Source organism: Bombus impatiens, unplaced genomic scaffold (genome assembly GCF_000188095.3).
Source record: "Bombus impatiens unplaced genomic scaffold, BIMP_2.2 scf_0487, whole genome shotgun sequence".
Lineage (NCBI taxonomy): Eukaryota > Metazoa > Arthropoda > Insecta > Hymenoptera > Apidae > Bombus > Bombus impatiens.
Window position 1 is genome coordinate 2,266,726 of NT_176906.1, and position 70,740 is coordinate 2,337,465.

General features: G+C 34.8%; 6 protein-coding genes across 15 annotated transcripts; all 6 read right to left on the reverse strand.

Annotated features, from left to right (window-relative positions):
* Positions 1-12,908: 12,908 nt before the first annotated feature.
* Positions 12,909-19,024, reverse strand: LOC100750201 (troponin C, isoallergen Bla g 6.0201). Of its 5 annotated transcripts, none has more exons than XM_033321721.1 (5): positions 18,869-18,949; positions 18,477-18,510; positions 14,485-14,628; positions 13,895-14,146; positions 12,909-13,488 (listed from the first exon to the last, which is right to left on the reverse strand). In XM_033321721.1, exons 1-5 carry the CDS (start codon positions 18,932-18,934, stop codon positions 13,454-13,456), a joined length of 531 nt encoding a protein of 176 aa, XP_033177612.1. In that variant the 5' UTR covers positions 18,935-18,949; the 3' UTR covers positions 12,909-13,453. The 5 variants fall into 5 exon arrangements, with proteins under 5 accessions (XP_033177612.1, XP_012243252.1, XP_003490975.1 ...); XM_012387829.3 differs by having other exon boundaries at positions 12,946-13,488; positions 18,749-18,931; XM_003490927.4 differs by lacking the exons at positions 18,477-18,510; positions 18,869-18,949 and adding exons at positions 14,709-14,736; positions 14,896-15,051 and having other exon boundaries at positions 12,946-13,488.
* Positions 19,025-20,366: 1,342 nt separating this feature from the next.
* On the reverse strand, positions 20,367-23,176 carry LOC100744695 (leucine-rich repeat transmembrane protein FLRT3-like). Its single transcript, XM_003490968.4, has 3 exons — positions 23,044-23,176; positions 22,608-22,917; positions 20,367-22,519 (listed from the first exon to the last, which is right to left on the reverse strand). The coding sequence occupies exons 1-3, from the start codon at positions 23,103-23,105 to the stop codon at positions 20,645-20,647; spliced, it is 2,247 nt and encodes a 748-aa protein (XP_003491016.1). The 5' UTR covers positions 23,106-23,176; the 3' UTR covers positions 20,367-20,644.
* Positions 23,177-23,300: 124 nt separating this feature from the next.
* On the reverse strand, positions 23,301-24,386 carry LOC105680995. Its single transcript, XM_012387830.3, has 5 exons — positions 24,111-24,386; positions 23,926-24,025; positions 23,742-23,860; positions 23,556-23,673; positions 23,301-23,473 (listed from the first exon to the last, which is right to left on the reverse strand). The coding sequence occupies exons 1-5, from the start codon at positions 24,150-24,152 to the stop codon at positions 23,394-23,396; spliced, it is 459 nt and encodes a 152-aa protein (XP_012243253.1). The 5' UTR covers positions 24,153-24,386; the 3' UTR covers positions 23,301-23,393.
* An 843-nt stretch (positions 24,387-25,229) lies between these two features.
* LOC100750081 (organic cation transporter protein-like) lies at positions 25,230-31,805 on the reverse strand. Of its 3 annotated transcripts, XM_033321720.1 has the most exons (9): positions 29,474-31,805; positions 29,163-29,343; positions 28,575-28,814; positions 27,665-27,923; positions 27,266-27,434; positions 26,757-27,043; positions 26,151-26,434; positions 25,416-25,666; positions 25,230-25,316 (listed from the first exon to the last, which is right to left on the reverse strand). In XM_033321720.1, the coding sequence occupies exons 2-9, from the start codon at positions 29,334-29,336 to the stop codon at positions 25,253-25,255; spliced, it is 1,728 nt and encodes a 575-aa protein (XP_033177611.1). In that variant the 5' UTR covers positions 29,337-29,343; positions 29,474-31,805; the 3' UTR covers positions 25,230-25,252. The 3 variants fall into 3 exon arrangements, with proteins under 3 accessions (XP_033177611.1, XP_033177609.1, XP_033177610.1); XM_033321718.1 differs by lacking the exon at positions 29,474-31,805 and having other exon boundaries at positions 29,163-29,444; XM_033321719.1 differs by lacking the exon at positions 29,474-31,805 and having other exon boundaries at positions 25,230-25,666; positions 29,163-29,444.
* Positions 31,806-32,017: 212 nt separating this feature from the next.
* LOC100749841 (vitamin K-dependent gamma-carboxylase) lies at positions 32,018-36,667 on the reverse strand. 4 transcript variants are annotated; one of them, XM_024368858.2, is made up of 11 exons: positions 36,421-36,666; positions 36,219-36,320; positions 35,838-36,073; positions 35,388-35,709; positions 34,955-35,137; positions 34,670-34,833; positions 34,200-34,585; positions 33,910-34,110; positions 33,507-33,745; positions 33,067-33,378; positions 32,018-32,846 (listed from the first exon to the last, which is right to left on the reverse strand). In XM_024368858.2, the coding sequence occupies exons 3-11, from the start codon at positions 36,061-36,063 to the stop codon at positions 32,687-32,689; spliced, it is 2,193 nt and encodes a 730-aa protein (XP_024224626.1). In that variant the 5' UTR covers positions 36,064-36,073; positions 36,219-36,320; positions 36,421-36,666; the 3' UTR covers positions 32,018-32,686. The 4 variants fall into 4 exon arrangements, with proteins under 4 accessions (XP_024224626.1, XP_024224625.1, XP_024224627.1 ...); XM_024368857.2 differs by having other exon boundaries at positions 36,219-36,342; XM_024368859.2 differs by lacking the exon at positions 36,219-36,320 and having other exon boundaries at positions 35,838-36,088; positions 36,421-36,667.
* A 21,866-nt stretch (positions 36,668-58,533) lies between these two features.
* On the reverse strand, positions 58,534-60,542 carry LOC100740103 (neurogenin-1). The gene is made up of 2 exons (XM_024368898.2): positions 60,254-60,542; positions 58,534-60,101 (listed from the first exon to the last, which is right to left on the reverse strand). Exons 1-2 carry the CDS (start codon positions 60,437-60,439, stop codon positions 59,592-59,594), a joined length of 696 nt encoding a protein of 231 aa, XP_024224666.1. The 5' UTR covers positions 60,440-60,542; the 3' UTR covers positions 58,534-59,591.
* Between the last annotated feature and the right edge of the window lie 10,198 nt (positions 60,543-70,740).

A 70,740-nucleotide genomic window follows, 5' to 3' on the forward strand; every position in this document is an offset into this window, starting at 1 on the left:
CAATTGTTCGTATCACCGCTATTAAGATTACTGATATTGCATATATTTTTTCTTTAACAATAGTATATAAATCAATACATGTCTTGTACGCCTGCCAAATAACAGCAGAAAGCGTATCTAAACTTCGATAGGTTATCGAAGAAATTCTATTGTGCAACGTTAATTGGGAGAAGAAAGTGTTTAAATTTCTCCGAAGTAGAATTTAAAACGCGGACGTTCGAGATATTAAGATCTCTTTGTACGAATGTTAAATACTTCGCGGGCATGAACAAATAAAGAAATGTATATTTCGTATTAGTTATATACCACTTAGATTCTCAAAAAGAGAAATATTAGTACAGCGTTAGAAATAATTTTAGAAACATACTTGCGAAACAGATTAGATGCAAATGGAACGTTGCACAGTGATAAAGGATCACGGAAACCGAGCCAACAAGAAGAATGTCCGCAATCGATTGGAGAAGTTAAAGACATTGATATTAGAAACCGCAACCGTGATTGGAATTTCTACGCGATCAACCAATCCGACGGTTTTATCGAAGTCAAACAAAGTGAGGAATCGAGAGCAAGAGGAACAACTTGAACGCCTTTGGTGAAGTTTCAGAACTTGGAATTACGAATATAGTCATGTTGCACGAATATAGTAATGGTCATGTTCGTAACGATTTCCTAAGATATTGATTCGTGGTAGACATCAGTGAAAAACCGGGGAAACGTTCGTAAAATACTGGTTTCTTTAAAGACGGGAAAGTTGAAAAAAGATTGTCAGGTAAATCGATTCGTTAGGCAAATGGTGTGCTGTCGAATGGTATCGCGCCTCTAATCTGCAAACTAATAGAGGCGCGGCGAGATCGCCTAAAGACAACTATAGGGACACGTTTTAAGGAACGTATCTAGTTTCGATTGTGTAACTAGCCAGCTGCAGCTATTTTACCCCGTCAACCGCGTAGCTCGAGTCATTTCGATAATTCTCTTTTGCAAAGCACTTGCGACGTTGGCGACGGTAAAAAGTTATTAAGGAAATCGGAACTATTCGTCGATCGATATCTTCCAAGGCGACTTATTTGGATGAAAAACAGCATTCCTGCGTTGATTTTCAGTTTCCTGTCACGACAGCTGCCAAGTAACAAGATCAGTTTCATAATATTACGTTCTCGAGACTGCTAAAACAATTCAGCAGTCAAACCAGCACGAAGGGTGAAAGTTGGAAACAATTAAGGAACGCTTAGAAGCTAAATAAAAAACCAGCCAATTATTAATTAATCGACTCGATCGATACGCTTGATACAGATTAGGTTTTTATCTGTAATGTACAACGGGGGAACCGCGACCAGTCGATTCGTTTAGAAAACTGTGCGTTGAATGGGCGTACCTAATAAAATCATCTCGATAGCTAACAGAGCGTTTTCTAACGCTTAGTGATGAAAGGACCTAGATGCGAAGAGTTTCTATATAGCATAATTGGATAGTATTCACGAGCACGTGGCTACGATATCTGTACCTCATCTAATTCAGTAGGTAGCCTTCGCTTTGGTAAATGATTCACGATCATCTTTCATCTTTTCGTGAGTAGCCCTACGCGCACTTTCTCGAAGTGTCGAATTAGAAAGGAAATTCGCATATTTTATGTGCTGTATACATATAGTCAGCTCTGACGTTCAGCTATTCGTGAAAGTACAAACAAGGTGGAGTAGCTTTGTTGGTAGGATTCTGTCAAAGAATCACAAGAGGCGATCAGCAACTCGAGGCACTTTCGAGCCTGATGATTCGTCAGACGTGACGTTTGCCGTAGAATAACGGGCACGTAGGCTCGCGATCGGGTGTACCGCGGATATAGCGAGTGTCCTTCGCGAGAAACGGCACTCACCATCGCCAACAATCTTGACTACCAATACGCCACTCAACCCTTTCATATCTATTGCCTTCGATCTAGCCGATTGGTCGTTTTGAAATTTCCTTTCGACGAAAGGTTTCGATCGCCTGTTTGACTTTATGCAACATTGTTATACAAAGAGTATAAACCAATAGTAATAACTTCATGATATTTGAACGTTCAACTTATAATGATGATAAATGTACTGTACTTTTAAAGACTTCTTCATTGAGAGAATTAACATCTAAGATGTTAAATGATATCTAAATGTATTAAAATTAATATTTCTACTTCTAAAACCAGGTTCTAAAATGAATATTTTCTGCGTAAGATGTATAAGGTCGTATTAAATCGACTTTCAATTGAAAATGTAACGATCTAATTTATTTTGAAGAAAACCGAGACAATTTACAAATAGAAGGTTCTTAAGTAAAATTATATGATATCGTATTTAAGAAATTCGGAATCCAACTTCTTTTTTTAAATCCCTATTTCTAAGTCCTTATTTAAACTGCACTCAAATTCATCAAAATATTCTAATGCGTTTATAATTAAAATCCAAGAATTTGTTATTATAACAATCAAAAGCCTTCGCTTCTATAAGAATATTCACATCTTTAACCATTCACTTCCTTGCGAAGAAAATTCTTTAAATTATGTTGGGGCACGAGATCACCCAAGAATTCAAATTACCAAATATAACGAGGAACAAGGAGTCTTGTATACACGCGTCTATTAGAAAACGAAGGACAAACAGCCGTTTGAAATATTATTCGCGCATACCATGAACGAAATACACGCGACGAGGGCGTTAAAAGGCCGAAGAGATCCGCGCAATCCCTTTCACCACGTGTCGAGCAACGGGACATGCTATGTAGTTCGGTGGATCGAGTCGATGCGTCTAACCGGTCGACTGGGTGCTCTCGAATGTGATTCACAATCGTCTTATTCGGATCGACCGTCTCCGGATTCGCCGTTAACCACCGGATGAAATTGAATCCAGCGCTGCACGAGATTCTGCTTGATAATGGTCCCATTCGTTTCTCGAAATCAACTTTCCATACAAATGTTTCCACGAATCACGTAATTCCGCATATTTCTGTGTACACGAACGTTAACAAAAGTTTGTAGTTATTACATGTTTCATAGGACCAAGAATTTAGGAAAGTTAGCTTACAGTTCTATTACGTTGAAACATTCTTTCGTTTAAAATTGATCGAAATAGGTCGAGATGTATATATAAATGTATATATAAATATAGAAAATAAAGGAAGTTGTTATATTTAGAGCATTAATTTCAAATTATGACAAAATTGATAGAAAATTTAATACGGGTACTGTTTGGTACTGAAAAATTGGCTAAGAAACGAAATGAAAACTTGATTCTTTTATAGTAATGAAATCATATTCGGTGTCTCAATAATTTAAATGGAGCACACATATTTTCGTTATTGACCAAAATGATCTACGAATCGTTATTAATAAATTAAATTGTCATTAATGTTTACAGATGAAAGGAGGAGCAGATTGAAGTGCGTCTCGCGATTTTGTATCGTCTTATCCTCAAATTGTCTCGAATTATAATACAGTTGCAAAAGTTGTATCACACTTTTGACAGGTAATGTATGAGAACTCATCCGGAGAATTTCGCTACGGTGATAATTACAATGGGAGTTGAATTGTTCCGTGATCTTGGTGTAATTACAACAACCATCGATACCGATTACAGAATTTCGTCGAGTTTCGTGATTAATCAATTACAGCCAAGTCCATCAACGATTCTCATAGTCCACGGGACTCCTTACTAAGAGAAAATACATCAGTTATTACTTAAAAAAGCAAATGAACTACGTAGAAAAACAACTTTGAGTTCCAGCTAGAGACAAGTATAAATAGCTTTCGCTATCTGTAAATTTTGTTATCTCTTTTTTCATTTCCCGATCGTTAAGAAATAGAGAGAAAATCATTCAGTGCATGTAGTACACTGTATAAGTACAGTGGATGTAGGTATAATTGAACTGGAATTGAATTAAAGTCAGTTGGAATGAATGACAGTTTGATTATGTTAGAAAGAATATTTTTATTTTGAAATTTCATGGCTGTTAAACCTGAAGATCGACGTGGAAAAACGTCGGATATATCCTTTATTCGTGGTTATAACTTGTTGCGCGCTTAACCTGGTTCCCGACTTCAGCTTGTCGTCACGTTATCGATTTAACCGTCTCGGTGAACCGCGAACCACGATTTCAGATCGATTAGAGGCCAGCATGGAATTATTTATGGTTCGCTTGTTTATGTATAATACGATCCTGCTGGCGATAACTTTTACTTTCGTGAACGGCGAATGTTTGTCGTTGCACGCTAATTCTCGCGTCATGCAACGATCTTAAGAGGAGGAAAAGAACAAATAAAAAGACATGGTAATCACGAGCCATTTAGATCTTATCCTGTCGGAGGTGTTAAAAGTTAAAAGGTAAAAAGTTCCAACTTTTATTTTTCGTAATTGTACAAAAATAATCGTATGTGTGTAGGTTTAAGGAAACCAATTTGATTCCGGTTAATTTCTGTGGGATTGTCGTACTTCTCAATTGATAGCAATCAATCGCGAATGTGATTAATTTAAATGTTCCGTTTTACGTTTCCATCGAGGAAAAAAGTGATCAGTGGTCAAGGCGAAGTTCATGGAATGTATTGATCATTTTTTCGAACGACTGTATGTCGATCGTTTAACGTATAATGTGTTATACCCTGTCGTAGCTTATATCGTACTTACTTGTATTATTCTTTATAGACGAGAACGTTGAGATTCGAAACACCGGGTAACATCATCCTCATTGATATATGGAGATCACACAGGAGAAGTATGATGGGCCTATTTTTGTTGATTTTCTGACTTTTATGTCATTTGATAGATAAAAGAAGTATAAGTATTTTACATTTAAATATACAGGGTGGTTGATAACTGGTGTTCGACTTCTTTTTTCCGCGTAGAATCGCCCCCTTTCCGCTTGTACCACCAGTTACCAACCACCCTGTATATCGAAAACTTGTATAGTACTACTACTTATAATTATTCTAACGATTTCAAAAGTCGATGTACATTACTTAAATAATCGAAATTAGACATGGATGTACAATTTCTAACTAATAATACGATAAGGAAAAGTGTTCATCGTTCCAATAAAGAATTTCAAAGAAACCTTCCTTAGATTTTATAGAAGAGAAGTAAGGTGTAAAATATCGTTCAAGTAACTGTGATCAATATTCTACGTCCAAATAAATCACTGTAATCAAAGAAACTCGAAATGAACTTCGGGCGTTTCTGTCACAGCCTGTTGATGAAATTAAACATGTCGATTGTTGATATCGTTAAACAATTTAATTGTACCGCCAAAGAGACGTGGAAACCTGACCGGAACGGTTCTAATTGAATTCAATCTTTCACTTTACCTTTAAAACCGAAAAGGGGATCTGAATTATTCTCGATAGATCGAGAGCCGAAGGACACGCTCTCAGTGTACCAATAACGATCTAGTTAATTAATATCGCGTTCGAACAAAGAAATTATGACAAGTGGCTAACACAGACTATTTAACGGTTTTCGATATAAAGATTTCGTTCGACTCGACCAAGATCCTGTTTGGAAATTGTTACGGTGCATAAAAATGAGAGTAAAAAATAAACGAATGTTCGCCGCCGCTGAATTAAGTCACTTTATTAAAATAGAATGGACGATTATTTAAGCTAACCACGAAACGTTTCTTGCGTGATCGTGTATCAACGCCGTTTAAACGCGTCTAATAATCCTAAAATTATAGCTATTAAATAAGTGACCTTACGTTTTTTCCTCCGGTTGAATAGATCGGCACACGGCTAACCTATCTGCCTTCCCCTCCTTTTAATATAATAATCTATCGTATGCTAAAGTTCCTAATGATAGCCGCTTACCAGCTATTAATTCAACGTTCAGCATCAGATAATACCATCGTACTATGAGAGGCACTAGTTACAAAGAGAAAGAAAAATAACGCCAGCTCGATAAGATGTAATTAACGTATCCCTGATCGAAGATTGCTACGCTGTCTACCGGAGTCTCGATTGTTGCAACGAGATCCTTCTATGCTTAAAACAAATTGAACTCCGCAACGAAACGCGATCAAGGCCATCACGACGCTGGAATGCAGCCAAGTTTATAGCAGATACCTCTATTACCGATATATATTGTGTAATTCTATAACTACCTGCCGCTAGATGCAACTCTATGCAAATTTGTTGTATATGATGTCACGAGACCGTTACTTAATCGTCTGTTTTCCTTTCAAGTCGATCGCATTCCTATAACTGATCTGACTGATTCACGTGTTATCGTGTACCACGCTGTGCTACGTCTTGTAGTTTATTTCTTATTTCTTCTTTCCTGTAAAGTATATGTTGGCTAAGAGATATTTTCATAATAATTCCATGGTGAAAAAGCGGGAAGATAAGAAATTAAAATATGATACGTAGATATAAAACTGGATAATATGGATCGTGATGATCAAGCATCTTTTGGCTTGTAACTCATATGAAAGTTTATAATAAGTTTAACCTTGGAGCCATTCTGATTAAGCTTTTTGAACCACGATAAACGTGGGAACACGGAATGCTTGATATGAATACGGAATTCTGTACCAAAAATGTTAAAATTCAACTCAAATGGTTCGTGAAACAAAAAAGAGTGACATTTTAAAATTAAAGATCACGCGAGAAAAACGTAATTTTCATTATTTTTCTAATTTCAGTGCTATTCGACCGCTAAAAGGGAGTATTTCAATATACTTACATAGTTGGGAAAAAGACTCGTAAAAATAAGTTCCTACAGAGTTTCATAACGAACTAATGGCATAATATTATGACAATCAATATTTTTTAAATGTTCAAGAAAGTGACAAAGATATACTTATGTTTAATAAATAAATATATCAACTAGAGAAATTATAATAATTACAGAGGAATATAGATGAAATATACTAATTACAGAGCTATATATCAAAGAGAGAAATTAGTAATGTTAAATTGATTGATGACATATTGAATTTTAAAATTCCTTCTGTGTAAAACGTGAAGAGCATGCTTAATTTTTTCTTCTATGATCTTCAATTATACATATGTACGTAACTTGAGAGAAAAAGATAATTTTTTATCACTGCATGCACCTAGATATGGACCTAATTTCCTCAAACAATTTCTTGATATCCTGCGGTTATTCGTAATGATGAGGTAATAGAATTGCCAAATTGGAGTACCTAATTGGCACTGCCAATATTGGTATTCCCAACCAGACGGTTAATCAAACGCCTACTAGGCGGTAACACTTTCTCATCGGAGGATTTGCTTCGTTAGCATAGTGTAACACCTCGAAGATTACGAATAATTGTAGCAAATCGTTCGTTCTAGCCTTCACCTACTTTCTCTTTCACAGAGTGAGCTTCGGCCAACAGTCAAGCATAAATATACCGAAATTAATAAGCATTTTAGAAACGCTCAGATAATTGTAGGAAAGCAACCTTGCAGGCAAATACAATTATGTATATAGGAATCTCATATAAACTCTAATAAAAGATATGGATTTAGTTCAAGGAAAAAAGATATTATAATTTTAAATAGAAAAATGTTCAAGCTGTTAATTTTCTAATGAACCATTTAAAAACCAACTAGAAAATTGCGAGGTAGCAATTCAATAAAATTGAAATTGACAAATTAAAAATTTAAAAATTTAATTAAATTAAACTAGAAATTTGAGATCAGATCTTGAATAACTTGGGATCACACAATAAATTCTGAATCATCATGAGATTGTAAGATACCCTGATTCTACAAACGATATGTACACTTTTGATGTACTTACTCTTAGATCTCCAAATATTATAATTTGTATAAGGGTTTGAAGCGCAATAATTACATGCCTATAGAATCTTGGACGTCATGATCTCTAAATTGTAGATTTTCGCCATCGTGTTTTATGACCTCTAAGGCCGTTACACTGAAAGTTCTAAATACCATCCAAGGTTTACGGCGTCCGGGTCCTGTGGGTCACGTCACGAATCATGGCGTCTGAGGTTCTATAAGTCACGAATCATTGCGCTACAGGTTTTATGACACCTAGGACCTCTTATAACTTTGTAGACCTATGCAGAACGAATTAATCGATTTATGGTCTTTATAGAAAGCGTTTTACGGAAGTAATTCTTAATTTTTATTTCAAAACGAAACTGTAAATCTAGCAATTTGAACTTTAAGGAGCTAAACGATTGATTTGATACATAATCACTAGCGAAAGTTCCTTCACGTTTCATTTACTTTAATTTCAGAATGTCCCGTAATATTTATATTTGTTCAAATGATTTAATGATCTATTAAGGACAGAAGTAATAGATAAATGTTAATAAGAATAACTTAACGTATTACGTATAACTTCGCTGCTACAACCTTATTTTATTGCTCAATACTCTCATTATTTATTTTGTATCACAAACACATTTTATTACAGTTAATATCATTTATTTTTGATAAGCTTTCATACCAATACAATTGGTTTAACAAATAAAGTGTAATTGGCGGATCAATTCACTTCAAATGAAAATCTTAGTACTGATATTACCCACTTTGGACGGAAGCTATGAATTTCATTAACCTACGCTCCTGGATATTTCATACGAAACATGTAATTATTGCTCCGTGGATTGCCTGATCGGTAGATGAATTATCGTAAGGAGGATCTCAAGTGAAAGAACATTTATTTGTATCAGACGAACTGGAACCGGTTGTGAATCTTGTTTATCAGATAGATCAATCATGATCTCGATAAGGACCGAGGTATATCTAGATTTCTTGCGATGCTAATTAAAATTTTTTACCAGTATTATTCCACACCGCGTAGCGTTCTTCTCATAAATGCAATGCTATTCTCTCATAAAGTTTTTCATGAGGTTTGTTATAATTCCGGTTTATTGTGTTCGCCGATATGCCGAAGGAATTAATCTAGTTGTTGAGCAGGTCAATCGGTAAACTATAGTAGTAAAAGTCGCAGCAGGGTACCATGTGCGGTAATCGCGTAAACTTTCACAAAGTAAAATCTTCGATCAGCGGCTAATAAAAATTTGACAAGCGCATCACATTCGTGCGCTTTCATGCACACATATCATATTTTATTGCGGTTAAATTTAATCGCGCAAACCATTATTTGATTTGTTGATATTTGTATATAATATAAGCATGGGGAAAATAAGAATATTTGCACATTGGAAAATTTAAGAATTTAAATTTGATCGTGTAACCAAGACACTTGCTTTTCCTTTTAGAACCTATTTTTATGTTGATTTGTGTCTTCATATAAGAACGTGACTACATCTTCTTGATGCTGACTAGGATAATCTAATATAAATCAACATGAAGAATCTTCCTTCCTAACGAAGAATTGTTGTAGCTGTTAGACAAGTTTTTACCATGATGTAAATGGTGTCTCGACCAATTTGTCTCGTAATCTTGTGATTTTTATTACAAGAATAAACTGAAAACGTCATTAAAAATCCGTACATTGATTTAACACACAGATTAACGTTCATCATTGAGCCTCGTAATTTTACTCCAGTTTATGACAGTAATATAATTGCATTATTTTTCCTTTTTCAAACTCTTCAGTTTTCCGATATTTCTTCCAATTCCACCTCTCGATAACGACTAAGTCTTGGTGCTACCTGCAGCAATCCATTTGGTTCGTTTTGGGCCAAATTAAACACCAACAAAAATGGCTTAGTACGTTATAACTTTCTCACCTCGTATATGTAATATATAATTGAAATATGGCTGAATTTTAGTCTTTATAATGTGATATATTTGACGATAATGATATTCATTCCGCAGGCAAATCTATAATTGCAATTATCCAGTGACACAAGGTCGTTGAACTATCTTTTTTTAAATTATTTAAGTTAATCTTCGTTGCTTTCCACATTCCTAGACTTATTTTTAATACTATTCGAGCTGGACTTATCTTGATCGTAGACGGGATATTAATGAATTCCACGCTCCCCTAATTAGTGTCATTCGTTCTTCGCGAAATATACTTCCAGAATATAGATTTTAGCTAGTACAAGCGTGCCACCAACACCTGGTCGAGCTTGGCCAGTGAAAGGTACATTTCTTCCATTAAAAATATCACAAATCGCATATCCGTTTTTGAAATTATCGAATAAGGCGGGTTTAGTAGCAGACACAGATCTAAAATAAAGAGTTAATGTCACTTTCAGCCATAGCGTGGCAAGTGGCAAGTGGCAAGTGGCAATTTTCCAACGGAAAACCTGAAGCTGCTCCTATTTCATCTAATCTTGATATACTTCAATTTACGCCACTGATTTTTCATCGATAATTTATTGTATCGTTAAAAATTATATGTGCACGCGCGTGTGTGTATATATAATAAAAGTAGTATTACTGTCTATTAATTACGAATATTTTTCTTTTTTCGTTGGTTGCCCTGTTCTTACTCGAGAAATTGGGAATTCGTATTGGCTCACTGCAATTATTTTTAAAATAATGCTATTTATATGTAAAATAAATAAGACTAAAATAAATAAGAAAACTACGGGGAAATATAATACGTCACATGTTCTATTTTTTACACAGAAATTTTAAAATTCGCTACGTTCATTAATCAATCCTATGATACCAAAATTGTCTTTTTCTTTTCGGTTTTTGAACTAAATATTTGTCTTCTCACCCACTTCAAATTGTTCAAAATATTACATATCTTAATAATTATATTTTTGACTTCCATAAATCTTCGTTATCCTATCAACTATCTTCAATTTCTAAATTTATATTTAACACGTCATTCTTATTCCCAATTATGTCATGTACAAATCCTTTTGTTAAATCATAAAATGACATCAAAATGAAAATATCGCCGAAAGTGCACTTATCGTGCTTTTCTCCTATAACCTTTAATTTCAATTGGAACTCAATTTAATCGTTCCACATTGATGTTTATGTCATACGCGAGGGGGCCGATACTTTGCTAATTTTCAAACCCGGAGGGCTATTGGAAAAGCGGATACGTTTCATGATAAATGTAAAGTGTCATAATTTATGACGAACTACAATCTCAGGATACGCACGATTTCGAAATTCGTTGTATGGTTCGGTCATAGCAATTTCGTCCCGTGACAGCACCATAACATGGTTTATGTTTACTGAATATAGGGGGAAGTATTATTGAGAGTAGACTAACGATTTTCACTCGAAACTTATTACCTCGCAACGTGGGAGTTGCCGAGATAATGACATCTCTAGACATTTCAGATGCCCGATTTGGTATGACTTCTGTCGGTCCAATTCCCGTTCACCAACAGCTGCTCGCGATTGCCCCTTTCAATCTCCGACAGGAAATTCCATAAAGTCTCAAACGTCGAGCCTAACTCCGGTAGATTTGACTTCAACCGAGAATCAACTACAACATAGTGATTATATTATTATAGCAATGTTCTCTCTTCGAAACACAGAGATTATAATTAACTCTTTCTGTTACCTACAGTGGCTGACGAAAGTGTTTGGGCACCTGTAGACACCTTTCATGAACATATTTTGTGTGTTACATAGTCTAGCAGTCATAAATATTAGGACATCTACTCGTTATATTTATTGTAAAACTTTAACAAATTTCACTTAACCTAGTTTATTCTGAAATGCATATGATGTAAATGAAATAGCAGATTTATATTAAAATAATTAGAATGTAAAAACAGTAAAAATATTCATAGTCGGCGAAGTATTAAGTTGTTCCAAAAGTTTCTTTCGTTTTATGAGGAAATAGTAGATGCATAACATATTTTGTTTTATATAATTTTATTGAATTATGTATGATCCATTTTGTTCCTGGAAAAAAACTTTTGGGACAACCTAATATATTTATCGTCTGAAGATATAAACCAGACTTCAATAGAGACAAATTTTAACTGTGTAATGTAAAGTTTAGACACAGAAATTTAAGAGATGCTGTAGTGTCCTACCATATAGGAAAATAATAGGTTCTTTGTGTCCAAGATCGAAACGATGAGTGTATTGAAAACTATACTACGTCGTTCTGAATTCTCTATCATAGGAGGTTTACTGTATAGATAAAGCATTCATAGAACTCCCTACAGAGCTCGAAGGCGATTTCGCGAATTCAATCATGTGCGAATTCATGTAGCAGGTTCGTGACATTTAGAAATTTGGCTAGTGTATCGGATACACAGTACATTAACTCCGTGATAAATTTTTCCAACTTCAAATTGTGCAAGGTGAGGATTTCGAATAATTTAGGAAACGTCTACGCTTCTCTCGATGACACAATTTCACACTGAATATACTTCTTTAAAATTGTCACCTCCCTTCAGAACGGCTATTAGAATTACTTCTGTAATACGATAACCGATATAGATCGCCAAATAAAGAATCTCACAGGCTTCCGTGTTTTCTGTACTTGAAAATGGATGCAACGATTAATATTATCGTAACCAGACGGTGGCGAGTAAATAAATAAACTGGGATAAGAAAATATGGACAGACGCGAACATGAGAGGGAATTTATCAGATTAGCATATACTTGCGCTTTTCGTAAGAGTGAGTGGAAAATTCAATTTGCACTTGTAGACGCGATTTAAATGAATGGCTGCCAAGAATGTTGACGTTCATTAATATCCGCTAACGTTCAGGTTCTACTTCACTAATTGTCGCTTACCGTCGAATTTATAATTACCAACCACGTTTCTGGGCGTAAATAATTCTTTGCGATATTTATGAAAAACTTAAATCATTCCGGATGTAATCGCAAAAACCACGTGGGATTGAATGTGTAATAAGGACTCGATTCTTTGTACAAAAAGGTAATTTTATTGTTTTAATACATTGTTTTAATACAAGTATGTAAATTTTTAATGATTTAATCTTCGACAACAAATCATTTCTCTCAAATAAAGTATATATTAGCAGTAAGTAAAAAAATTCGGCAAGCTAATGAAGCTGTTTCATAATTTTTAATTTTTCTCGAGTGGTAATTACAGGTTCCTTGGTACTCTTTCTCGCACTGCAGCCCCGTTAAAACTTCCCAACGACATACCCCGACTACAAACCCGGTTGCAATTATTCAGGCGTTGAATCGATACGACCAACAAAACTGCAACTACGGTGCACTTACTAGCTTTCGTTGCTAGCCATATCATTTAAGGGTTACGAAAAAATATTACGTTTAACAACTGTATATTCTGTATTTCACTTGTAATTAAGAAGTCTCTTTTTATTTTGGAATTTTTATTAACTTCATTCTCTTTCATTCTCTTCTTCTTACGACGAGGTTTTAGCAATGCTATTCGCCGTATATCGACGTTGGAAGTGCAGTTGATTGAAAAGTGTAACCAGAAATGTTTCCAATCTTAAACCACGTTGTACACGTCGACCAATCCTTCCCTTTGCCCTTGGTATCCAGATGGGAAACAGCATTTGTGCCAATCGTTGTCGCGTTTAATCGTACACGCTGTCCATCCTAATTATCCACCATATAATCTACTCGTCACCACCGGTCATAACTTCCATAAACTCTAAAACGAGAAATTAGAGTTTATGAGATCACGTGCCGGCTTGCAATCGTGTCGAAATGCACGGAAATCTGTGACATAACCTAGCAGGAATATAACTGCTCAAACTGTGTAACATATGAGAGAACTGATTGCTCGGTAAATAGAGAAGTTTGGTGTATAAACGCGTTTCGTTTTTTCGCCTGAAGTGAAAACGCTTGAACTTGGTAGACGACAAGCTTTAATTAATTGACCAGACTGATGGATTCTTAGCAAACGACGTCGAAGCGTTCCCTATAATTTTCAATGTGCAACACAATTTCCTGCGTTAACTGTTCCTGACGTGGTACAGCTAGGTTTGCGTTGGTAATTAGATTGATTGACACGCTATGAAAATTCTAATTCTAATAAATTCTATGATAACGCCTACCATCGAAGTCAAGCGTTCCTGAACCATCGGCGTCGATCTCCTCGATCATCATGTCCAACTCCTGTGGTGTCAATTTGTCGTCCAGCTCGTGAAGAATGTCACGAAACACTGCGGTTGTTATGTAGCCATTGCCTTCTTTGTCATATAAGCGAAATGCCTCGCGTAACTCCTGTTGCATCGCCTCCGAATCTTCCTCCACTAAGAATCTGGCAGCAAGGGTGCAGAACTCTTCGAATTCCAATTGTCCGGATCCTGTAATAGATGGAGTTTGGTGTGACATGTTGTTAGACTATCATATAAAAATTTTGTTAAATGTCTATGGTATATGTCATTTGATTTTGTTTAAGTTTACTAATTGAGAAATTGTTGAATGATAAAATTTAGATAGCGATGAATTTTCTTATCATCTTCATTTACTACTGTGATGATGCACAAAAATGATTTAATGTGCCAAGTTGTTGGATTGTCATATTAGGAACTTGCAATTATCTTTGCATGCTAGTTGTCTTTGATATTAATTAGTTCTGTTTAGGATTAGTAGTTGAGAAGTTATTGAATGATAAAGTTTAGGTAGCGATAGATATTTTTACCATCTTCGTCTACTTCTGTAATGATTTCCTTTAGCGTCTTCTCGCTCAACTCGTAGCCCAACATCGTCAATATGGTACCCACCATGTCGGTACCAATGCTACCCTTCTTGTCGTGGTCGAAGGCATCGAAGGCCTTTTTCAGCACTGTAAAATATAGGACTTTTTTTTATTAATAATCGATTGTTTTAACCTTCCATTCGAATAAATGGAAGTGAAATACTTACGAGCAATTTGATCCTTGGTCAGATCATCCTGAAATCACGTATTGTTTTCATTATTCTCACTTGTCATAATATCTTAAAAGAGAACAATAAAGAAAGTAACTCGAAATATACTCAAAAAATGTTATGAGAAAAAATTTTAGAATATTGATAATGTTCAAACGTTGAATCTTTATTTATGACAACGTACCATGTTGATATGATAATGAAATCCACGACTTTAAACTCTGCTGTTAACACACGACAGCATCGACGGTTTATCCGGGTATGCACCAGATTCTGGCTGTGGACTTCTGTTTTATGTGGACATTAGGATGATCTGGCACGTGATTGACCGGGTAATATCTACGTAGGAACTCTAGCGGTTTTCAAATTCATCGAGGACACTCCCCACTCTGCATTTCCACGGAAGCGGAGCTTCAATTGTGTGAAATTCGAGGCAACGTACTCAATTTGCTATTCTATCTTGGATCGTTTCATTGCCATTGTCAGATTAACACTGTTTCAAAAGGGAGTAACGTATAGGTGGCTTTTTTATATATTGCTCGAATTGAAGTATTTTAAATTTAACTACGATATTCCAAATCATGTTTCAGATAGTTTATTCATTCTTTTATTCAAATATTTAAACCCCTGTGAGGTTTCAATCTACATCTACGTTTTATTGAAAAAGATTCGTTTTCTCTCGTTACGTATTTGACGTTCATTATAAAGAATTATCAACAATCGTGACTACATAAATATGAAAGTTCCACTGAAATTTAATAAGAGTGAATTTGGTATCACATACAGCTGCCTCGGAAACTAACTATCTTATATTTAAACTTCTAACGGGATCATTAACTTATTTTCCGAGGCGACTGTATATAGAATTTTTTATTTCTCATACGCGTAATTACAGATATCAATGTTCAACAAATCATCGCAATGCTCTTGTTTACCATAATTTTGTAGTAACCTCGATACGTTTCAATTATTTATAATTCAATCCACGCGATGTGAAATTACATCATCGATCGGTATTCACCATATTTATCGCGACCGCCAGCGTAATAACTCGCCGTAGGGAGAATCCTTTATATTCTGTAAAAGCTTCGCTTCGCAAGAATCTCTCAAGCCTTTATCGCTCACTAGCCTTTATCGCTAGAGCTTCCGCGACTCTATAACTCGCGATTCATGATCAATGTGTCGAGAAAAAACGGCACGACAATAGACGAAGTTGGCTCATGATGATATCCTGCACAATCTTCGGAGACAATTCGACGTAGTAAACGTATCCGTCGTATTCTTAGGAAGCTAATTATACACTCATAATATGCACCTAGAGCTAGCCATTATATTTCGAGGGTATTAGCGCCGGTTTTCATCTTTCACAACACATTGTTCAGTTCCTAGCGAAAATTCCTTGCTCTTTCAACGATCATGACTAACGCGCTCTTTAGCACGGGCTAATTTTAAAACTATATTTACTCGAGGGCACACGTGTTATTACACGAGCGGATTTAAGCATTCCTTATAATATGATTTCGAGGTAACGGTACTTAATTCGATAATGGTAATATTATTGGGTATTGTGTGATATTAAGAACTCGTAAAAGGGACTGAATATTCAACCTAGGATATTCATTTAAATCCAAATAAATGTATACGTCCAAATAAATAAATGGATCTTTAATTGGATTAAGATTTATCGTTAATAGTTTTCTTCTTTATTGGAGAATTGTGCAATTCAAGTGTTAATGGCATTATGTAATTTATAATTCAATTATATACATTATAACAGAGGAAGAAATAAATTACACGAATTGTGTTTGCTATTTTTTTGTACTTTTATTATACATACAATCTTATGTAAATTTCGTTAATCTTAAATGTACGGTTTTACAATTATACTCAATTGTTTATGAGTATTATGACTGTTACAGACGATCGTAGGTTTCGTAGGCAAAGTATAAAGATTAGAAACTCATCTCTAAATATAAGTAATACCTAATTCCATTTCACTAAGCTTCACGCGATCTCTCATCTTCCCTTAGTCGGCATATAATGAGCAAAACTAGAAACTACTTTGCTCGGTGATAATTACGTAGAAACGACAATTTATATCGGTCGATATAAACCTGTTTCCAGATACATACCATGCCTCGCGAGAGACCCGCGAAAACTCATCCGTTTAATCCCAGCATAGATAGAAATACATTTTAGCCGATTGTGAATCCAAAAGCGACCCACACGTCAAAAATACTTTCTCAACTGCATCTACCCTTACTCCTCCCTAATAGACATCACCTACGAACTTTTTACATCATACTTTGCCAACAGTGTCTCGATAAATCGCATATTCCACGTGTGTAGGACAGACGGTAGCCTCGTTTGTATGCGTTTTCGTGGTGACAAACACGAGGGACGACCGCCTCGTGCCAAGCTGATAATTTAGCCTGTCATGACCTCCATGAATTCTGCAACGTGAAACGAACTTTGTTCGACACTGATTTACAAATTCTTAGTGTAACATGATCTCTGTACCGGATTGGTCTAAAATTTCTTTACGATATATCAGGCGAGAGCGATACAGCGCGATTTTAATCCTCGTATATTATTGTTGAGTTATAGATGACTGTAATAATTTATCATATTTTACATTCTCCACAATAGAGATTCGTAATAAAATGAGATTAAATTAGGAGTTGTCTGATACCAGAGTTAAATTAAAGGTTTAAACAGGAACATTTGTTGAAGGTCTTGTACTCAATACGTGCTTTGTAGAAGAAATTTAAATATTGGGAAATGTCTCCAATTTATGTATGTGTTTCGCCTTGGCAAAATGTATATTATAAACTAGCTCTCTATTGCTTTTACAATCGCGCTATATTATTTTCATTTATGGTAACACTCCATTTATCTGAACCCTTTTTCTTCTTTTATGTTTTACTTCGTATCGACATCGTGGTCTTTAACGATTATGTTTGATTCGTGTGAGTTAGATTTTGTTGAACACAATGATTTCTTTAATCTAGCTTATTGTATTTCTAATATCGTCTTACATCTTAAGTTTGTCTGGTTTAATGTCGTATATATCTTTGAAGCTCCATTCGTTTTGAACTCGTTGAACTCATTGAGTTCGTATAAATTTTCAGATAAGAGTTTAAATAAACGGATTTCTAGTACATTACACGTACCTTCAAAGTCGACCGTTCCTGAACCATCAGCGTCCACCTCATCGATGATCATGTCCAGCTCCTCGGGAGATAGTGCGTCGTCTAGTTCATGAAGAATGTCCCTAAACACATCGGTGGTAATATAACCGTTTCCCTCTCGATCGTACAAGCGGAAAGCTTCCCGTAACTCCTGCTGCATTGCCTCCATATCAGTGTCCTCCTCCATGAATTGGGAGGCCAGGCTACAAAATTCTTGGAAACCAATTTCTCCAGATCCTACGAAACGAAGGCGATCAATATGTTTTACGTTGATTGTTTAATTTCGAAGAATCCAAACATTGTAGTTTGTTAATTTACCAAAAGGGTCGTATTCAGAAATGGTCAAATGCAATTGATCAGTTGGTATTCTCATACCCATCATTCCAAGAATGGTACCGACCGAGTCGGTGCTGATGATTCCCTTTTTGTCAGGATCGAATGCATCGAATCCCATTTTCAATTCTGCGAGGTTGAAAATTTTAGAAAACAGGAAAGTAACTTTATATCGTAAGATTTGAAAAAGTTGGATGCAATTAAAGAATTGACTATGCTATGCTATGAAATCGACACTCACGTGAAATTTGATCCTTGCTAAGTTGAATGTCATCCTAGAAAAGTGAAAAATCGATCCACATTTATTAAAACCTCATTTACTAATTATAATATATACTGGAAATTAGTATTTTCAACTAAATAAGAGATCACCCAAACTTTGTCGCACTATATCAAAAAAATGATCGATCTTCATAATTACATATCACTATATCACGTAATGAAATGTTTTTTAATCTGTTATTAAATTTAATAGTTGGATAGCTCGCGTTCAACGATCCCTTTGATAATTACCATTATGTCGGTGATTCGATATATTAACGATTATGCTCGTCCGAACTAATCACAGTTATAACAGAGGCAAATGATTAACAGTTCCCGTCTGAGCAATCGCTTCTGAACAACTTACTGTACCGATGAAAATGTCACACTGAGCCTTAGTAAACTAATTAGTAGAGCTACACAGACGCAATCTCGCATTCTTATTAGCGTCGATAGACAATCACCAATCATTTGACGACCTAAAGACACTATAAAAAGATTCTTAATCGGGACCCTTTCATGGTTTGTACTTTGCGAAACGTATAGTCTGGTGGCGCAACCAGTGAATGACAAACTACATCGGCGTTTAAATCGATTGTTCTTTCCTTATTGTTTCATCTTGTTTACATGTTATTAATAACACATACACTTTGCCAATATTAATCTTCCTAATTTATCTTTCCACATTTGATTTGTGGAATCATTGAAATTTACATTTATATGATTTTTGTATTTTAAATCAAGATTCATATTATCCAATATCTTTGTCGTTGTCTTTTCCAGCTAGAGGATATAATGTAGAAGCTAATCAAATAATTTTTTTCATAATTAAGAGATTGAAAAAGTGTAATTGAAAAATTGCGAAAAGGAGAAAAAATAATCCTCCTATATTATGATCAGTAGGTTATGGCTGTTAATGTTAATTCATATCTTTATGAACACACTTAAAGAAATGGAACATAAATATTATAGGAACTCATTTCATCCTCTAAATATCATGTATGTATAGTGAATATAATACTTTACCTTAGGTATTTTATATATTTTCGTAGAATATCATGCATTCCAATCATTTCTGCATCGTATAAAATAGGCAAACATTCGCAGTACAGTAATGACAATTTTCTATCAAGGATATATAAGATATAAAAATAAAATAAATATACAAATTTATTAACATATATAATAGAATCAATATATATCAAATTAATTGAATATAAATATCACAATAATTCATCAAATATTTGTATTTCATACATTAATTCTAATGTCAAAAAAAAAAGAAAAAAATGTCGAAAGAATGAGATTCACTCGGAGTAGAGATAAACTAGCGTAAAGACAATAGAAAATGTATTCGATCGTGGTTCATCGGGGTGCAAAGAAGTCGATTTATCACAAAGGGAGAAATGGGACGTGTTAGGTATGGTGTTACATCATTTGACAATGTCAAGCTCACGCAAATCCGGAACTGCTATTGGCAGTGCACGTAGAAAGCTAGTGACGTGTCATTGCGTATAGCCGGTCATTTCCACGGCACTCGGTGGGCGAACACGCAAACAGTTATACTGATTGCAGCGTGCTCCAACAGTACAGTGGTTTGATATTGGCATTGCGTCCTTTTAGAGAATTGCAGTGGATTGCCAGCCACTCGTGGCAGTAAAAAAGCTCGAGCTGGCAGCCGCTTCTAAGAAGCAGACACGAAGCTGACTGACCTCCTTAGCCAATCAGGTAGAGCTTCGACGTGCTACGCCGAACTACTGACCTAATCATCAAAAATAAACGACAGAGACTGGCCAATGATAATAATCGACGTTAGAACAAACATTTTTGCAATGATACAAGGAACGATAATAGAACGAAACACGTTTCGTAAATTAAACTAAAATTTTATTTATGATATATATATATATATTTATATATATATATATTTCCAATTATCGACATCTTTTAGTGGTTCAATCTTCTTGTTTATACATGATCACTGAAATTGACATTGACACGCGTACCTCTCGGCCGGCAGCCAAATTTTACAGAATTCGATCCAATGAGAAGAAATTCAACTGTGTAACTTCACATTGCAAAATATGTAGTATGTGTCAGTAAACGACTTTGAAATCATTACTCAATTGTTGTAAAATGGCTAATGATCTAGTGGGCATCAGGTATTACGGAATTTAAGTTAAAAACTTCATAATCACGGTCGTCCTTTGTATCTATTCCCCAAGAGACGGAAGGAATTAAGTTGGAAGGATGTGGTGGTAATGGAGGAGCAATTGATTTCTGTTTCTCCAGCTCGCTCTTCAATTTCCAAAAAGCTAGTTGCGACTCTATTGTCTCAACCTCTGACACGTAACTATTTCTGTCGCTTTGAGAGCTTGTTCTAGATATTCTCGATCTTCGAGGAAGCAGCATTCTCTCCGGAGGCAAAGGCGTAACGTAGCCATCCTCGTAAAGCTTGCTAACGTAAGAAACAGAGATTGATTTTCTCTGTTTCTCCTCATCCATATCGACGCCCTTCGGAAGCACAATGGCGTCCACGTTCCTGCGTTTCACCAACATGATCCGTTTGTTACCGCGAAGCAATGTTGGGTATCGCCTTATCAGCAGGAACGAGAGGAAAGCACCGACGAAGAACAGTAGAATTAACGACGATATCAATAGAGGGAAGACCAAGCTCTTGTCTGCGTTCGTCAACCAGGTCCTGTACTCGTAAGTGGGCCTAGTAGTTACAGCCAAACAGTTCAACGGTGATACGTTGTCTCCGTTATCGTCAAGCAAACAGATAGTATACGTTGCTTGCGAATCGATATTCTGCAGCAGATAAGAGTACTTCACATTTTTTGCACAGCCGAGCGAGCTGTCGACGTTATTGTTGTCGAACCAGAGCAGCGTGATTTCTTTGTTCAGGTCGGGCAGATTCACGAGTATGCTGCGGTCTGAGACCTTCGAGACATAGAAATGGGGAAATCGCGGAGGAAACTGAAGAACATCGGTGGATAAAAGTTTGCGTGTATTAGCAGTTTGTATATATGTATAGGTGAGACTGCAATTTACGTGGACCATCCTATTGGTTGTATCTGGTGTCTGGGTGGTTTGATTGGTTATACCTTTAGTCGGAGTAATAGTAGTAGTTTGGATCCAATCGTGTTTAGTAGATTTAAGTGTCGTGGTGGATATGGTGGAATTGATGGTTGACTGAGAACAGAAATCCACTGTCGTAAATGGCTTCCCGGCTTTTTCCTGAGGCGTCTTACAAATTGGAATTTTTCTATCCGAATTTACTACATTCGACTGGTCCATACAGATATACTGATTTTGCATGAAATCCTGTAACCATTTTAAACTACAATCGCAGTGCCAAGGATTGTCGTACATAAACATACCAAAGCATTTATTCGAATCAACCACGTGGTCTAGCAGTCCCTGTGGTAACGAGACAATATTGTTGCTGTACAGCGTTATTTGCAATATGGATGAAGCCATCGGTTGCAAAGTATCTTGCGACATTGTCTCAATGTTCGAGGCGTGCAGATAAAGCGATTTCACCATTGGCACACCGACGAACAATTCAGCATCGATCACGGATATGGAGTTCCCCCATAAAGACAATAATTCAAGCTTTGACAACGCGTTTCCGCCCGTTATGTTTCGAAGCACCTTTCGATCGTCGATGGCTTGGCGCAGGTCCAGCGTGGTCAAAGAACCCGCCACCTCTTCGAGCAAATTAAATTCAGCCGACTTGACGATATTTTCGTTAATACTCAACACCTCTAACATTTTAAAGTGACGGAACATCGCCTTGCGCAAAGAGACGAGTTCGTTGTTGATCATAGAGATCTTCTTCGTCTGTTCATAAATGGACGACGAAAACGCGTTATCCTCTATTTTGCTGAGGAAGCAACGCTCGAACGTCAACTCTTCGATCGACAAGTTGGTGCACAGCCAATTCTTCCGAAGCATGTTCTCGGGGAATTTGCATTTGATAAGTGACAATTTCACGGATGTTGTATCCTTGCAGATAGCCTACACGAAATATATAATATACGATAAACTAGTTCATTTGGGCTAACGAGACAGAAATATTGCTTTCGTTGTTGTTTTTATTAAATACCTTGAAATTGTTCTCGATGAACTCTGACACCACTGTTCCAGAATCTTGCGGGATAGACGAACAGGTTATTGTATTACATGATGGACCAGTTTGACAATAGGTCTTACCAGTTTTGTGTTGCATAGAGTCATTCAAACTGTGTTGGGACAGTGTTGAATTTTCCTTTATAGCGCTATTTAGATCTTGAATGAAAACGTTGTTCTCCATTATCTTATAATCCATCGTATCCCAAAATATGTAGCACAAGCAGAATAAAAGTGCAATTACTCCAAACAACGAAACGGGCACTAGAAGCTTTCGCCATCCTAAACTGTATTCGTTAATGCGTTAAATAATTATTAATTAAATAATTATGCGTTAAAAATTATTCACGAATAGGAATGAATTGTTCTTATTCATTAATGAATGATGAATATGAAGATTTTTTGTATAATACCTCAGTAAATCCTGAGATCTGGAAACCAAGGTGGAGGATATTTGTAATTTTTTAGCGAACATGTCGATACTGCACTGCGAAACGATAGTCGTGACTATGTGACGAATCTAGAAACATAATCCAATTGTATTAGGACGCATGGCAATCGTATCTACGTTTCGAATTGATTAATTTTATCACACGCATTATTAGATATATTTGAACTGGGACTCTTAGGGAAAAAGGTTGCATAAATTATCAACTATCCTTTTCAATTGCTCGCTAATTTGATAGTTTACTAATTCAAATAATTTTTAACAAGTTGCCATTATCGCAGCAGATACGTCGAAATAGATAAAATATAAATTAATTTAGGATCTATTATGGAAAGCTTCCATCAAGCATATGTGGAAGGTAAGAGCCGCTTCGCATTCGTCGTCTGTTCCTTCAACTAAAACAAAGAGATACAAATTATTTTTAAGATTTTCACTATGATAAAATATGAATTATTATTACAGAATAAATATACTTACGCGAATCTGCACATGTTTGCAAGGCATTAGCGAAAAACGGATTGGCGTCTATATGACCGTGATGCATTCCGTGCATACGATCTATCATTGTTTGTACATTCATAGTAGATCCTGACATCTGAAGTATAAATGAATCAGAAAACGTGTTAATTTCTTGGTTATATTTATATATAAAATTATTTTTACGTCGCCATGTTGTTGGAAGGCGCAAGCTAAGAAACATCCGATATTTCTGAAGTCTTCTCTATTGCTGTCTAGTAATTTGATTGTCTCAACCGGTGAACTATCAAGTATCATCAATTCTTCTGTAATTTTTTTAATGATTTTATTATAAATGTAATAATTGTTTCACTTATGATAATTAACTCACTAGTTGTTATATTTTCACGATCCATACAATCATGTATTATTTCGGGAGGAAAAGGTGGATGTTTCGCGTGTGACACAATTACATTTTGACTGAAAAGACCCTGAAAGTAGATAACTTTGAATATTTTGAAACGACAGACATCGTATTGTTTATACTGTTTGAAAATAGGATATATTTATTCTTACGCAATAGAGGATAAACGAAACAAGAAACGCTGAATTCTTCATGTTTCAAAACTTATGTCGAATCTCCTCGCGAAGTAAGGAACCGACTAAACTAATTGTAGGATTGTTAGCGTTACCTTTTATACGTTCACTTTTAAGTATTTTGCCTTTAAATACTTATGTGTTTGACAATATGTACGTGACAACCGTGTTAGATTTGTATCAGAAGAGATAATTACAACGATTTTATACAATGCATGTGCTTACACTTGCCACGTATAATTGCAATAGTTGATTGTAGTTATATAATCTGTAATAAGCGTCGAAAGAATTATTCACGGTGAATAAAAAACATCAACGAGTTAAATATGGTTTCTGACTATCCAGAGATCAAGTAGAATTTTCGTAAAAAGGGATATGAAAGAAATATTACATAAATCTGTATATATTTTTCTTTCGATAACAAAGTATAGCAAGCAGACAATTGCATACTTGAGTCATCGTCTAATTCTCCACGTTTTAATCCGTGGATATACAATACAAAATATGTCCATCGATAATATCAAATTCTTGTATAAAGGCAGTTTAAAACGCAGTCAGAAGTACAATGGCTTACGAAAGTATTTGGATCCTTACATAAAATGTTCTGCAGTTTTATTAGCGCTATAATGAAACACATCATAATTATATTCGTAAAATTTGAAATCAATCTGAAAATGCACATAGAAGTTATAAGATATTTATTACCAACATATACATATTCAGTAAGAAATTAGTATACGTATAAAAATAAATGTTCATCTTGTCCCACTGAATATTGATTCTTATTAGTACAATAAATACTTGACTGTCTAAATATTTTTGTAATCTGTGCGAACTATACGTTTATATTCGGTATCATGCAGCAGTAACGTGTGTGTACATTTTCAGATTTATTTCAAGCTTTACTAGCACCATCATGATGCTCGAGTTTCATTACAGAGCTAACGAAATTTCAAAATTTTTCATACAACTCACAAATATATTCATAAAATGTATCTACATGAGTTCGAATATTTTCGTTAGCTATTGCAATATGTGAGGACACATTGTTTAGAAACGAGACTATCGTCACATCAACTCTTGAATGTAGGAATTTGATATACTGGTATACAATACTTTTATTAAAACACAGTTACACTTTTGTTAGAAATACAGATTGATCTTGTTTCATTTGAAGAGTGAGTCCTGTGAATAAAAACGGGATCTTGTGAATGAATCAGAATAAACCAATGTAGCAGAAAATATACCGGTCCTGACCCCATTACTGTTGTATTTCATACACACTTGCAAGCGTTATAAAACGACACGTTCTCTCGTTCTTCCGTAATTTCCTCGTCGACGGTGTTCGCTAACGGCCTGCCCCGAGTTTCCGGCAAAATCGAACATAGTATACTTGCTATTAAAGCTAAGCCGCCGCAAAGAGTCGTTGGTCCCCACCATACAACAACTCCTAATAAATCAGCGACATAAGGCGCGGCTATACTTCCGACATGCGACATCGCAGAATTCGTACCAACCGCGGAGTTTCTGCAGACCTGTTTCGAAGCAAAATAATTTAGAGCTATCATTAATGTCGTCATTTCAAACTTTACCAATATGATAATCATGATAGTCTAGTCTTGGTAACAGTGCTAATGAAATTTCAGGTGTTCCAAAAACACACATAATACATATATTTATTGAACTTGTCTAGAAATATCCAAAAGGTAGATTAAATAGTAAAAATTACGAAAATGTCTATCATAATATTTAGCGAGTAATTTTTATTGAAATAGTTGGATATAGTTAAAAGTATATTTGATGCAGTTTATTTATTAACGCTAGAACTATTGGCGACCAAAATATAGAACTCGCGTGAATGAAATTATAGAATAATCAAGCTTTTATCTACATACTTAAAAATACAAAATATCATTTAGATCCCGTAAAATGGAAATTTGTAAAGTGTTTTTGGAAAAATTATAGAATTGCTCATTTTATTGTAGATTGCTTTTATTTATGCTTACTATTTATGCTTACCGTGGGGAAAAGTTCCGAGCTATATAGAATAACGATGCCATAAGCAGCTGACGCGCTGAATCTACCAATTAAGGATACGGTCATAATTACATCGCTTTCAGTAGTTGGAATTGCGAGAATACAGAGTAGACATAACGTAGCTATGACATATAAAGTTGTGCTTCCTGGACGTCGTCCCATAATCATTAGAATCGGTGTCGGTATCAAATAAGCTGGTATTTCGGTTAGACCCATTACCAACACGTAAATGTACCGATTTGTTGAGAAATTGTTCACATTTAACGCTGAAAGAATTGATAAAATATATTTTAAGCTTTAAGCTTTAGAACAGTTTACACGAATTCTATTTATTTGAACAAAATTTTTACTAAATGAACTCTTGTTGATTAAATCTATTTTTTTTATGTGAACTGCTATTATATATACAAAGAAATTCTAAGTAGTGGAGAGAATCACTACACTCTCATTATACATATAAAATTCAATTATATAAACTATCTCTCCTTCGATAAGTTACTATAAACAGAGTTCTACTATAAAAGTATAATTCTGTTAGATATTATAGTAGTAAGCGGAAACAGGAATAAATTTCGATCATTCGATTACCTAACGCGTAATAAGTCAGAGAAGCTGTCATCCAAGTAAAATTCGTGATAAGAATCCTCTTTCGTAATTCACTATTGCTAAGAAGCACCCAAAATCCTTTGATACTTTTATGCAATTCCTCTTTGGACTCCTTCGATTCTTGTTTTAACTCTTGTATTCGTATGGTTGGTGTCAATGACGTGCTCATTTCTGCATCAGGACTTCCTTTAGATGCTCTATCGATTAAACTCTTCGCCTCCTGTCGACGATTGTGAGCTATCAGCCATCGTGGAGATTCTGGCATAAGCCTGCAACAGTTGCAAACTACAGTTGTTCTACATATCTGCTCATTAAAATGATTTATCATAATAAGTTCCTTGAATTCTTCTAAAGATACAAACAGTATTTCTCTGAACTCAGTTTTTAATTCTATAATTCAAACAAGATTATGTCGTGAAGCAATTTCGGATAACAAACTGCTTGATCTCAGTCTCTTTGAGAAAATTCACATTACACAAAAGCAAACTTACCACAAATGTATTAGCAAAAGCAAAGCCGGTAAAGATATTGCTAATTGAATATATCTCCATTCGTGTAGCAAATAAGCTACACCTGGCACAATTACTATCCCTGTGGCATAGCCGACGTTGTAAGCAATTCCCATCCATTGTCTGTGTTTTTCATTCGCTACCTCTGTGACTGTATAACAAATAGGCTAATATATAATAATGATTAACGACCCAATAAATCAACTAATAAATATCAACCTTTAATTCATTAGTAATATTTAATTTTAATATTAATTTTGATAGCTATTGCAGCTTCCAAGGACAGAAATTTCTATAAATACAAATTGATTTAAAATCACATCGATATCACATTACTATGTGTTTCATAGTTATAATATTATCAATTTATAGATTACTCACGTGTCGTGAAAGACGAATACTGTATGGCTGCATGACTAGCACCGTTAACTACTCTCGAGATTATAAAACCCCAATACCACGGCACGATCGCACCAGCTGGACCAGAGGTGATTAACATTATTATTCCAATAACGTAACAGATTTTTCGCCCATATTTATCTGCGATGACTCCGAACAAAGCGCTACCCAATAATTTTCCAAGGGACAAAGCCATGTGCGTGCTCGAACGAGCCGCGGTTTTGTCGCACACCAAATCCCACTAAAATTAATAATAAAGTCGATTATTCATAATTTCCCATTATAGTCAAGTCACTGGTTATCCTATCTACATAAAAGTTCTTACTGGAATGCAACATACTCTTTTATAAAATAAGATCTTTTGAAATACTGTCTGAGAAAAATAATTATAAAAAAAAGTATAAAAAACGTATAAAAAAATCCAGTTCTTTCAGTTTTGCCTACAAAAACTCCAGTTTTCCAATTTTGCCTATAAAAAATTCCAGGATACGTCAAAAAATTCAAAAAATTTGGAAATAAGACTTCGAAAATTTGTTTTTCGGCGAAGCAAGCTTCTTCATCCATTTTTCTCGCAAGTAAGTATATTATAATCATAAGTTTTATTTTTAAATATAATTGATTACAATTTCAATATTATTGAAGGATATTGTGTGTTATGAATGAAATATATATTCATTCAAGAAAATCGTTATTCCTTTAAGAATTTTAACGTGCTCCGAATTTTTGAGCGGAAGTGAATCGATACTAACAGATGTCGCCGTGAGTATTGGACACGATGGAAACGACTTTCTGGCAAGGATAAGGAAACTTTAAGGAAATTGGATTTTAAGTAACTTCGGATAATAGTGTTACGACTTACGGCTATATCTAATTAGTGAAATGTGATACTAACATCTTGCACGAGAGAAGTTCCATCGATATCATTTGCGAAACTCCTTACTTCACAGGAAATCGACTTAGGTAGAGGATTCGACATTTTATATTCTAACGCTTTCTCGAATCCAATATACGCAAAGTCTTCATAATTATAATCGTACATAGTACATGAAGTGGTCGATGAGATGTTTCTTATTTCTTCGTCCGTCCAATTCGCGGCAGTCAAACTTGGTATTGCACACCAATGTGTGGGAGTCTGTGAAACATAATTCTTATTCATCTAATCATATATGTATATTTTTATATAGAATCCTATCACTTTTTTATTCCAGGACTATGATCGCTATATAATATTTTTTTTATTAATATGGTACAGTGGCTACAAGAAGTATTGGCATGTCATTATATTTATTATAATATTTAAATACTAATTGATTAAGTTTGATTACTTGTTAATTGTTACCGTACCACTTTTAGTATTTGGTACTTTGATATGATTACTAAAATTTGAAACGTATATAGAACTTGATAAAAAGACTTTTCGTTGGAAAATAATGATATGTGCGAATAGTTTTTGTAGTTACTAAGTGTAAGTTAAGTTTACTTCGGCAATAAAGATATAAGACATGGAGTGCATCCCATTGAATATCGTCGGTGTCAGTGTAAAAATAAATATTATCCATAAAAAGCTGGACCCATATCCGAGTTTATCAAGCGCTTCGAGCAGCGGATCCGTGTCTTTCATTCTTCCTCTATCATTACCTCCATTGGCGGGCATGTTTTCTCTAGAAATCATACGAAGGTAAATAATTTCATACTTTTGGAAAACAGGCATTGACAAATTGGTTATGATTATAATCAATGTGTTTTTGTACGCAACATTTATAAAATACGATTTTGAAAAAAGTTACAAACCATCATTTAATTTTCTAATCAAATCTATAAGAAAATATGAAGAAGAAATTATTAACGATTATATTCGCTGCAACATCGATCACACCATAAATACAATCAATAGTCGCTCATTTTTTAATCATAAAATTAACTAGCTGCCACTCATAGTTCTATATTGTATCTCATTATTCTCTCATTTTTCACAAACTTTTGTCAATATGTAGTACTTTTTTGATGACACTGTCACATTGCAAGTATTTTCATCGTATTTTTATTCTGATAAGCATACTATATTACTTCAAATAACAACAATTCGATCGCGTAAGTTTAAATGGATCACACTATCCGCTTGTTGATTTACGCTCACCAATTTCGCAATTGGTTAATTACCAATACAATTTCGGACAAATTTTTCAACGTTTCTTGGATCGAAGGTCTCCGTACGATCGTATACCAGCGACTGACAATTGACAGCTGTTTCCTCCGCCACGTATCGAGATAAGCAAGTTTCTAAACAGGTATAGGTATAGCGACATTATGTATGTCGATACCGATGTCCATTTTGTGATAATGATAATCTCAGCTGATTTACTTACATGTGTAAGTGTCTTCGTATTCTAAATAGTATATTGTTATGCTATAAGTTTATAATTCTTTCGACAATTTTGTATTATTTAGCATTATTTCCTGTTCCTTTATCAAAAACGTTTTCAGACTTCTTCATAACAGATTTCTTAATTTTAGTTTTTTTTTTTTTGTTATAGAGTTCTATTTTATCGAAGTTGAATATTAACTGTACAGATTTTTGGATTTAGTAGAACTTAAAATTTATTTGCAACTCGTTCAACACTTATCTAGAATTTTTATATGAAAGGGAACACATCAGTACTTAATTACCGATCTCCACCGATGTTACTTCTATCTGCATATTTGTTTTTAAACGATATGTGTCTGCAAGTAAATGGTTTTTGAGTGTTCATAAAATTAAGATTTACAATTGAGAAATTAGGAATTTATCTGAAAATCTATACTGCAAAATAAATTACATTGACAAATGTATTAAAAGAGTTGTGAATGCAAAAATACACTTTTCCATCGAGCTCTTCGATTAAAAAATTATTATTACAACAAAGGTTGTAATAAAACGACACAATGTTGAAAATATTTTTGTAAAAGAAACAGGTGACAGCATATTCTACATTGTACAACGACAATAATGTCATTATTTGTCGGCTACGGGGCAATACGAAACGGTTGGTACATCACTGGAATAATTATCAGATCCATCGAATGCATTTACTTACAACTTATCAGACGAGAAAGCTTATTAGAATGTTACGAGATATTTACGCGTTTAACGTAGGCGTATATACGGTTTACAAGCATTATGTCGCGAAGAGAAAAGAGATGATTTGATTGCGTACATTTTGTGGCAGCGAAAACACACGAACGAATTGTTTTAATTCACGTTGCTATCTGTTATCTTGTTGAGAATCGGTTGAGCAATACTGGCACTCGCTGTAAAACGTTTTGGCTGCCGAAGTTCTTGGCACCGATTGAGAGGAAAATAGTTCTGTAGACTTCTTGAATGTAAAAAAAAAAAGAAAAAAACGAAACATTCGCCGATTGTTCCGATTTTAGAAGCCGTTTTTCTTTTAAAATTCAATCTTCGCTTATCATTATATATAAATTAGAGCGGCTGACGAAAATATTTAAACTCTTATCATAGGGAACTTTTGTACCAATATTGTACGTATTATATAAAACATTTTGAAATTTCATTAACACTGTAATTAGACACGATTATCGTTATTACATTGGTCAAACTTGGAATCCATTTGAAAATGTATATAGAAATTACGAGATATGTACTGTCAAAATATGTCAAGTAAAAAATCAGTATACAGCACGTACAATATACAGCTTGAACGTGCATTAAGTATCTTAAGACTTATTAATACAATTCATAATTGACTGTTCAAATAGTATTATGATGTCATATAGACATATACTTGTTTTAAGCATCTTGTAGCATCCATCTACATTTCCACATTCGTTTCAAACTTTACCAATACGATTATGACAGTCTCGTTACAGTGCTAACAACATTTTTAAGTGTTTCGTATAACAGACATAATATATTCTCAAAATGTTTCTAAATGTTTTGTGAGCCCCTAAATATCCAACTACACATCAAGTATTTTTCTTATTATTAAATATTATTAATAAATATTATTACATTTCTCTTTCATTTAAGATCTTAAATCAACGAAATCGTGTTTTCTCGAATTTCGTCGATTTTCACAACGATCACCGAATCGACGAATAATCGAAGCAGGTTATCGACCATTTATTTCCATCATTTAGTCATAGCTATTTGATCGCACATATTTAATCGCTTTCATACTTTTGCGCTCGCGAAGTTCAACGTCCTTGAGATTAATTTCGCGTCGCGGTTTTTCAGTGGCGTTTTCCGCATAGACCGAGACAGGAAAGATTCGACTTGAGCGTATTATTAGAAGCACGATGAATTGTTTTTACAGGGGCATAGACGAGTTGACATAGTTACGATTACGACGTCTTCTACTTCGTCGATTATCTTTTTATTAGGAACTAATAATAGACGCTCTTAGCTCTAAAACTCGCCACGGTGGCAATTATTCGCCGTTAACTTCCAAACAAAAGCGGAAAAGTTAATCCGAAAAAATACGAAAATACGGTTTCAATCACGATCATCTTCCCCCGTGCACTTTTGATTCTTCCATTATTTATATATTACATACAGTCGCAGAGACAGAAATAAATGGACGGGTAGACTGGGAGTAAATGCCAATGAAGCTTAATTATTATATGCTTGAATTTTATTTATTTTATATCCTTACAGGACACATAGGTTATTTAGTAGATAATTGAAAATAATAATAACATTCTGATGTAAACAAGTTGCATTTAACGAAACTTCATTGATACATGTCTCCACTTGTCCACTTATTTTTATAATAACTGATAGTCAATAATAAATTCTCTTTGGACATTTATATCTACTTTATCTCCTGAATTGAAATAACGCTATCTACTGAGAATCGATATCACAATTTTATCTCAAGTCAAGTAAAACAATAAACTGTTCATCAGTCTTGGTCTATTTCTAAAAATTAGCCGCTTAGAAATGAAAATCAACATTCGATTAATTTCGTACTGTATTCAGACGACTTTGAATTGCAAATATTTATATTATTCATTGACTTGTACTCGTCGCACCATGGGAACGTTGTACACTAAATGGAAAAATGAGTTTGCTATATGATACAATGCTCTTATCCAGGCATCGACTTTGTATCTAATTTCTCTCGCGATTGGGAAGCCTTCTCTTGGTTCTTCGAGCTCCATTATACTGCAAAGAAACAAATTTTAGTTAAATTTATTCTGTTAATTTGCACATGCTTCATACCTGCTATATTCCATTCAAATATACCATAACTTATAACATCATCAATTGACTAGATTCAAAGATGACACAGATATTCGACATAAGTTATTATCGTGGGTGTAATCAGCAATTAAATAACTATGTCTACAAAGTATTTACAAAGATTCACAAAATTATTACGTACCCATCCGTTTCTGGTTCCTCTTTATTTCGATTAGTACAGGTGTACATGTAGCAAGCTGGATAAGCGCTCGTTGTCGTTACTTTATGAAATTGGCCTGTTTGTATTTGAATCGATGATCCTTTCGAGACCACGATATATCTCTGTTCCTCATCGCTATATGTTATTTCACCTTCGAGGACAGTCAGTGTGACGTTGGTGAAGTTCTTAGAGATATAATTGTCTAGATACATGCCTGGGAAATCAGCGACGAAAAGAACATCGGTATCGTTGGACCAAGTGTAAACGTGTTGCTGAATTTCTTCCAACTTGTATCTGAATAGAAAATAAAGCAATAAATATCATAATTTTGTTATTTATATGAAAATATTCGTTCGTTGAAAACGCTATTTACTAGGGTAGTTTAATTCATAAATCATTAGATAAGTAAATTATGTTTATACCTGTACGAACTATATTGCGAAAGAAGGGGCATTAAGAAAGAAACAGGCTGAAACGGGTGCCAATCTACTGTTAGCATATCAACATTTGGATCAAACATCCTCTGTTGGAATCTTCCGTTTAGCGAACACCACACGTCGATGTAGATGCTTAAATTCGATGACAGTCGCGACCATTTCGGTTTTCTGTCGCGTTGGAAGTCACTCTCGAAAAGCTGATCTTCTTGTTTAATTAAATTATCCTATAAATATTATATTACTCTCTACAGCATAAATTGCATGTGAAACTTACTGATCGTATGCGTCGTTATAGATGTGAATCTCTCTTTTCTTATTTATTAAGAATTCACATTCTCAAACATTACATAATTCGATGATACGGGTGTATCGATAAGATAACACTTACTCTTAAACAGGAAGCGTATTGTATGACCATATCGCCGTGTTTCTCCCATCGATTGGTTTGCACCCATGCTTTAGGATCCAAATAACGATCCTCGTTACTGACGTTATCGTGAATCTTAATTACGACTAGCACAGTATCCCAAACGTGTACCATCATGTCCCAAGAATATCCATACATTCCTGGTACCCAGTTATTGTAACCCTAATAATAATGAAAAAAGGAAAGAATTATTGAATATCAAAAAATTGATGTAAACGGTTCGTGTAATCAGGAACATATTATTAGTGTACCTTCGTGATAAAATGAGAGTATGGTAAGAAAAACTGCAAGAATACATGGAATAGTAATAGAGAAACTACGAACTTTTGCTTCTTCGTCACTCTAGTCGATTTGCTGCTGATTCCTTTGATATGTTTACGAGTAATTGTAGAGCTTATCGAGTTTGTACCTTCTTGGTTTCCATCATCGATCGATGATCCGTTGCCAGTTTCATCATTTATTTCATCGTACGATTCTTTTATTCGCTCCATCGCAATTTTCTTATAGTTTCTTATCTGTTGACTTTTCTTAGAAAATGAACGAGCATAATTACGTTTGATGAAAGTTCCGAGCCTTCGAGGCCAATTTGGATTGCAAAACAGAGGCATCGTTGCAAGACACACTAATGGAAACATTCCTGAGAATAAACACTGAAATTAATAATGCACATAGAATTTCGTTTGCCTTGGGATATTATTATTACCGAAACGAAATTACTCACCGATGCTGAATAATCGAGAGTTCATTAAGTGGAAGGCTGTACAAAAGATCATTGCAGGAATTCGAGTTTTATCGAACAGCATCCAAAATCCAACCGTGAGGTCAAAGATAAATCCAAACCAGTGAACTATGAAAAAATCAGTTTGCTTGGTGGTCAAAAATAATCTGAAATGGTGCAATACTATTTTATCGACTGGTAAAATTCTATCGGCTGTCTACCTCTGATAAGAGTATAGTTTTCATGTATTTTCGAACTTAGATACGTTCGGTTCTTAATTATACCTACTTGAACGGACTGAAGACCCAATGCTGCGATAAATTCGTCATGGCGTAACCCGATAGCCATTCTGCGCCAGATTTTTTCAATCCAGCTAAGAAATATAGTGCAAAAAATTGAAATTTTAGAATGAAATAGTTCCATAATGGTGCAGTTTTTTCGGTAACTTTCATTTTAGTAGCATCCAATGCACTGTAAGAGAACACTTCGACAATTTCTAGCATTAAATAATTAGTAGACATAGAACTGCCCAAGTTGTACAGATTTATAAATTAAATATTTTATAAAGAAAATCAGGAAAAATTGCAGAGAAAACGAGAAGAAAAATTTTCATTTATTGTTTAGGCAATCAAATTGATATTTTTTAGTATTAAATTAATATCTGCAATGATTCTGACTCATATCAGTCAATTTTCTCATTCAGATTTTCTTTCAAACTCACAAGTACTTGTTAGCCTCCGTACCCCAGAAGAGAATAGCAACGATCCCATAAAGATACGTGTGATTGTTCCAGTAGCTTTTATCCAAGAGGAAGATGTACCAATATGGAATCACGAAACAGGCACAAGCTATTTTGAACCGCGAACCCAGCATAATTCCAAAAGCACCAATCCACATTATCGCATAAATTAATATCATCCATGGCAGTGAGGGAGCTTTCATTCCGTGAATTAATGGGAAATGACACTCCATAGGATCTCCCCATTTTATGTCTATATCTGCTAATCCACGTTCTTCTACCACGTCCAATACCATGCATAGTCCTAGACAATGTTATTTAAGTAAACATAAAATTAAGTATAAATTTGTATTACCTCTTATGTTTTATGTTAACAAATAGATTGCCCATCTATTTTTTTTAACCATTATATTGTATCTTAAAATAACTAACCAAACAGTGCTCTGACAACTCCTAAACTAGCTGGATCAGTTGGTCGATACAAAAGCGCTGTGAATTTTTCAAAAGACGAAAGATCGTTCAATTTGAATCCACATAGTCTTTCGAACTTATCTTCAATCGTACGTGCTGAGAGTTTCTGTTTACCATCTTTCTTACATTCACTTTCAGTTTCTGAACAGGGTAGGGAAGTTGCTAATTGTCTGCTTTTCCTCCACATAACTATTGAACTGAAAGTAAAAATACTAAGCTTTACATCACAAAAGCTTTACATGAGCTTTACATAACACAAACATATTCTTTAAACAACAAAGTTACTTCTTTTCAACCACTCTTTTTGACATTATCACCTACAATACGAGAACATGAACGTACCAATCAATCGATAAAAAATATTAAAGGATTGATCCGCAAAATTCCATCGAGGCGAGTCGAAACGCAATGAAGTTTGCTGAACTTTAACTTCAAACTTTGAATCTGAACAGAAAAGAGACTGAAACTGATAAGAGATCGAATGAAAGCAAATATATCGCGAACTGATGCGAAAAGTAAAGCGAAAGTATTCGATTTGACTTACCGAGGAGCAGCGTGTTTAAGCCAGAGTAGATGAAACCGGTCCGATGACGATGTATCGAAGGTTGCTGGACTTCTGCGCGTCGCAGCTGCAGGACTAGTCACTGAAGAAGAAATTCCGGAGGCTGAGAGAGAGCAGGAGCACCGTCGCCAGGCAACGTGCTCGATTATTGACCCGCGCCCGCGCAATAATAATATATATTATCGGGCATTCTTGTGCATTGTGCTCAGGTTTATCGATGCACACTGTCGGTCGATATTTAAAAAATGCATCGTCATCTGCGTCAACGCTTAGCAATCTCGAAAGAAAACGAAATTTGCTTCAGTATATTTTGTAAAGTGGATGGATACCTATGTAAAGTGTCGATTGTTTGCTTCGACGATTTTACTGGACTAAATTTATCGATTTTTTCACTATGTTTACGCGATGAAGAAAATTAAAAATTTTATATAACGGACGAGTTCCGTAATCGGCATAAGTTTCAGATATTGGGAAGTTTAATGTGGAAGATACTAGAGTGCTCCGAATTAATTTATGGAGTTTTCTCAGGTTTATACGATTGAGCAAAGTTATGGTATTTTCTAAAATTCTGTGAAACGTAAAGAAAGTTTGTGAAAGCCAGGAGAATGTTTCATAGCAATTGGAACGTTGGTTAACTGGTTGAATTGTACGTTGCGCCGTTATACTCGTTTAAAAATAAATTATCGACATCCGCTTATCTCCGCCATTGTCAGTACACTATGTAATTATATAACAAGGTCTGACAAATTTACGTATCTTCTTATTGCGTGACTAGCGTTAGAGAGCAATAGTGTATTTTCTATTTTTTAATATTTAGTTTTATTATTGTGCTAGATATAAAGAAACAATTCTATCATAAATAATGTTTGCAAAGATAACTAACATTATCTTTCAGTATATATGTTTCAGTACATATGATGAAAGATACGATATATCTGGCTTATAAATAATAACCTATCTTAGTCATCGAATAAGATACAAGAGGGGTGCGAGAATATTAGATTCTCAAAGATAGACTATTATATCCAAAATCCTTACTTTTCATCAAGAAGGTCCTATGGGATCTCGCTAGGCTTTTACTATTAATCCGAATCGTTTCTACCACAACGCATCGCTTAACCCTTTCCTTTCATCAAATTGATGAATCAGTAACACATTTATTCATTCATTTCATCAATCTATCGAATTTAACTTGCATGAAAAATTGTCGTTGCATTTTAGAAATACTTCTTGTGTTCGAAATGGTTTTATAGTCTAAAAATAGATGCAGTTTCAAATCATGTACGTAGAGGAATAGTATAACGGTATACAATTCGTATTAGAGAACAACGATTACGCAGTTTTTGAATGAGGCAACGAAGTCTTTTTGGTCTCGCAGCTGGGGTGTTTCTAATGAATGGACGTAACTTCGCGTTCAAAATCCCCAACGGCCGTTTTAAAGCCGTAAAACAAAGGACTGATTTATTTCAGCACGCCCCTCAATCTGTCTCCGTGGACCACTTTTGATTAGTGCTGCCTCTTCAAAGTTCAAGGCTCCAAAACTACCATTTCATAATGGATCTCGGCCCCTCTTGTATTCCTCGATACGTCTTAGAGACAAAAACACCAAATGTAGTTATATACGTTTACAACACGTTCTAATACATCACAAATAAAAATTCAATATCAACTGGATACGAATTTAAAACGCTGTATCTAAAAAAGTTAAAAATATCTGAAGAGTCTTGATCTTTTACACACATACGAAATCACTAGTTTCGCTTTTCTTTTACTTTTTCTATCTTTTCTATCGAAGTAATTTTGTTGTCGTCACGGCTCACTTCAAACATTTATTTATACTTCTCAATAAAGTACTGTACGACTCAGGCAGAAAAATATTTTACATTCAAGTATGTGTAAGTGAAAAAAGGAATGCAAAGCTTTTTCGCCTGAGATTTTGATTTTTGGAAAGAATTGAGTTTGAAATGAACACTTCGACACATTGTCGATAGCCATATTGAACGTTCCCTTGAAATTTACGAATTTGTATTCTCGATTTTCCTCAGTAGATAACCAATTTGAAAAAACCTTTTCCCTTCATTTTCAATTTATTTATATACGTATAACGACCTCTTGCGCGGATATAAAACCTATAATAGGACATTCAATATTCATTAAATGTACTACCATAAAAAAGAACACTTCCTCTTCTTCGGTTCTCCATTGGAAAATGGAACGCGACGGGACACGTGAGCGAGGAAATTAACGCCGCTATTTGCTCACGGGAACCCATAAGAACCCCATCAACCCCCGCGTAATATTTGCCGAACTTATTTGTTCAGGAATATGAATCAGTCCACCTGGAAACGGCCAAAATGAGGGATGGAGAAAGAAGTCGAACGAAGAGGAGAAGAGGCGAAAGGAGATCCGCGATTGTCGTACGTATTTGCCCGGCTATTTATCACGGTTTATTATTTCCTATTGTCGATGGAGTCACGCATTGTTGGCGAACGAGGAGGGCCGCGGCGAATTTCTAAAACCGTGTCCGATCGAATTTGCATATATCGCCCGGGATGCGTGTCTGGCGTCCGATTACAGGCCCTATTAATTGCGGTTCCGCATTGTTCTCCCCGATAACGTACTCTGATATCGAGTTCTAGCCCTCGTTCGCTCCTCCTTCTTCTCCTTGACTTCATTTTTCCAGCTTGCTTTCGATTGTCGACTTAGTTAAGAATGACGCTTTTCATTTTGACGTGACGTTCATTTACGAAGAAATTAACGCTTTGAAATTCTGATCGTGATAGATTAACAAGTGTGAAAAGGTAAAATTCCTTTTTAGAGCTTTCAGTTTGCCTTTAGTTGTTGGACATTTAATGGTGCAATTTGTGATTTTTATTCGGCGTCGTTCTTTCCTGAAGAAATTCATAGGTTGTAATTTTGGTCGTGACAGATTTGAGAAGCGTGTGAATGAAGTTTCTTTTTTGAGTTGTTCAGCTTAGCCTTAGTGGTTAAATATTCGAGGGTGTAACTTTTGATTTTTATTGAACCACGTTCTTTTATGACGGAGTCAATATGCTGTGAAAGATTTTAGAGGTGAAAGGAATATTGTTCCTTCTTTGAGTTTTCATTCTTATCAAACAATGTTGCTGTTAATGATACTGATACTTGTCAAAAGTAATGTAGTTGTCATTTATGTAACAAACTGAAGGGAATGAAAGGTTTGTACGGTTCACTATAGTAGCCACGTTATTCTCAAAATCTCGATGAAAAGTGTAATCCTCACTGCATTAGATTGATGCATATTCATGTGAAGAGTAGAAGAATCAAAGGATATTGCGGACAACTCTTTACGCTTGAAGGGACAATAGCGTGGATGTAACGCGTATCCGATATTATGTAACTCATATTCATTGTGTTCAAGAGTTTCTTTATGCAACAAAAACATATTACGCAAGAAAGAATTATTCCAATAAATTCAATCACTTGTTTCCACCAATATCGTAATCACAGAAACTTTAAAGAAAATTGTCCCATGTTTAAAATTTCTTTTATCTAAATTTCGAGAACATATAATCTACATCTTATACATTTTTTTGAAATTGAAATTTCAAACTATGTACATTGGTGATCTAAGAGTGAACGTTTCCCCATAAAGAATTCCACTAGTAACGATCTTTGCGCAGCAAGTCTAAATAGCAAAAGGGGAGGAGGGATGGATGAAGTGGGCAAAAAAAATCCGGCATAAAATTAACAGTATACAGCTTGCAGAATGCAGTTTGTTGCTCACCGGCAATATTTCACGATGGCCTCTCCCGCGAAGAGAGAGAGAGGGTTCGTTCTTGAGGGGGGTGTTTAACAATGGAACCCTTTACCCAGCCCCTAGCGCCCAGCCAACATCCATACATCATCATTCATACTGAAAAAAAAACCTGGGGGCACCTATAGCAGCCTACAGTGGAGGGGCCTTCGAAATTTCAAAGTACCCAGTACGCATCAAGTACTTTCTAATGCTACGCTGGATTTTTCGTTTGCCTTGTTCAGGAAGCTTGAGTTGCACCTCTAATAGTAACAAGTTTCATACTTGTCCCTGTGAATGGTTTAATTTTGCAATAATACTGACTTAGATATTCATAAGGATACGTTAAAAAAATTTAGGATATTATATGAATGAACGAAACAAGTTTAAGGAAACTAAATAAAATTTATAGTTTTTTATTTCCATACATGTAATACTTTTAGTACACTACATGTTAAAATTGAAAAGAAACAAATAAATTGCAACTGGAAATAAAAAATAAATTTTTACTTCTTATGTCTCTACAACAAACCGTAACTTAACGAAACCAAAGAAGTGGAAAAGTAAACTAAAATGAACAATAGCGTCCAAACAAACCCATGAAGTTCTTGGGATCATTTGATTCCTAAAAACTGGCTGACACCCTTTAAAAATACTACCACGCCTAGGAACACCAAAAGGGGTTGCACCGGTAGTAAACAGTGACGTGCGAAACTGTCGCGCAGGATAAGGAAAAAAATGGAGAGCCAAAGAAAATCGTAAAACCATTTTGCTCTTTATGGACCACCCTTTGCCCCTATCGAGAAAATATTCGCCATCCTCCGGGAATAAAAAGTACCTAGGGAAACTTTATGAAATATATTTTCCAATCCGTTGTTTAATTTTGTGCTAGAAATTTAATAGTTAACACAATTAAAAATTAATGTCGTTTACTTGAGGAATTCCTCAATGATACTGAGTAACATTAAAAAATTTTCATTCGCTTTATGCAATAATAGAAAATTTTTAGTTATTTTAGGTATTTATATCAATGTATATTATATTATTATATTTATATTCGGTAAGTAAGGGTTTCTCGATTCTAAATTCTTATTTTCGGCTAACACTACACACTTTTCGATTCCTTTTGAGGAAATGTTTTGAACGAATGACAGTTAGCAATCGAAGATCCATTCTAGATCAAAACCCATCGATCAGTAACGATCATAGGACAGCGGAGCGCGAAAGAATCGAAAGACAGAATGAGAAGCATAATCCGCTTTTCGAAAAGTGGCAACCCCTTCAACGAACTGTGCATCGGTCGTGTCACAGCACGGGTGACTGATTGTAAAACCATGGAGTAACCCGCAAAGGGTTGCTGGGTCGGGGTAGGAGGGAGACGGACAGTTTAAAATTGAACCTCGTAATCGACGTGTAATCCTCTAAAGCCGTGACAGCCCGAAGATAATGGAGCACCGATCGTCGATGGGTGGCTAGTTTGTTTTCCATGGCGGTCGCTTCTTAAGCGTTTTCAATGTTCACGAAACCTGATGGGAATACTAAACACATTCGTTGGCCGATTTATTTATGGAGTAAATGTGAATCCGTTGTTTAGATTAATATTTATTTTATTACAAAATTTTAGTAATAAATTATTGTCGACATATGACACAATAAGTAGACATTTATATATTGTAGAATAAATGCTGCCACATAGATTAGAAGTATTAAGTAAAGTAGGATTCCATTGTGTAGATTATAATATGGATCGCAAACTTTAAAATTTATGGCATCCGAATTTAAAACATACAGTAAACGCTATGTAATTAATAAAAATCAGACCAGTCTTCCAGAAACAAACTCATTTCTTCTTGCAGCTGGTCAAAAAACGATTGTAAAAGAGTACACGCTTTTTTTAACCTTCCTAAAAAAACCAGACAATCCTGGAGCAAGTGTTTCGTGAACGAAGTTTGGTAAAAAAAAGCATTAAAAACGTTCCCCGTGAAAATCTTCTTTTTGTTACTTGTGTAGCTAGAAACTGCACGAGGATTAACCGTCTTTTTCTTTTTTAAGTTTGCTGTAAAATCTATGTGGGGTGCCGGATGGAATTAAAACCATTAGAAGCTCATTAGCATTTCTCGTTTCGATAGTTTATGATCTCGAAAGAGGGCAGACTGATACTCGCATCATCACATGCGAACGATTTTCATTTTTGCGAGGCGTTCATCCGGAAAGACGATTCTGGGGTGACAAAACGCAGGGGATACAGGTACCGGTGCGTATTCGACTGGGTGTCCATCATGCTGTCACTCGTGTGATTCATTTTCTAAGCCTTAAAACATGCCCAGAATTGAAGAGTTCGTTAAAATAAGGCGATAGCTGGAATATTTAAATTCTATTTATTGGAAGAGAAACAAAGCTAAAATTTTCAAAAGTGTAAAAGTTTATCGTTACGAAAGTATTATTTAACTATGAATTTATAGCACGTTTCGAAGGCCGACTTAATTTTGAATTGGTTTCCTGTAATTACGAAGGGGTGCTTACTTATTGCAGCAGCCTCTTTAATTTTCAAAAATACAATACTCGTCGAAAATAGATATCACGTATGTAAGTAGATTTCTATGGATTTAAGAAAGCACGGTTCGAAAATAGAACGAGGGGAAGAAAAGTCTATGCTTTATTTGATTAGAGTTTGACAGCCAATCGAGATTCCATAAAACTTTGATGTAGTTCGTTATAAGAATTATTTTCATTGATCTGTTACATTGGAAGAGCGTAGCTGATCGATCTGCGAATCACATACCAGTTTCTAGGGAATACCCTGCTGAGAGGTTCTTTTGTTCGAATAGTTGGCGAGGAACCATCCTCTCTTGTCCCTAGGGAATCTTCCAGTATTATATTCTACGTTTCCCTCCTAGGAACGATCATTATCTCTTTAGAAACCGAGCGATACGATGCGAGTCGAGTAATCTGAACGTTATCTCTTTTATTAATAGAAAAGGAATCAACTGAATCTTTCGTAAGATTAGAAAGAATGTTGCAGGATACTTGTAGCTTAAGCAAACTTTAATAAAGATTAAGTCTTTCTCTATCTGTTACGAGTTATTAAAAGCAGCTTTGTGTTCAATTTTATTTCTTTCTCGTTTAATCAAGAAATGAAAATCAATAAACAATCGAAATATGAGCTGTTCAGAAGCCACATTGATCAATACCATAAATTAGAAAGTACAAAACAGTGATGATGTTACGAACACCGTTTTTTTACATTTGTCTTAGATTGTTTATGTCATATTTTTACGATGTATTTCATAGCAGTAAGTCATTTGTTTCGTGAGAATTGAATATTAATCGTGTATTTACGTAATGACACTAAGAAATTGATAAAAAGTGGAGCTGATGAATTCGTCTTCCAAGAATCTCATACGTACATAGTTTGATTCTGTGTTGGAGAAGCTGAAAGATACAACAGTACTTTTAACGAGTTCCCCTAAAAATAATTTCACTCTGTCTGTTTATTTGTGTACACTGGCTCGACAGGCTTGCCACCCTCTACTTTTAACCGTACAATCGTTCCGATGTAACGTTCATAGAAGGTCAATGGCGCGTGCAGCCTTTTTTTTATCCTCGATATTATTTTACCACAAATGGCAACTGTACTACTTTTGTCCAGCCGCCGGGCCAAACCGGTCCACTTCGTTTTTAAGTGCCTAGTCCCGCTTAGTAGACATCTGCGATAATTTCTGTGTACGAACCGTTTCTAACATAGCCATACTATTTTTCATCCTTTTTCTTTTTTTTATCTCTTGCATCCCACAATCATTATTTATCTTTTAATAAGATCATTTATCTTACAAATTAACTGAACACATGACATACCTATCTTGGTTAGTTTATTATAGATTACTTCCCATAATCTCCTCAATTGAAAAAAACTAACTAAACTTCCTTTTTTTATAAATATCCTATTCTAAAAGTATCAAAGAATTGACCAACATAGACGAATACAACTCGAGGAATCGAAACAGTGGTCATGCAAAGTTAACAAATCCGTTGTCACGACAGCAATTCTGTCGATGTTCCATTAGATAAGAGAGACAATAGAGTGATAGTCAGAGTGCAAACATAATGGTAATGGCTCTCGGTAACCAGGAACTCGAACGGGAGATTAAAATCTGCCGTTGTACGCCGACTGTGTTTATGGTGGCCGCACACACAAGAGGTCTGGCGTTAACGTCAAAAGGCGTTATTCGCTTCAACTAGCTCACCTGGTATATACCGGCAGGAAGGTATCTGATTATTCGATCCAGACGAGATTCGGAACAGTTTTTAATGTGGCCTTTTTGTTTCTCTTTCGATCTACCTCAATGTATCCTTTTGAAACCTTAAAACCTTGGCGATTACAAAAGTTTGCCATTGTCAAGGCAATTTTATAGGGAAACAACTGGTTAATTTTAATTTCTAATGGCATGATGGGTATTTTAATAGTAATTAAATACTATTTTTAATTTCTAGTTAGAATATTACTTAGAAAAGAGAATATTTCTAGTGAGTTATTCTATAAAAAATGTGGCTCTTTCTGGAAGCTAAATCTATCATAATGAAAGTTGTTACTGTCGGAGTTCTATAAAATCGAAATAGAAAACTTGACAGAAACGGAATTTAAGGAGAAAATCATTATTAATCAATTGTCAATATATAACATTTCGAAAGAATCCTTCGCAAATAAATTATATTTATTTTTCTGTAAGCTATTCAGATCGCCGATGAAACGATGAGGAATTTCTTTCGTTATGAAATTTCTATAAATAAAGCTTGTCACGTACAAATCGAATCGACGTTCATGAAAAAAAAAATTGTGTCTACATAGCAAATATGATGTTGCATCAAAGGAACGAAGAATAAAATGTTTCTAGATGAGCGTAGAATTACACACGAAGTGGAGCATTCAGGGCTATCGTGTTATCGATCGTCTCCCTCGATCAAATTCTTCCCTTTGATGTTGTTGGGGTGCATCGAGTGGCCTGGATCTAAGATAATGCAGTTTATTGTCGGTCGAAGGGCATGAATTCGTTTGTAGCAACATGCAAGAGATTCGTTATCTCGAGCGGATTTCAGCGCGGGTGTGCACGATCACCCCAAATTGAGCTCCATAAATAGTAGCTTTTTCGTTCTGTCGCGATTTTATTGCTGTTATCACCGAGATAATTACTCTTAGATTTAATACCTTTATGTCTTGTAAGAGATAACAGACAATTGAAGTACTCAGAAGCCAAACTGTTTCATTCCTTGAAAATTTCCCGATCCTAATATTACTTGATTAGTGTTTAATTTCTTAGAAATCAAACGATTCATCTCGACGAAGTTGACTAAAGTTCGACTTTTATATATTTTTACACGCGAACTCCTTTATTTTGTTCCGTGATAATTTTATCATTTCTATTGACACAAAGAATCTATGTTTAATCCTTCAAAAATCAAACGATTAATATTAATAAAGTTGATCAATTTAGCTAATAAATGGATCAATTGTAATAAAAAAACTCAGTTCTGTTTTATCGTATTTTCATTGTTTTCATTAATGTATAGAGTATGTGTGTTTACTGGCTTATATCGTGTGCACAAACGTTCAAGCGTAAAAGTACACGACCCCTTTGATTTCTGGCTGTCCACTGGTTCGTTGGCATCAAATAATTTTATTTCTCCGTTGCGCGTGTCTTAATTGAAACGCTCCGTAAACTGCCGCGAGCACTTCACGTGGGTCAAACATTTACCGACATGTAAGCCAGGTTAAACATCCTCAGGCGCTTCTTATGCGCGTTCGTTTTATTTCTTCTCGATATTATCGTCGTACTTCGTTTTCAGTACTCAATATGCACACAATAGCAGAAGTAGGTCAAATACGAAGATCACAGGGGAAGGATACAAGTCACGTATTTCGTGTTTTATAGGGAAAACAATTTTTAATTCGAAATACGTCGTCAATTAATCTCATTAAAATTTAATCCAATTTAAAAATATTATATCTTTGCGGCTATGTTATATTAAAATATTTTCTTTCAGCCGCGCGCAAATATAACACGCAGATTTTTGTAAAATTCTACAGATTCATACCGTCAAAAACATTTGTCACGTACTTTTTCCTATTGCATCCCCATGTTCTATGTTTTCAAAAAGTCTCCATGTTCTATATTTTCAGAAAATCTTTATAATCGGCATATGATAACTTTCAAAATATTATATGCTAACAAATTTGGTTTAGTTAAAGATATTCTACTAAGATGCTTAAATATTCAAGTCACGCGGTACATAATAAATTCGATGCATCAAAACGAATCTAACGTTACTAGCATAGCACGTGCTGCGGAAAGATTCGCACGCGTTGAAGGCACGTGTTGGAGCAGGGTGCAAGCATTCGAATTAGCGAAGAATTTCTCACCGGTCGGGAACCGCCCTTTATATCTCCATTACGCTTATATTTCCACATCCTTCCATTGACACGTGTCATAGCTTAAAACCATAGCCACGATGGATTCGTCAGTGTTCAGTCTGGGTTAACAAACAGGGTGATTACATCCTTTAAAGTCTACAATATCGGAGAAACATATAATTTCAATTATGTATAAAATTATCATTAAATATCTTCAAAACTGTTGTACGTTATAAAATAATAATAATACACTTACTCTTATTATAATATTAATAACACTAGAGGTATGTTGAATTTTCAGAATTTTAAATTTGTGAAAAATTTTAATTAAGAGAAATTAAGTAATTTGTAAACTATAGTATGTTATAGTTAAAATAATAATAATTTACAAACATTATTATAATATTAATAGTATCGCTAATATTGAATAGAATTTAAATGTAAAGATAGAAGCTTATAATCGGTCCTCAAACTTGATTCGAATAAACTGGGATTCCCTTGTCAGTGGGAAACCAGCTATGATATCTCAATTACGCATAACTTTTACACGATGGTAGGTGAACACGTGCACCCCGGTGTGAAGTTTCCCGCTATCAATTTCTCAGCCGTGCTACCCGGTGATAAATGCACGTGTCTGTGGCATTTAGTCGCATCTCGGTCTTCCTGATCACGTGCCGACCAGAACGTGCACGTGACCGTTATTACACACCACGCTAATTCGCGATATCCTACAAATCGAGGGAAGAAGATCGATTGGTGGTTTCAACAAAACAATCTTCTGTCTTTGTATCAATGAAATTATTCGAGAAGCAAATTAAAATAAAGTTTTAGGAATTATAATGTTTAATACTTCTTTTCAAAATATATTTTTGTTTACAATATTTGCGTTTATTCAAATGTCCCATCTATAGATCTTAGAATTTTCATTATTTCTTTTATCACAAGCTCTATATGCTTACTAATATTCTTTTTTATCAAAATATATTATTCTGCAGACATAACAAGAAGTGGGTAGATGCACGTCCATATGCACGCTTTTTCAAAACCTTTCAAGGAGCACTTAAGACGACACGCGACACTTTAACCACAAATGACAGAATTACCGTTCTGTCGTTATTATTCTTCCACTTTTTTTTACCGAGGTGTTATCTGTGAATAATCCGTCCTCGAATCAACGACTACGACGAGCAAAATGCGCACGTGTCGGCGTGCAAGAGGGATGCGTTTTGAGTCGCGTGACCGGCACGTGGCGATAACTCGAAACGTTAAAGTGCGGATAAGGTTGATTGGCTGGAAAGAACTGACAACTGGGGTTGGGCGTGATATGATATCCTAGGATGCTTCGTGGTTTGTTTAATTCGAAGGAAGTTTGAGTTTGACCTAATAATTGGTAAGAATAAAATCTAAATAAATGTGAAAGCCATGGAAAACGAAATGGTTAGAGTTTAATGTAAAATAGAATGAAGCTTTTATTCCCTAATTCTTAATAATTTTAGAAACGATTTATGGAAGACAAAATTTACTATAATTTCTTATGAAATATCATGAAGCTTTTATTATGCAATTCTTAATCATTTTTATCTCAACGATATTCTTAAATTACGAATCTTTACAAATTCTAGGAATTCAAAAGGATCAAGAGGCTTTATCAGTCAGCATTCAGAGATCTTAATTTAGAGAACAAGAATAGTTCCCATAATCCAGAAATTTTGTGACATTTCACGAAGAGAAATTCGGGGGTGCTGTCCTCGTTAGTATCGTTAAATACCTTGAAATTACACAAGCGGTGGTCCATAAAGGTAACACGCACCCCAAAGTCACGTTTTTCGATGCATTAAAATTGATTCGCCACACTAGTCGCGACTAACCACGCTGTTCTAACTTCCCTTGTTCATCCCTCGTTCTCGTTACCGCTGGAAGACATACATGTCCGATCGCTACAGTTGTAACACTATCGACCAGAAAATCATTTTCCGGGTTGTTTTTTATGTTTACCCTACGGAAGCAAGCTTTTAAAAATATCCTACGACTTATTAAACTTCCAATCGTTTCCGGATGCGGTAAAAAAGCTGCCAGGTGCGAGATCTCTTTTTGCGTTCGTTCCACTTCCGCGTCGATAGTTCACTTGAATTCCGAGATACATCAAACTATTATTAATTTTTGGAATTTATCTACTTCAATTATTGGAGGATTTTTTCTGATTATACTTGCATTTTTATGTATTTTTTACGGATAATTTTTCATGCATGTTAAAAACTTTTCTAGTAGTCTTATATATATAGGTTTTTAATTTACTCTACGTATGACTTTTTATGAGTTATTTATACTTCTTTATGAGTACAGGTTTCTACGTAATTGTAAAGCTTCAAAAATTCCTGAAATGTAAGATATAAGGTATTTTATAGCTTTCCAACCGATGATTCACGATTTCAAATCTTAAGTTACTAACAAATGTATCAATTTTGTAATGTATCAAAATTTATTAAAATCTCTAATATCAACAACTACTGCTTAGCATTCTCGTCGCTATTTTCACACGAACCTTTACGTTCTCACACACCGCCACTTTCGTTCATTTCATATTTTTCCATAAAATTTTTCGGGACCACCCCGCACTGGAGGCCACACTGAAATCCTGGTGAAGCGTGTGCCCATTTCACGGTCGTTTCTTGCGGTATGCTACCCTTCAGGAACCAGTCGGCGTCTTTGAAATCCATCACTTCGCGGCAAACATCACAGGCAAACCGCGAACGACGGATTTTCGCGCTTTTGACTCTTCAAGAATATTACTTTCAGCCGATTTTTACGATTTTCCCCCAATTTTTCAATCATAAGCAAGACGTCATAGTAACCAAACCGCATATATCGATTCTTTTCGATTTCAAACTATTCTTTGATCCATCGTGCGTGAGATGTATCCTGAGCGTGAGATTCTCGAGAGTGAACTTCCTAATTCCATTTCATAGAGTTAGTTTTTTACAACGAATTTTGAGTAGAGAGAGCCGCTCGCGTCCGGATAACGGAATTTCGTTGAATGGGCACCCAAGGGAAACAGGAAATCGCGGTTGGGATTTATAGGGCTCCCGTTACGTTCTCGTTAGTGGGAAAAGGGTTCGATAATATCGAACACCTTTTCATCCTTTTTCATGGTATTCATACTTTCTATACTCTATACAATAAATCATAATTGAAGATTACAGAGAAAAATCCTGATGAGTACATTTTTATTGATTTTCTTAATGTCACTTCATGACAAAAAGAGAATATCTGAATATAGAGAAGCTAAATATGAAAAGAATCTGTTAAAGTGAAAGATATAGTTGACAACATTTTGTGGAAATTTTGTAGGTATGTTAAAACAAATAATATTTTAATATTCTTACAAATAATATTTTTTTAGCTTATGAAGAGGTAAATAGTCCAAAAAATCAAATAAAAGAACAATTCTGATAACATGGGACTAATTGCACAACTTACCGAATCTTAAAACCGTCCCGCTGTAAAAAATGTTATACATGTTATACTTCTTTCCTGAAGTCTTCAATTGTACATATCTATATGAAATAAAGTAGACTTTAAAAACTCTGATCTTTTACAAATGTTTCAGATTTAAAAGACTATGTATAATAGTTAATATAATACTTAACGAGAATGGATAGCGGTGCCATACTTGTACGTTTTTAGAGATTGCTAAGCGTTGAAACTGAAGCCTCAGCTCGTTAATGGATGATCAAGTGTGGTAATTATCCTCAAATTATGTGTCTGGCAGTCGACTATTATCTCGTGTTACCACATTAAAAGAAAATTAATCACAGTTATCTTATTAATCACCAGAATTATATTTACTCGTATAATTTACAAATATTTCAGTGGAAGAAAAGAAAACACGAAATTAATTTGCTTTTATTCAGAAATATTATAATATTATAATTATATAATATGATAATATTATAATTTCAGAGTAAAAGATGTAATGTACAACTGGTGGCAAAGAAATTTTTAACATCAAAGTCAAGTCGCGATTTAGCTGCAGCTAGTGCGGCTTGTTCGACGATCCCGGGTATAGATTATCGGGTCGTATACGCTGCGATTATTATGAAATAGTAATGTAGCGCAGGGCCGTAGTCTACGGAGGGTGTCGAGGAAAAAGGGGTGAAATCGCGGTGGGGACGAAGGCACATGATCACAATCAAAACATACGCCGGTGTACTCGCAATCGGAACACGTCACTTCTGTGTTTCCGGTGGTGCTCAATATGCGTTGCTCGAATTGATCAGATAATGGAATGAAGTCACGGAAGGGTGCTAATTATGGAGAAGATTGGCGAACGAATATTTCTTCGTGACGATTTTGTTGCTTTTCGTGGTTCAGCAGTTTCCTTCCTGGTTTGAAAATTGTTGGAACCTTAAGTAATTTTTAATGAATAAATATTTAAAGTTTTTAAAATGTTCTAGACAGCTCCGGATTATGATTGCATGAGAAGAATAAAGTAAGATGTGAACATTTTCTTAGAAAGATAAGGTTTCACGAGCTTGGATCGAATAGTTTAGATAGGAAGTGATAATTGATGCAAGAAATTCCCTTGATTATTCGACGGCAATCAAGCTCGTTATCGTTCCCTGAAGGGATGATTTCTTTAGTAGACTATTCTTTCGATACGAACAGAACTTTGTTTCCTTCCCTTGTTTTGGGTAGTGACGAAATTGAACCTATCAGACAAATTTATATGAAAATAACCATCAGAGCGTATTATTAATCTAACATACATTAATTCTTACAGATCTAAGTAAACATTAAAGGTAAAATATATAAATTAAGACACACGTTTTACTCAACAAATTAATTATTTAATAGCTTCCTATGAACTGATACTTTTTGTATTAGAAGTTTTCCCCATTTATGATAGAAGCAGTGAATATATTTTGCAAAATTGTGCTTCGTGTAATTTCTGTTTTAATCAATTCTCCGTCTATAAACTTGTGTAACCATAAGAATAAGATTTAACGTCGGATTTTGATCCGAGTATCGGAAGGGTGGAAACCTCATCGCTACTTGCAAGATACGATATGAACTGCCAGTTGGACTGTATAAAAATAAGAACCACTGCGATTTGTACATCGAGCACCGTAATACGGCCAGATGGCTCGTTGGATCTCTTCGGTGATGGTGAACACGTCGGTGAACCTCGTTTCGTCAGTGGTCGTGCATCTATGACGAAAAGATGTAGGGTGTAACAGGAGTCGGTCACGAGTGCGAATTCTATCATTGTTCCAAGAAGAAAGAGCTAAACATCATCATTGAAAACCATTTTCTATATTTCAATATTACAAACTAATATTAAATCCTAAAATTTCTGTCATACATAAATGGAAAAAATTACTAGCAAATATAGTAGTAGTATATATAAATTCATCTTTTAAATATATATGCTCTTAGATATATTTAGATATATATGTATATATATATATATATAAGGAAGACAAAAATATATCTCAAAATAAATCCAAGTTCTGCAAACTCAATCAAACGACCAATACGACAGACTGCGCTGACAAGATGGTGGAACATTCCATCTACACCCCGTACATTCGTCGAGCGTCGTACACGCGTCTATTTCTTTCCCCTTGTGGGTGATGACGCACACATGCAAGCTAAACAATAGTTAAATCAGGCTGAGGGGTGGATAAGGGGTGCTGTGGGTGTTTAATGAGCTGCCAGCCAGTGACTGAACGGGGGTACAGAGAGACCGAATGGGGTATCGGGGAGGTCGAGGGATTTTTGGGGTGCGAGGAGGATGGTGAATCTATGGGGCACGAGCTACGGCACCACTTGACTGTTTATGGAACCGGCACCGTGTAAAGTGTTGAAATAACATTACATATGTTTAAGTAGAACCTGGCTGGTGTTTTACATTTTTGTTGATAAAAATGAACATGCGATCTATTAAGGGTAATAATATAATTTTTATGAAAATAAGAATTTACGTTTGCAAAGAATTTACTAAATTAATAATTTATAATTCGTATGCATTTATAGTATGTTTTACATTTTCTCGTTGATAAAAATGAGATTATCTGTTGATAATAATCATAATTTTCATAAGATTAAAGATTCAAAACTTGGACAAAAAATTCTATTGGAATGTAACCTATAATATTGCATTACTAATAATATACAGAGAATAAAGAATATAAAAAAGAAGATATTGATATTTCATCATGTATAGAAGTTAAAAGAAGATTCCGGAGGGTCTACGAGAGCTCTTCAATGCTGGTTAACTGACCGCTGACCTAAGACCACATCGATCACCTGAGCATTCACGAAAGTAACGCTGCCGTGAAATTAGGCTACTCCTCACCTATTGAACCACCTTGAGGAGCCTCTATTCACCATATTAAGTTACTATTTGCCGGTAATTTCAAAATCTGAAGGGCACACCGATCATGATATTGAGTTACTATTTGCGGACGATTTGAAGAATTAGGGAAAACCGTTTAGTCCACAAATTTATGAAGCTAGCCAATTGAGGCGTGCAATATGAAACTCTATATCCATCACCGTTACCTTTACTGTTGTTCGAATGATTCTTACTAATTGCCTCAAACTTCTAGAATTACTAGAAAATCAAAATCTTTTATTGTATAGTTTCGATTCATTTCTTTCAATTAATTTTAAGCTCTTTCTAGACGATTTAAACTTTCTATATGAATATATAATTTATAGAAAATATTTTTAAAATTATATTATTTACTAAATATAAATTAATACATTATTTTCATTAACAATTGTATGCAATCTTTGAAGTAATGCGGATGGAACATGGATAAATGGTTAAATCAAATGTGTTTTCAGCAAGCGTATAATCCTGCGTAAGCTCTCCCTACAAGCCCAATAAAACGCGCGCTCCTACGAATGCTTCACAATGACGTTAAATCAATGATTTGTTCAACGATCCTTCGACACGGATTTTAATCCCGGTTTTACATGTGATTAAAGGCTGGTCCGAGCGTCAGACCGATTGACGTTATTAATGAATGATGTCAGTGGAGAGTATATTAAATACGGAGAAAATCCTATTATGATTTTCAGAATTCTAATACTGCAAACGTATAAATGTAACTCTACTGTTAAAAAATTACAAGCTTACTACTAAAAAGGTAGACATGAAAATTGAAGTTTTACCGAAGAATTTATACAGATTCTCACGTTATAAAAATTATTATTATATAAGCGTAAACGAAAAAGCGTAAATTTTCTATTAAAAAACATACAAAGTTGCTTCGATAAGATAGATACAACAATTAAAATTTTATCGTAGAATTCATATAAAGTTTTATGATACAAATCTGTTATAAAGGTACAAAGACAATATAAAAAGTTGAACAGCTAAAAACTTACGTGTTCATTGGTTATGTAGCTACCACGTGTCATGAAAGAAGGTTTCTTTAACAGTGAGGAAAGGGATCGTTAACGTTATCGTCAATCGCTCGGCATTCGATGATTCCCGATCGACTTTGGAGGACTCGTTGCTCCCTGGACCAGTAATCCACGTCATTCCGGGATGAATGCCTGGCTGGCTCGGGCATTCTTCAAGTAAATTATAGTCTTGAATGGCAGCGCGGTGGGGGGTTGGTTGGCACGCGTACATTGGGGTACACCTGCCCCCCGTAGACATCTGTCCCCTATATTTCCATCGCTAGAGTCAAACCATGGCGTGCAGATTCTCGGCAGTTGTTGTCAAGTTCTTATTAACGACTTGAAATGTTATCGAACCTTTACCTCAATAATTTTTTGCATATCCTGTCAAAACATCTTCCTCAACGTGTTTTTAAATATCCGCACATATGAAAACAAGAAATATCTGCATATATGAAAACAAGAAATATCTAGGACTCTACATTACATATCAAACCTTCAAATTATAAAAGCTATATAGTGAAAATTATTGCGTGCAATGTTTCGAAGAAAGTAAGGATAATTAAAGAATACTTTTATCTACTAGATTAGTAAATTACTGAAATGTACTTTATATTATCGCTTAATAAATTATCAAATTTAATTATTAAAACTTAACAACAAAAACAAACGAAATAATAGTTTCACTCCCATTTTATCAATACGGTACTATTATTCCCTTTTTCTTTACAACAATGCAGTTCAACAAACACCATCTCTCTGTAGGAAGCTTAACAATCAACTCTCGTCCTCATTAATTCAATTTATTCTTGCCAGGGGCGTCGATCTCCAGATCAAATAAGGCTTTCCATATTTTAGCGAGCTACCATGTACTACATAACATGTAAAAAGAAAGAGAGAAAGTGGAATAGACGTTGATGGTGTTCGCGGGGTGTGTTCCATGACGTAGTGGTCTAACTGGCATTGTTCGTGGTTTACCACAAAGGCCTGCAAATGCCAACTTGCTGTGAAAAGCCCACTACCCTACGCGTCACGTCTAAACAGATGCCGAAATACGATGCCGAAAGATGCTTGTCTGAATCTTCTTTTTACACCCTGCGCTATCTGTCGACAGTCTTTTGGGATAAATACGGTCGGGATTGGTTCTGTTTCTTGATCGACGTTGTCTTTGTTCCTCCATTTAGATGTAATTCTCTATGGAATATTCTACGTAGTAGGAATAGTAGTGTACCGTAGTATGCATCTTAAGATTATTATCAAATAAAAATTTATAATTTATTTTTTTTTTTTTTTTTTAGACCATAGATAGTATAATTAAGTATTTGATTAATAATGGATAATTAGTAAAATTTGTAGTAAGCAGATTGCAGATGTCTATGCATTTATGGGAAACTAAAATGTGCAGAAACACATGAAATATTCAAACTAAAGTACTTGTTATAATATTGAAAATCTGGAGAGTAAAATAAATCGTATTTTATCATTCTATTTTCTTAGTTGCCTTTATAAAAATATAAATTTCCGTAAATGTCTGTAGTGATTAATACCAAGTAAAAAGGTTTTCATATTTATTAACCACTTCAAATATTCAATCCATCACAAAAGTAAAGCGTTATAAGAACATGTCATCATCAATCTTCAGTGAAACATTCAGACCACTCTCTCTCTCTCTCTTTCTCTCTCTCTCTCTCTCTCTCTTTCAGACTTTCGAAATTACACAGTTAAACTGACCTACGATTTTTCAAAGGTTTTCGTGCGAACTTCCGACTATTCCTATTTATATCTATGTTTCGAGAAGCAGTGCAGTCGGATAATTATTCCATCAGAAAGGAGTTTCCGTTGTCGTAAAGGATCCTGCCCATTAATCTTCGATTAAGCGTTCACCGATCGGTCAAGGTAATTTCACGAATTTTCATGAATTAGGAAAACCCGTCTCCCCCTCTTTTCGTACTCGTGCTACGGTACCCCTGTACGAGACTGTTCGGGGTCTCCACGGGGGAGCACCTCTGTCAGCCACCAGTATGTCACCGTACACACCAGCGCCCCGGCACAATGAGGGCCCTGAACGCGATCGATATGTGCACTCGTCGGAAACGACCCAACGAAAGGTCGATCAAAGCGAAATCACTGCGCTTCGAAATGCAGCAGCGACGTTTATGGTCTGTAAAAAATTCCTCGTTGAATCTTTGTTTAAACTGTACTGAGAGGCTACTTCGTCGTTGGCATTGTTTGGTTTGATTCTGCAGGCGTGCGGCTTGTCTCAGTTCGGTGGAAGTTTCGTTCGAAGATCTCTTGCTTGTTGTTTCACACTGCCAGCTTCGTTACGTATAGCGGTCCTCTGTTTTTATAAACAATTCTGAATATATATCCATTCCTTGTGTTATTTAATAATTGAACCGTTGGTAATTGATCAACTTCATAAATCAAGAAGTATAAAAAATATGATAATGTTACAAAATGTATCTTTTAAATTTACCTGAGAATTTTCAATTTTGTCATCTTCTTACATTAAATGAACTTATGGAAATAAGTCGTTTATTTTTAAAAAACTGAACATTATTTATAAATTTGTGTAATAAAATTAAGAAACAAACAAAAAGCAGAGTTGATCAATTTGGCTTTTGAGAAACAGAATTCTGGATATATTTCAGCTGAGCTGTGTTTGAAAGTATACAAATATTTGCAAATTATATTAATAAATAAAAAAGAACAAATCACAAGCATGTTTTCTCACATTTAATAAAATATCAAAAATATTAATTACGTATGAAAATTGGAAATTACAAGTTATATGGGAGTAATTGTGAAGGATAAATCAATCGTGTTTCCAATTTCTTATTTTCTATCCTTGCAACCCCTACAGTTGGAGGCAGTTACAGGGTGCAAAGGCCACGGCAAAAACTGATTGAATCCCCCCAAAATCCAACACCTTTACGGAATCTAGCCGTCTGTTGCGCTGTGCACACAGTTATATGTCGTGGACATAATGGTTCCATTGAAGCATTACCATTATTGGTGAGATTTGGGGAAACTATCGAGCGTGCTAACGGATTCGTCACAGCTTGCAGCCTGTTTGCAAATAAGCCTTGTATACGAAATTATTGATCAAAGGATGTTGTGAAACCGCATCGACTATCAAAAATATCTTTCTCTATCACTTCGTCTTCTATAGAATTATATGTTGAAGATATAATCGATAGAAAATTATGAATATTATAAATTACAAATATTCTTTGATAAATTGAATATATATAGATAAATATTAAGTCAGTTCAATTATCTTCTAAATTTAGATCTTCATCAGTGATATCAGTGAGATCAGTGTTAAATCTGCTAAATTTAAAAACAGAAACGAATTTCGTGATTCAATACCATACTGATATCATACAATAGTAAAATTAATGAACTGGAGAAGAAATCGATCAATCAGCAAGAAGCATCGCTTTCAGAAAGGACAATTTCCATAACAAGTAGAGGTAGGTGTTCCATTTTCAGAACACAGTAGCCAAGTGTTAGAAAAATAAATAGGCGAATTCGATCGTTCGATCAACTAGAGTGCAAAGGGGATGAGGCTATCAAAATAACCGTTGAGCTGTTGAATTCGGGATGGAAAAATAACATTTTTCCACTCTTCACTCCATTAGATTAATCCACTTTCTCGATAATATTTATTCATGCATGAAAATTGCGAGATTTCTGAGTCCAATGAAATTTTACGTCGTAATAGAAATTTCCTTCCATCCCTAATTTCTAAATGTCTTCAGACACTACAAATAGGATACGTGAATTGCGATTTAAAGGGAGATTATGGATAAAAGCTGAGACAACAGGTTACCTACTAGGGCTGATTTTTTCTTTCGTCTGACCGATTTCGAATGTTTTCAAGTCACGTTCGTCATGTAATCCATCGGATTAGACGGGTAGGCGTAATTTCAGGCGCAACTTGTGATACATCTGCCCTGCAGTGATTCCTACAAAGGACACGTGCCCTGGCACGTGCTTATTCATTCTTGAACAGGACTTCATTCCTGCAAAGTGGCTCAAGCATGCTCGTTTGTAAGACGATAACTGCTTAATCATAACTGCTCTGTTTGCGAATTTGTTTCCTCCCTTTTAACGATCTCTTTATCGACGATCGGAAACGTGGTTTATCTACGATCATTAGTATATTGTGTTATCTATTTGACTGATATTTTCACTAAGATATTGTATGTAGTGTCGTATTATATATTTGATTGACGTTTTCTTATGAACAAAATTCATTGGAATGTTATATATGGTTAATTATTTCAATTTTAATTATTTTAAGCAATTAAATTAGTTAAAGTTAAAATCATATTGGGGATAGTCGACGAAGTAAATAGTAAAAGGATAAATGTCTAGGTAAAATATGATTTATTGATAAGATATAAATTCTGTACAATATACATATATTCCTTGAATCGGCATTTTCACGATCCGATAAGAGCACTGGCGGAAATGTATGTTTAAATACAATAATCTAGAAACAAAGAGTGAGATCAAGCATTCGAGATAAACCTAAGAGCATCGATGACTAGAAAAGAAAAGGAACGCGATATTTAGTACGTGTTTCTAATTATACTACCTTGATTTTTTTTTTATAAGACAAGAAATAATGATAAATATGTTTTCGAAGAAACGACGAGATTATCAGTTTGCCTAACATTAGACCTTAATGCTAATAATTCGTTTTAAATAGAATGCTCTCTTACAAAGTAAATAACGATCATCTTGCGCACTGGCCTACTTCTTTTTACAATCACGTCGATTATCCAACGCGAATTTATCTTGGACGATGTCTGTTCGACATCCGTGCAATGATATGCAGGTTTCTGTAAGATATAATTACTAGCAAAATATATTTGCCTTGCTTGTAAATTGTACTGCATGCTTTTACCTATTATACTTGTTAGTGGAACTTTGTAGAAAATAAAATAAAAAAATTCACTAAAGCATGGAGGATTAAAATTCTTTGGTCTTCGATTACTAATTATCGAGTAGAAACTTAAGGTTCAATTAGATATCAGTACTTTAACTTTAAAATTTTTGCTTACAGAAACGTCACTTAACAAATCAGTAGTTAGTTAGAATTTCTGCAATTGCCAATTTGCTAGATTTATTAACTTCACTGTATAGCACTGAATTCACTACTGAACATATGCAATTTCTGAAGCATCGTTGCTCATTACAAAGGTACAATGGCGGCGATGACTCATGCGACTCGCGATTATTGATATATGTATTCCGCAAGTACTAAATTCATTTCGAAGCTTCAAAAATACTGACCCTGAAAATTCCTTCAATTCGTCCGTAAAATTCTATAGGTACACACTTCTTTTAAATCGTCATCTTTGACACATTAACTTCTTCTAACTGTCAACCTTTTCTCATACATTATCATAACCACTCTAAACGATCGCCTAATCGTTTATAAACTTCTTCGATAATGGAAAAAACTATGAAAGTTCATTTTTTATAATCATTTCCATCATCGCCCACCAAAATGCTTGAAAACATCCACGAGCTAAAAGCTACCTAAAGACACTGATACATATTATTATGTCCCATATGATGCGGCGCAGGAAGTTGATGCTGCGCATGATACATCCTCTGATCATAACACTGCTGATACTGCATCGGTGGACTAACACTCTGATCGCTATAGCAATCGTACTCCTGCCATTCGGGCACGAATCTTTCCTGAGGATAAGGAAAAACAGTATGCGACGGTCCAAGCCGCTTCTGCGCGGCTACAGCACAGCTTCCGGTCGAGGAGGTGATCATGTTTCCATTCTCACTGATACTGACCGTCACGTTACCCACGTTCACTGTGATCTCGCCTGCTTCGGAATTCCCCAATGTCTGTGACAGTGCCCAAATATAGTTGTGGGCGAAACGGAGGGTTTCGATTTTCGTGAGCTTCGTGTCTTCCGGAAAGGTCGGCAACGCCATCCGGAGACGTTCCAACGCGTCGTTCAATGTGTGCATCCTGTGCCGCTCTCGATCATTCGCCTTTATTCGACGGTTCCTTTTCAGCCTGAGCACCTGCGAATCAATGGTTCCTTGTGATCATTTAGTCTCCTCTTTTTGTCTTCCGGCTTTTTCAAGAATTCTCTTTGCTCGATCTCTTTGCGATGGGTGAACGTTCTTTTAGATAAGGGGAGTTGGGCTGAGCGAAGGTAGACACATCCGCTTACCTGTGTGGGACTCTTGCACCGTGTATTTCGGGTTTTCTTTCGTTTTCCTTCTTTGGCTGGTGGAAACAGGGTGTCTGATTGAACCTCGTGCTTTGGCGATTCGAAGCTGACGTCGAAACCGGAATCCGAGGAACTTGAGAGCTCGTCGAAGCCGCCTTCGCTGCAGAATGAGTACTCCGAGGACATGCTGTGGAAGGTTTTCTGAAAAGATACTCCAATATTGTGTAACTTTTGTTGAATAATAATTTTGATTAATGAAATGACAAATGTGTGACATTAATAGTCGTTAAAGATATTCCAATTCTTCTGTAGTTCTATATTAAATCCGTGATTTTTCGTTAATCTATTTGTTCTGTAGTTCCACATTAAGTTTGCGAATTTATTCTTATCTTATTACTCCATTTCTTCTATAATTCTAGATTAATCTCTTAAATTTATTCTTTTCTTTATTTTTTATCCATAATATTCCAAAATGCTTAGATACTCAATCAAACGTTCTAATTGCGCCGTTCACTGGCGCAACAATTGACTAACGAAGAGTTATCTTACCTAATAAATTTGTTAGCTCAATGAAACGATCCTCGTAGAATTTGTCACCTCAATCGATCACTTCATAAAATCTAACTTCCTATTAAAATTTTATAACACGATATGCTAATAATATGGAAAAGCTTTTGTCACGACATAGCCGAACGTTTGGTGTGCAGCGTGAAAAAGGAAATAAGAAACGAGAACTGTTCTAGGCTGGGTACAATTTGGTACTGTGAAAGTGGCATGGGGCTCTTAGAGCATATATACCGTCCCGGGGGTATTTTACCCCCTCCATAAGGGCGGTCCGCCGTCTATGGGGCACCGTACCAAGGGTTCACCCCATAATCACGACGTGTAGGGGCACCTAACGTTCTCCCCACCACTCTCTTTGTATGTATTAGACGCGTGCCACGGCAATGCAGTCGTCTAGTTGAGGAGATTAGAGGTTTTTAGGGCGATTACACTTCTTCATGGAACTCATGCGAGGACGATTACCAAGTTTCGTGGCGTGTTATTGAAATTTCTATGGTGAGGATATTGTGGTCACTTGATAAACGTATTTCACCTTTGTGTATAAAGATATTAATTCTTTCTTCTGATATACTGTTATGTATCGCTTTGTCTCTCGTGATTTTCATATTAATTGTTAACATTGACTTTTATCAATAATTTTAATTTTAATATAAACTTTATTGACTAACTGACTAACTCTCTTTTCTTATCTACAATGACTTACATGTAATTAAAATACTGCCTTATTACTAACATGATTCATATTGATTCTTTTTAAAAATCTAATAAACTTTATTGATTTTTGAGTCTCTGATATGTGATAATCTGACTAATGTACTATCATTCCCAACTCTAAATTATTTCAATTAGTATTGAATAATTCGAATGTGATAAAACTATTTTTGGAATTATATTATAAGATAAGAAATTGCGCCGTTATTTCTTCGCTTTGTAACCGGGCTTTCTATGCTGTATAGCGGGATATCAATAATAAAGGCGCGTGTCTGCTGTACTGTAATGTGATCAGTGAATATACGAGATTAATCAAATACCTCTTACCTCGCTTATTATACAAAAAAGTGAAACTCAATTATCCTTCCGTTCACCACTGTCGACTTTCACTGAAATTTTCACCTTCGCAACCTCGTTGAATACTGTCCAAGGATGTATGGTTGGAAATAAGTGAACGATAATCTAATAAAACCAACTATGGCCATCTGTCACATTTGCTAATCAGCTGATAATGCTCGAACATCACTATAGAAACGAATAGGTAGATCACCTCTGATAAACAAGCTTCCAATCGACTGTGAATTTTACAATTAATCGGTTTACAATAGCTTTTTCAATGAAATAAATTGTTGCAGTTAACGAACTTTAATGTAGTTTGCTTCTATAGGTGTATTTTCTTAAAAATATATCTTTATTAAAACATTCTGCATAATAGTATTTTTTATTTTTCTTTTTTTTCATAAATTTCCAATTATATCATCAAACGTAAAAAAGTTTGACGTATCGCAGCTACTTGTTTCATCACGAATGTCCGCGGGAAATATCGGCAATTGCACGAGAGTACACACTCACAGTTTCCAGCTCCCACGAAATATCAGTTTGCAGTGTGCACAGGGATCATCGGTAGCACGATAGGAAAAGCATTAATCAATGTTTTCTACAAGTATTAAAGTTTATCAATTTCCGTCACATTATTTGACAAGTTATGTAATCGACAATATCTTTCAGTATTAATCGCGTATGATTGGAACATCGTGTCTACTGTCTAGCATGAAAAGGTGTACGAGTAATATGCAAGATTGATTCGTAAGGGAACGAAAAATATCAGAATCACGTGTGTTTGCATAACGATTTGTTATCGATAATATATTCGCGTATTCAAGGTGAGTAATTTATCCAATAAACACGAGCAAATTGTGATTTTCAAGCCAGTATCCGACTGATATTTACAAGGTTGGCATATCTTTAGTAATAATTCAACGTAATATATGTCTTACAATTTATAATTTACATTATTTTAGTATTTCTATTATAATTCTTGACATACTTGAATTAATTATTAGTTTATATTAACAGTTGGCCTACATTATAATTTTCTTTATCAGCTCAAGGATTACTTATCCTGTTTTTCTTATTTTTGTGTCAAAAGAAAAGCTTGAACCTATAACTGACTTAACAGCGCTCCCAGCTTTCTTTTTTCTTCGAGCGATAACAGTTTCTCTTCTTCGGATCTTCAGTGATGCACGATAGCAATTTAAAACACGCAAGTACGATAATTGCACCGGTAGTCGGCTATTAGTTTTTTAACTCCAATTTCTCTCCTATCGTAAACGGAAGACAGATAATGATTCGTTTAATGAACGAAAATTATGAAACAGTTGCAGCGTAAGATTTACATAATTGCATTATCTGGTCATCGAGCGTTCGAGCGCGATCGTCATTCACTCGAACGTTGAGTCTTTTTGTTATAATTTTCATCCTAAATCTGGTCTTTTCATAAAAGTTTATTCTCATCAACACTTAACATTTCTTTCCGTTATAAGTTCTTAAGTATATTAAAATAAGACTACTATTTGATATCTAGTAATTAGAATAGGATTTTCTGAAGCTTTCGGTTTATTGCTTACATACATTTATTTATGATTATACTAAGTTCACGATTCTACCCTCTAGAGATAAAATATGCTGTAGTGAGCCGATCGATTTCGAGTGCAAACCATCAATGCGATTGATGATACGTGATTTGCATGATACGCTTTGATACGATTCGATCGACTCTATTGAACTGACTATAAACGAAAGCCGTGTATAATACCACTTTTTATGCACCTCATTTGCATTTAAGATGCTCATCAGCGCCATTGATAGTGCAACATTGGACAGTGCAACAGAGTCTCTTCTAGTGAATCTGCTTCTTTGAAAAGTTTACCGTAATTTCAACTTAAAAATTATATAATATAAAATACTTTACGATTAAGTAGAAACATTTATATTCGATAATTAAATATGCTAAGTTTTCACGGTATCATGAATTTTGCCATTTACATTAGCAATATAAAATATTCTAAAAACTTTTTGTTCAACGGTTCAAGTAAAATCTTTATTGCCTAGAAAGCGGTTTACGATAGATCGGTTTGCAAAGTAGACATGCGAAAGTCGACTTTTGATAAACATTTATGGTACTCCTAAGAGCAGAGAAATTGGCATACCGTGAAATTACCGTTTTAGTGGTAAGTTCGTTCTTTATAACTTCTCGCCATTTACATAAATCTACGTGAATACGAATTTTATAAAACTGCGAATTTCAGATCAAGGAAATTCCGTAAAATATTCTTTAAATTTTCTAGAAATTGGAACATAATAAAATGATTGTAAAAGTAGTTCCAATAAAATATGTACATGAAAATGTAATAATCCATGCGAATATAAATCAACTAAAACTTTGAATTTTAGATCAAAGAAATTTGATAAAACATTCTTTCTAAACATTCTCTCTAAAGTATTGATTCTTAACATCTTAATTTCTTAATACAGAACGTTCTGGAAATTAGAATACAGTAGAATAATTAAAAAAATATTGTTTCTAGTAAAATATTTACACAAAAATATATCAATTTATAGATAGTTGCCTGAAATCCAAAGTCTGCGACTGAACATTATTTTTCGAACGACCGTCGACCCTTAAAATACCTACCCTCTGCCGCAAAAGGTTCCGATCAACCCTTTTTTCACACTTAGAAAATTCGTACCGTTTCGTCGATAAAAGGACGCCGTGAAATCGATGCCGTGTCAGACACATGTTCGATCAGGCCGCGGAAATATTGGGAATTACACGAAAGATTTGCTGCAGGGTGCGTGTAGAATCGAAAATCAAATAAAAAGAAAACGGGGCGTGAGGATATGTAGTATCGAATGCTAAAAAAGGGTTTGCGGAAAGCTGCCGAAGCGATTCGCTCTAATTGGATAATTTATCGGTTATGGCAATAAATAACGTCTCTCTTCTCGATCGCGCAAACGCCTTTTTACGGATTATTCATCTTCCTCGTTTCATTTTACCAATTTCAATGATTGATAGAATTTATGAATTGGAATATTTTCATGGATATGTTTAAGTAGATATGCAATATTAGATTATTTAAAAAGTTGGTAGTGAAATACAAGTAGCGGTTGAAGAAAATGTGCTTTCATAGAACTCATATTTTATTAAGTAAAATAGAAGTTTCCTTTAACAGGAGCAAAATTTTATCAAACATAACAGAGAGAAAGAAAGATAAAGAAGAGTGTTTATTATTTGATAAAATTCATAATAAAATAATCCTCCTCAAATCTATTACATAACGATTGTTAAAGACGAGACGAATAAACTTCTAAATGTAATATAAATTTGAGATATATGGAATTAATATTTTCAATGGTACAAGGTTAGGCTTTGCCATAATAAAATCGATCTCCTTAAAAGGTTTCGCCTGGAAAAGGCGCGCGTCGTGAGAAGTAGGTTAACTAACTGGCAACACCCATGTTTCATATAGTTCACGGGAGTTTTCCCAGACCTGTAACGAGCTCCGACGGATAGAAAGAGAGAAGATCGCAGTCGATCTTTGTATAAGCTATGTTTTATCCCACGACTTTCTTCCTCTTACGACAATACGGCCGTCTATGAAGGGGCAGACGATTGCATGGTTGTCATTGTCTTACACACGATGTCAATGATTACACAGTTACGTTGATTACACAGTAATGATGCTGTAATGAGAAATTAGATTCAAAGAAAACATCTGTTTATTGCCAACGCTGTATGTATTGATATTTCTTTTAGATTTTCTCAGCGCAGATGTGTAATAAAAGCGATTTGAGGTATTTGTGTCCATCTTGATTGCTTATTTATGTTTTGCTTCTTTACGTCTGTTATTTACTTACCACTTCTTCTTGCGTGTTTATATTCTTTGTTTGTTTATAATCTTTTTCTTTATCTTCTCAAATTTTCTGTTTATACTAATATACATTTACACACTCTGTATCAATCGTATACATGATTATACAATAATAATAACAATAATAATAATATACACTTCTGTTCTTTATTTTTCTTCTTTTTTTAAACTTATTTACATTCTTTATTCGTTTCCTTATATAAGAAAGGAGTAAATTGCGTATCTTCCCACTTTTAAATATGCGCTAAAGGTGCAGCTAGTAAAAGTATGAGAATGTCTCGACCTTCAACGCTAGCACCTGTTATTCGCCAGCAGATTACTTCATACTTTCTTATTGCTAATGATAAAAATCGAACATCTTAAAATGAAGTAATATCTTTGTTTTCCAAAAATCATCAGCTTATTGCAACGAATCCTCAGTTCCCATCGAAGTGCTTCATCCATCGCCGAAAATCATTTTTTCAGAAAAGAGAAACAATCTTTGTCCGACTTTTCAAAGTCGATACTTTATCGTCAGAGGTGGAGCTGTTCGCCTCGGCCTTTGGTAACTGTACACGTCCCCTTCTCGTCTTTCCAGCAACGTCCTTCTTTAGCTACCTCGATCTACTCCTCTCTTTTCTCCATTCGTGGCCTCCTTCTCGTTAATCTGTTTGCACGACTTTTGCTCCAATCGCGAATCTTTCTATTTTCTGTTCACCTAAAAAGAAAAAAGGAAGAAAGGCAGAAATATGACTGCCACAACTCGATTAATGTAAGTCAATATTCCATTTATTCTTTCTCATTATCAAAACGTACAGTTGACAGGAGAGTTTAATCATTATAATACAATTAATAATTCAGTCATTCTAATGTAATTATTGAACTGTTCCGGTAACTGAAGATTTTCATAACGGAGAGATATTTATCGGCATAAGTCATTTTTCATGAAATTGACTGACTTATACTGTCCAACTCTTAAGTCCTCTATATAACCTACATATAATAATACGAGAAATGAGTACTTAACACATGAAATGCTACGTGAGTTTTACATATTCTGCCCTGGGAGCTGCAATGAATTGAGATATACTACAACATACAATAATATTTAATTTCTACAAGATATTAAATACTGTATCAAATATTAATAACATTATATTCACAATGCTATTTAAGTCATTCACATTATCGAAAATTGTTTATCCATGAAATTTATCTCACCTTAATAATTCTAAAAAGTTGAATTACGTGGTCCATCGATGACCACCGTAGCAGTCATCTTGTTAAAGGAAGAGTTCACGAGTCATCTCGTTCACATCCTATCAGGAACATCCTCCTCCGGTGGACTGTGGTGGTCCTCTCACTTTCTCGCGCGATCTCCGTGAGTCCTCTTTTTCCGCGTCCTTTCGAGTCCCCACCATTGCCACCACCAGTCACGTAGGTCAAAGAAACGGAGAGAAAAAAGGAGACTGCAGGGTGGCCCAGCCGCATTTGAGCGTCGCTCCCCTATAGCCTATGCTTGTTGCGTTCTCACCTCCGTATCCTGGACAGGACCTTTTGAACCGGCTCGATGAGAAAGCCGCGAGACGGAATGAGGCGGGCGCGAACGAACCCACTCGGCGCCGCGCGCGGTCACGCTTGTCGCGTGCGCACGTGTGCAGTTTCCATCGTGCGCCATCCACGGTCTACATAATATATACATACGCGTTGCATCCAGCTGCATCGAGTTGGTTCCTTCTTCCTGAATAGCATATACGTAACGATGACGCATGAAGTGTGATAAAAATATTCTTGAGTACAGAACCTCACGAAAGTATTGGAACACTTGTCATAGCAAATTTCTTAAGCATTTATGAAAAATGTTGAAGTAATTACTTCAAGAAACACTCTACACCTTTTCTTTTGTATATCCGTGACCTCGAGACTGCTGTTACGAAGAGAATAGAACTTAGTGAAACAAATATTCGAAACAAGGAGAGGACCATGTTATTGTTCCCTTGAATATAAATATTGTTTTAGGTTACAAGGTCCAGAAACAAAAGAGCGATAAATAGATTTCTATTTCTGTGTCTTGTAGCCTTCAGCTAGAGCTATACACCAAGATTAACTTTTTGGTAATATCCTTTGCTATAAATATATGAACGTACTCCCTATTACCTTTTATTGTATTGTAACACTGAAAGAGTGAGGATCTGGATCAGCATACATTATACCTGTACTTATACTTACACATATACTTATTTTAATATATTTTTCTATTACAAATTCACCCACTTGTCCCTCTATCAGTCGGCTTCAACAGAAAATTTCAATACGCAGAAATATCTAAGATATAATATCCGGAGCATAGAATATTAAAAAATATATTCAAAATATCCAAAGTAAAGTACTCATTGTAATATTAAGATAATGAAAGAAATCTTTATTTAAATTTTCTATTTATAGGTATATTAATATCAGGTATCTTTATTTATAACGTATCTGTATAAATATTCACAAACCGGCTATAAATTTACCACATATAATATACCATATATGATGTATTTAACTAATTCAATCTATAATTGTATGAGAGTTACAATTTCAAAACATAGGATTATTTATTTCATTCAATTAAATCCACCGATGATAATTAACAGAGATATGCTGCTACCACAACCAAATGCATTCTCTGGTGCATAAAATCTACAAGCATAGAACCTTGTTAAAGCTTAATTCTTCTAAAACTTCTACATAATTACGAGACCACCTAACACTTCGTACAACATTCTCTGTATTTATACACCTCCGAGAACACATAAAAAAAATTACGTTCGCGATATCTCAGGGCAATTACACTTCGTTTCTACTTTGCTTATCACTGACTGGCTTGCGCAGTCTCGCGAAGGAAGCGTTTGAGCAAGGGTCATTATCTCTAGCAGAGGCTGAAATCATCCAGGAACGTGTGTCTTCCTCGTTTTACCGGTCTTACCCTTATCAACGATCAAGAAGGAATACGCTACGAGACGTTGCCCGCGAAACAACGATAAACAGCTCGCACGGAATTGCCGGTTACGCGGTTATTATCGAGCTGGTGCACGCGTCTGCGTCCCTCAGGATGCGTGGAAGCCTTCTACGTGGAAACATGCGGCTAGTCAGGCTTCCGTAACTGTGTCGTCCTCCACTTCCGGTAGAATGCTTCGTTGTTTCCAGAGTACAGTTCCATCGCGCGGGTGTCGCGAACTAATTAATTTTTATCAATTCTAATCTATCAACCATGACCGATCTTCACATTTCTATCTACAAAATCACGAATAAAATTTATAGCGGCGGATGAAAGAAAGTTTATAAAATAAGAACTATAAGAAGACACGGTAATTTTACAAAATGGACTTATAATTTAATGAGAGCAATGATATAAATGCAGTGTATACCATAAGATAGAAGATTGTTACTAATATTGAAAACAATTTGTAGCACAAAAGTTTCTAGTAAAATTCATAGTATATTAATTTCAAATTTTCTCCACTTCCTTCTCCCTGCCCTGTATATCTTGTATAGCTTTATCATTGGGAGACTTTTAGTGCAAAACAATAAAGATCGCAATGAATGGAGAGGAAGGAATAGTTTTATTTATTAACTTTCAATGTGCAGATAGCGTAGCTCACTGAAATAACAAAATATATAGAACACGATTTCAACGTCACCTGCGATTAAAGTTAACGTCATATCTGCCCTAAGATTCTTGACAGAATACGTGGGTAGAGTTTATAAAAAATAAAACCATTACAGTTCAAATATGAATGATAATTTATAAATTTCTGATATCTACTGTGCACGTATCTTTTTCTCTATGAGAATCGCGTTTAGATTGGTTGTGTGAATATAGGAAAGTGGGCAGAGTTACGAAAGTGGACTAACGATAGCGTTAAGAACAAGTATCATTGCGAGACACGGAGGATTGCGGAATGATTATTGTGTATGTTTCGTGGCAATTCCTGGTGCCGTTTCGTTCCGTAATTTGAACTTTCTAGTCTTATATGGGAAAAACAAGGACATTAAGGGACATTAAGGGAATTAATGGATACCGCCGCGTTTCTTACGGAGATGAAAATAGTAGGGATTATGTAACTGTGCAAAGAGATGCTTTAATGGACTTGTTTTGGCGCTATTGAACGTCGGTGAAAGTAAGAAAAATTAATTGGGAGCTTTAATAGGAAATGGTATGTGATAAATTTCTTCGATTTATTACTAGGATTCTAGTTTGTCATTAGTAGCAGAGAATTTCTGATATACATGACGACGTGAAAGTATTAATTTAGGAAGCAAAAAGTTCTAAAGTAAAAAGTGTTTCACAACATTCAACTTCTGATGAATCTACGATAATTTGTGATCTCAATTTTGCTGCAAACATATTTAGCCCCAGAACGCAACTGCTCATAACTAAAATTTATGACTAAAATAGGTTTCATTTGTTCCAAATAATATCTTTGATTCTCAACTATTAAATCATTAAACTATGAATCAAGGATAAAGTGTACAATATTATATCATATATATATATATATATATATATATATATATATATATATATATATATATATATATATATATATATATATATATATATATATATATATATATATATATATATATATATATATATATATATATATATATATATATATATATATATATATATATATATATATATATATATATATATATATATATATATATATATATATATATATATATATATATATATATATATATATATATATATATATATATATATATATATATATATATATATATATATATATATATATATATATATATATATATATATATATATATATATATATATATATATATATATATATATATATATATATATATATATATATATATATATATATATATATATATATATATATATATATATATATATATATATATATATATATATATATATATATATATATATATATATATATATATATATATATATATATATATATATCATAAAAATAGGAGTGT

What these genes read in the sequence shown, in the direction of transcription:
- LOC100750201 (XM_033321722.1), bottom strand. Translation starts at nt 18,967, where the DNA reads ATGATTGGTGATTGTCTATCGACGCTAATAAGAATGCGAGATTGCGTC. An exon ending in TAGCAAGGATCAAATTTCAC is followed by an intron (nt 18,365 to 18,476) that starts GTGAGTGTCGAT and finishes TCAACCTCGCAG; the next exon opens with AATTGAAAATGGGATTCGAT. An exon ending in AGGAACGGTCGACTTTGAAG is followed by an intron (nt 17,165 to 17,884) that starts GTACGTGTAATG and finishes TTCACGTTGCAG; the next exon opens with AATTCATGGAGGTCATGACA.
- LOC100744695 (XM_003490968.4), bottom strand. Translation starts at nt 23,105, where the DNA reads ATGTTCGCTAAAAAATTACAAATATCCTCCACCTTGGTTTCCAGATCT. An exon ending in AGATCTCAGGATTTACTGAG is followed by an intron (nt 22,918 to 23,043) that starts GTATTATACAAA and finishes TAACGAATACAG; the next exon opens with TTTAGGATGGCGAAAGCTTC. An exon ending in TCATCGAGAACAATTTCAAG is followed by an intron (nt 22,520 to 22,607) that starts GTATTTAATAAA and finishes TATTTCGTGTAG; the next exon opens with GCTATCTGCAAGGATACAAC.
- LOC105680995 (XM_012387830.3), bottom strand. Translation starts at nt 24,152, where the DNA reads ATGAAGAATTCAGCGTTTCTTGTTTCGTTTATCCTCTATTGC. An exon ending in TTTCGTTTATCCTCTATTGC is followed by an intron (nt 24,026 to 24,110) that starts GTAAGAATAAAT and finishes ATCTACTTTCAG; the next exon opens with GGTCTTTTCAGTCAAAATGT. An exon ending in CCTTCCAACAACATGGCGAC is followed by an intron (nt 23,674 to 23,741) that starts GTAAAAATAATT and finishes TTTATACTTCAG; the next exon opens with ATGTCAGGATCTACTATGAA.
- LOC100750081 (XM_033321718.1), bottom strand. Translation starts at nt 29,393, where the DNA reads ATGCCTGTTTTCCAAAAGTATGAAATTATTTACCTTCGTATGATTTCT. An exon ending in GAACTTCTCTCGTGCAAGAT is followed by an intron (nt 27,924 to 28,574) that starts GTTAGTATCACA and finishes TATTAATTTTAG; the next exon opens with TGGGATTTGGTGTGCGACAA. An exon ending in TCGTTTTATAACGCTTGCAA is followed by an intron (nt 25,317 to 25,415) that starts GTGTGTATGAAA and finishes TTTTATTCACAG; the next exon opens with GACTCACTCTTCAAATGAAA.
- LOC100749841 (XM_024368859.2), bottom strand. Translation starts at nt 36,063, where the DNA reads ATGTGGAGGAAAAGCAGACAATTAGCAACTTCCCTACCCTGTTCAGAA. An exon ending in AGTTGTCAGAGCACTGTTTG is followed by an intron (nt 35,710 to 35,837) that starts GTTAGTTATTTT and finishes AACATTGTCTAG; the next exon opens with GACTATGCATGGTATTGGAC. An exon ending in CTCTCGATTATTCAGCATCG is followed by an intron (nt 34,586 to 34,669) that starts GTGAGTAATTTC and finishes GTTTATTCTCAG; the next exon opens with GAATGTTTCCATTAGTGTGT.
- LOC100740103 (XM_024368898.2), bottom strand. Translation starts at nt 60,439, where the DNA reads ATGTCCTCGGAGTACTCATTCTGCAGCGAAGGCGGCTTCGACGAGCTC. An exon ending in GGTGCAAGAGTCCCACACAG is followed by an intron (nt 60,102 to 60,253) that starts GTAAGCGGATGT and finishes ATTGATTCGCAG; the next exon opens with GTGCTCAGGCTGAAAAGGAA.